Consider the following 72,089-nt stretch of genomic DNA (forward strand, 5'->3'; position numbering starts at 1 on the left):
AAAGATCGGTGTACTCAGACATTTGAAACTCCAGCCAGAACTCCAGAGTCTGAGGAGGGAAAGATAGGTATTAGGGCGAAAGCTCAGGCAGAATACAATCAAGAAATCCAAAGACCTGAGTGGGACCAGATAGGTGTAGAAAAGAGTGTTCAGGAAGAAGGCGAACAAAATCAAACTCGAACTCGAAGTCAATGTCAAATACAGCAAAATCCTGAACAAGGCCAGATTAGTATCTAGTCAGAAGAAACAAAATTAAGACCTGGCCCGGTTTTGTCAAGAGACTAAAATTTCGCCTTAAAACAATGATCGAAGAACCCAAGCAAGTAAATGAAATATCAAGTCAAGCTGGACCGTCCACAGAGCAACCAAGAAGAAGAAGTCCACGTCTGAAAAGACTGAATAACAAGTTCAAAGGACCTGAGTGGACCTACGTCATACTTGAAGATTTTGAAAATCTAGAACTGAGTGAAGACGAACTGATTGTTGATCAGACTGACGAAGAAGTGAGACCAACTTGAGAAAATGTTCACCGGTCTTGCGTCCGTCCGCCACCCTAGAGTAGGAGGGACCGTCCGCATGGGCTGCGGCGGTCCCTCCGTGCAAATTAGGATGTGACCGCCACCCTGGCGGTCACATCCTGGATATTTAACATTGCGGCGGGTGCAGCTTCAAGCTACACCCGCCGCAATGTTAAAAAAGCATACATTGCAAATGTATGCAGCAAGCAGCAGGCACCGCGCGGTGCCTGCCGCTTGCTGCATGCATATGCAGGGGGGTACCATAGGTACCCCCCATGTGCACCCCCCACCCCCCTTCACCCAGGGGGCCCGCAACGGGCCCCCGCAGTGAAGCTCCGTATGCTTTTACACGGCGGAATATCCGCCGTGTAAAAGCATTTCTTTCTGTGCATCCTAATATGGTGGACGGTGTCTGAGAGACACCGTCACCATATTACAGCTTTTCCGCCGCGGTTGTAAGCCAACCGCGGCGGAAAAGCTGCGGACGGAAACCAGGACCCACCAGCCATCCTAATGTGGCGGTGGGTCTTTGGTGGGTCCGCAGCGGTTTTTCCGCATCCTCCGGGCCGGCGGTGGATTCCGCCGGCCCAGAGGATGCGGAAAAAACGCCATCCTAATGAGCCCCTTAGTAGAGAAAAAAGACAGGATTTCCATAAGAAAGCATCTGATCATAATTAAAAGATTCCTAAATGGGCTGAAAATAAAGAGTTTACCTCTAATGGCAAGACTCAAGCTGCTATGTTGTTGGATTTCGAAAAGAAAGGGAAACTCTGTCTCCATAGAGAGAAAACAGATTATTATAACAATATATTCATTAGTTCCAGTGAGTGCGAACATATTTTCAAAGTTATTGGGGATTGGGGTTTCAAAGATGGAACTGAACCAGTTTATCCTGGAATCTATTACATGTGTGGGAAAAAGGCCTATTTTAAATTGCCTGATCATTGGTATGGGAGTTGCTATTTTGGAATAGTATTCCCAAAGGTATACCATGTAGAGAAAATCACTGTAAGCAATGAATAAACTAAGGGATTAACTCGTAGAAAAAGAGCATCATTTGCTGAAATTATAGGTGACACATTTAGTGCAATAATACCTTCAGTGGGAGTGGTTCTTAACACTCAAAAAATTTGAAAATTGTCAACAGTGGTGGATCGCTTATCGACTGACACTGCTAGTGGATATCTCATGATCAATACCAAACTAGTTGCGGTAAGATCAATGGTTTTACAAATTGACTTGCTCTTGAAATATTATTGGCAAAAGAGGACATAGTCTGTAGAATGTTGATGGCACAACATTGTTTCACTTACATTCCAGACAAAAGCGTAGAAATTAAGAAGTACGCAAGAAATATTACACATTTGAGAGAAGAATTGAAACCACTGGAGGTTGACAGTGTATGGAAGAGACTAATTAGTGGTCTCTCTTCAATATGTAGTTGGTTTTATAACGTAGGAAATAGTTTTGTAGGTAAAATACTGATGCCAATGGTGGGAGTAGCAGTACTGATTTTAGGGATAATAATTTGTTGCAAATGTCGGAAACATAAGAAGACATATACAGTAAGTAAGAAAGGGAAGAAAAGAAACTTCAGTGAAATTGAACCTGAAGAATTAAATGGGGATCTTTATAAAAAGATGAAAAACTTCCACTTTAATAATGGTGAAAAACCTAAAAGAGTGTTTGAAGAAATAAAATGAGTAAATGTTGAAAAGTTGGCGTCTGTTTCTGTAATTGCTGATGATATAAAATATCATCGAGGGGATTGATGGAGCAAGGTTTCGCTCGTAAAGAGACTTGCTTGGATTCAACCCTCTCGAAATGATATATAAAATACTTTAATCAACATGTTTTGTCTTACTAACAATGCACCACATGACATATTTAGTATCTAGGGGAAGCTTTTCAATGTGCTTTCTACTAACCGTAACTCAAGTATCTTAAAATGGCCGCCGTAACGCGGGAACTTTTCTGCGCATGCGTCTGTCACACTCACGTGACATGATGTACTTTCTGCTTTGGTGGGAAAACTTTGCTTCTGCGCACTAGAACTAAAGATGGCTGCTCTATGTTTTCATGTGCTAGTGCTTGCATTGCAGCTTTTACTCAATTGTTCATTCTGCCTAATTCCTAACGATGTAGTTAAAATAAAGTAATGGGAATAGAGTAGAGATACGTGGTATTCAGTGCATTCATTAATTCTTTGTTCTAAAACTGTTCTACCTTTACTTTGCTATTAGCTCGTGTTTGGACCAATCAAGTAAAATGTTGCTCCATCTTGGGTCCCGCGACTGCGCATGTGCTGCGCTCTCAAGAGTCCACAAGCCATGGCATTGAATCTATGCCAACAACAGTCTTGCTTGAATATGCGCCTGGGAAACTCACCCCACGACCCCTCAAGAGGAAGAAACTTTGATAAATTGTTTTACTATTAGAACATTAATTGTTGGGTGGAATAAAATGCATGGGAAAATTAAAGTTATGGGCGGGAGGATAATTTGCATTATTGAATCAAGTGACCTCATACCTGGTATGGTGTGATGACCTCTCCTCGTTTTTTGACCAATCAAATTGAGGGAATACACACACTTGCAACATTGGGGGGGGGGTACACTGCCCTGGAAAATGGTATAACTAAGGTAGGCTTAGCTAGTTAGTTTGCCCGACTTGTCCGAATAGCTGACCTGTCATTGACCCAACGCACTCAATAGGGGCTCGAGAGCAGAGGTGTGGCGGAGCACTCTGTCAGAAGATTCGATAACCCAATCGGGGTTCTGGGAAGGAGTTCGATAACCCAGTTGGAGTTCTGTGGGAGAAGGTTCGATAACCCAATCGGGGTCCGACTGTTACCTGCAGAGAGGGGTGTGACGCTGGCGTTGCACTTTAGCTGTGGGTGCCGGTCCTGACCTGCGGTGGTCCTTTCCTGATCCAATTTGGTCCGTACCTGTCCTTATTCTGGTCTACACCTATCCTGTCCTGTTGGCACCTGAACTAACGGGGGTCCTGTCCTTTATCCCAGCTCGTGGCCAGGGTTGGTCTTCACACCATTCTAGGTAAATATAAAAATTCACGTGGGTATGTCATTGTACTGTTTCCCTTTTCTTACCCTTCCTATGTTTCAGTGCTTAAAGTAAGTCTCATAATATTTTTGCATCGTCTTTCTTTGATTATATTCTTCCTAATTGAACAGGTTGTAACTAATTTAGTATGGACATTTAAGAATTTACTTAGATAAAGTGTTCAAATCTTTCTCGAGTCTGTGGTTATTTTAGTGAGTGCAAATGTTTATTTATTGCCTATTATTCTAACTCCCTTGATCTCTTAGGACTCTGAGTACCGGTGACTAGGATTGGTAAGTCAATGGTATAGGTACTAAATGGGTAAATAATAATCTGATTAAGCGTAGGCTTACCTGTTCAAAGTGTGTATGTTTTATAAGGGCCCAGGTGAGTATAGGTAAAGCGAGCAGGTTTGACCACCCTCCATCACCCCAGATTTTTTACTTCCATTCCTTGACCCATTTTTTTGTTTTTTATGACTCTGCGCACTTTACTCCTGCTATGGTACAGTGCTTGCACCCTCCCTTCTAAACATGGTAAGCTTGGTCTACACCTGATTGAATTATTTATTTTACATAGAAGGCCGTAGTTTTGGCACTACATGTACCCAGGCTCTGTAAATTAAATGCTAGTAGTGGGCTGCAGAATTCATTTTGACCAAACCTTCCAAACTTACTGCATTGTTTAGCAATAGTGGGACAGTGTGGGAATGATGCTACATGGTTGGGACTACCACATCTGCAGCAAACTATATTTTTGTCAGTTTTCTTCCCTGTTTGAGGAAACGTCCGAGACGTATTCACCACACACACATCGTCTACACTCTTCTCATTTTTAGATCCAACTTCTTCAAAAGTCTTTTTTGTTTGTTTTTTAAATTCCTCATTTGCCGATATACCGAGAGCCATTTCTATTGGTCTGCGGCCCCCAACTTGATTGGCACTGACACGAGGGCTCTGCATCTAGATGGATGAACTTACACCAAGCCTCTCTTTCTTATATTCAGTCCGTTCTGTTCCTCTCACTGGGTGACCTCCAGAACAGACCAAAGGGGTAAAGTATCCCAATGTAAAGGCATAATCATTGGACTGTTATTCCCCTGATGCTGCAGATATCGAGCCAATCTGCACAGGGCTGCCAAAAATCTTTTTTCTTACTTTTCTTTTTCCATGCAGCCCAGTCTAGCTTCATCATATACTTAGTAGAACTTAACCAATCACACACTGTTGGAGATATGTTTTTAATCCAGCCTTTACAGATTTCTCTCAGTGCAAATAATATTAGGTAAACATAGTTTATTTACCTCTAATGATAGTAATTCATAACTTGGAAGAACCCCAAAGAATACCAGGATTATGCTCACCTGAATAGTAAAACCAAAAATTTCTTCCATACCTCTAATTACAGTGGCCCTAAAATAATGTAACATTGGGCATCTTAAAAACATATGCTCATCATCCGCTTTTTCCTGATGACATTTCAGACAGCACAATATAGTACCCTTCACAAATTTGGAGAGTTTTAAAGGAGACCTGTATACCCTGTGGAGACAAAAGATATGATTCCTCCTTAAATTTGCAGCTTGAACTGTGGAGTATAAGATACTTGCCATATTTCTTCTGGATCCTGACAAGCACTCTTCCCACAGCTGCGATAGAAGATTGAAGTTACCATCTGCCAAGTCTATCAGGAGCCAATATAGATTAGCTACCTCTATATTTTAGCCACTTTTCTTCCTTAAGGTTGTCTCCAGTTCATTTTGAAAAACCAACAGTTGTTCCAACAGCTTGACTCCAACTCTTTATTTGTAGATATTTAAATGTTGATATATCACTGTCTGTAATGTTCCTCAAGTTGTCCAATGACAGTAGAGAACCCTCTGGTATGAGTTGTGCCCAACACAGTATCCCAGCTGTTTTTAACGGGATTACCAAAGAGTCCCTGGTCCACTCAGGTGAGCCTCGGGTGTCCCAAATAGGCGCCATAGAGCTATAGTAGCTGATTTTCAATAGCTTTCTGATCCTAAACCAAATAGAAGCTAGCCCGTTTAAGATCTTTAGTCGTACTTTCTTGAAAAATCTCAGATCTCATTACTTTAAACATTCTCCTGATATCTGAGCTGCCTGGTTCACTCATGAGCATTTTTCCCGCCCTCATTTTGAATGTCCATGCATAAAGAGCTAGGTCCGGCAAGCACAATCCTCCCTTATTTTTATGTCTACAAAGTTTTTTCCAGTATATTCTAATACCTTTATAGGCCAATATGAAGGTATTTATTTTCGCCTGAAGTTTTTTAAACCCTCTTCTTTGAATGCTAATGGGATGTTTTGAAACAGAAAGATAAATTTTGGTAAAATCATCATCTTTTTTATATTAACTCTACCAATTAATGTCAGGTGTAGGTACGACCAGCTCGTAACGGAATTACAGATTTCTTTGCTAATCTTATAGAGGTTGGTATCTGTAATATCCTCGATTTTCAGTGTTATCATTTTATCTCTTTTTTTATAGTGTCGATGTTTAAATTCAGATTCCAGGCCGATCACTCTGTCTTGGACTCATTGATCTCATAACCTGATACCCATCCGAACGGTTGTGCCTCGTTGTATATGATTGGAATTGCTGTATCTGAGTCTGATGGGTACACCATCCTATCATCAGCATTTAGAGACACCTTTTTCCCCAGTTTTTATACTTGAAAGGTGGGTATTCCAACATTTCATCTGATCTTTTCTGCTAGGGTCTCAATGGCAAAGATCTTATAGTCAAGATTAAGCAGAGAGAATGGTCTATATGAGTCACATTGACTAGGTGGCTTTGATGGCTTGAGAATCAGAGCCACCGTGGTTTGATTCCACGAGTGTCGCATACTCCCGCCCTTCTCAAAAACATAAGAAAATAGCTTTTCCATAACGGGGATGAGAACCTCCATTAGAGATTTATATACTTCCGCCGCCAAACCATCCGGTCCCTATTATGAAAATGGGGTGACCCAGTGGTCCTGGACCTGGGTTTGATAAGATACGGAAGACAATGGTCCTAGACCTAATTTCAAAAAGGAATTAAATCACGACCAACAATACTACTATGATGGATTATTTGCTGAGTCAAAACCCTGTTGGCTCACAATAATTGAATACACATAGTTATCTAATGGGCCACAACCAAAAACGTATTTCTGTACAAAGGTTTTTATTTCGTTACGTTTTATGCAACAGTATATTATTTACTGTAATTAACAGTGAAGGACAGGAAAGAAGGGGTTGCTCCAATGGAACGTGCAGAATGGAAGAGTGGTCTAGCTGTGTAAAAGGGTGAAAAAAGATTCAGATATTGTGGTGAACGAAAACTGATTGAAAATACTTCATTGGTTAGACTGATGGGTGATTCTCAGTTTCAGTTCTACCTGGCCACATTTGATATTTCAGAAACATTCAAGTAATTAGGTTACACAATACAATTCATGTGTGGCACGTGACGGTCAGGGACTCGTGGTCCAGGTTAGATGTAGATAGGCGTCGACCTTTCTACCCGACTTGGGGCACAAGGGGTAACTGGGGGCCTCGGCTTGCGGGTCTTCCTCAGGACAGTGGGGACAACCTGTGTAATGGAGTAATGTCTTGATCATACACCTGCTGAGTAAATGGAAGGGGTCAGGGTTGTGCACGAAAGGTAGCTAGTTAGATATCATTATATACCCATACACAGTTTTAGCTTACCCGCTATTACTTGCTGGGTCAGGAAAACATCCTGTGTCATTAGGCGCGATGTGCGTCCATCCATGGGTGAAGGGTAAGGCGCTGGTAGGTGGTTCTAGTCCAGATTATGGGCAATTAATGCAGGAGCTGTCGTTAAATTATCCCGATCTGTAATTAAAAAAGTGGGGCTGGTTGCTGGCAATGGTGGAGCGCATATCTATATGATAGCCAGACATGTACAATTGCATTAGGTACTTAGTCATGGGGGTGAACTGCAGACTATTTGGTCCGCCCCAAGCTGTATTTCGTCAAGGCTGGAGCTGTAATTGAATTAAATAAATAAAGCCCACGGGTTAGGAGTAAGATCTGGTAGGAAATGGGGCGGGTTGGGTGGTAATAGGGGAGACGGAGACGAATCCTGCATTCCCTTACCTGTCAAAAATGAGTCATTCGGCATGCATAGTCCGCCCGGGTCAATGGCAGCTGTAGAGTCTACCGCGAGGACGTTATTTAGGCGTCCCGCAAGCGTAAGACTCAGGCTGGCACCAAGGCTCAAAAGGGAAAGCAAACTATCGATAATCACGTGGGGGCTCAGGTGCTGTGGCCCTGTGTCAAAGATAGTAGACAGCGTATCATTATTGTCAGTGCACATAGATTAATAGAGACCAAAGAATGGTGTTGGTCGTAAATTGGGAACAGATGTAGCCTGTGTGCAGAGGAAAACGTCCTGCTCTAACCACTGATAGATGGGCAATTGCTCTCATTTTCAAACTGGGGTTGAAGTCATAATACCTATACAAGTGAGCACTGCATATTTACATTGTATTCAGTTGCGCACCGCATATTTACATTATATACAGTATCTTACATAAACTGACAATTCGGAGTGAATAAATGTACAGTGTGAAATCACATACTATATACATGGGAATTACAATCATACAATTCGTGTAACAATGATAACCCATCTGTTTAATCTTACTTGCAATCAAATTATGAGACCTGCTCGAGGGAGTCCAGATCCCAATCTATTGGAAGCTTGAAAGTAATGAATAGTACAGTGGGTCAGTAGTGAATGGTGTCTGCAGGAGGCAATAGTACTGGATCAGCAGTGATGGAGTCAGCCATTGTTCAGTAAAGACACTTGCCTACTGATCTCCTCATACTTATTGATCCCCCGCGCTACTTTGTCAAACAGATGTATAAATCTGCACTCACGGCTGTTTAGGACATTGTTCAGATTCCCTCTCCGGGGATTGGGTGTAACTTTCTCAATGACCCACCATCTGAGACTTTCCGGGGTATGTCCAAATGTGGTGAAATGGTCTACGAATGGAGCACCCTGTGTCTTACATCGTATGCGTCTGCAGTGTTGTCAGATGCGGTACTTGATCTTTTTAATGGTCTGGCCTATGTACATGAAGTCGCAGGGGCAAGTGATGGCATAGATGACTCCATCGGTGTTGCAATTGCTATGGTCTTGTAGTACATGTGTGCGTTTATTATGCATGAATTGTTTAGTCTCCTCTACCATAGGGCAAGCCTTACAGTCGCCACATGTGAAATGGCCTTTGGGTGGGGGTATATCCCATAGTGCCGTTTGGCGAGTGGTGTTGGATGGTGGTGTGATCTCTCATGTTTTTGCCCTTTTTTAAGGCGTATAGGGGTGGTGGCATATTAGCCAGTTCGTCCGAAATGAGATGCAAGTGCTGGTTGATAATCTTTTTTATAGTATTGCTCTTGGTAGAGAAGGTCTTAGCGCAGACTATGCGCTCCTCATTCTCATTAGTCCTCTGTCTGGGTTCAAGGAGGAATTCCCTGTGATTGTGCCATACACGTTTTCGTGCTTTTTTGAGGAAACTAATTGGATATCCTCTCTCAATTAAGCGAGACATTAAGCCTGAAGGTCCTTCGAAGTAGTCCTCTTTCTTTGAGCAGTTCCACCTCAACCTCAAGAACTGCACAAAGGGGAGACTGTCCCTGAGGTTGCGCTGTTGGTGGCTGAAGTAGCGCAACAGTGTGTTGCGTTCACTGCTCTTTCCAAAAAGACTAGTGTATAGTGTGTCTGATTCTGCTATTATAGTGATGTCTAAAAAATGAATCGAGGTTCTGTCAAATTCCAGTGAGAATTGAATGTCATTTGAGCGTGCGTTAAGCCATTATGGAAAGACTTAAGTTGTTCCTCGTTCCCCTTCCAAGTGATCAGCACATCATCTATGTAGCAGCGCCACAGTTCCATACATTCATTATAAGGATTGCTGTGATTCAGGACATATTGGTGTTCATAGTCGTCCATGGAAATGATCGCTATATTCGGGGCAAAACTAGCCCCCATAGCCAGACCCTTTGTTTGTAGGTAATACTGGCCCTGGAAGAAAAAATAGTTTTTGGTCATGGCGATCGTCAGAAGTTCAATAATGAACTTGTGGGTACCTTGTGCAGTTCTGGCCGGTTGTTCAATACCGATTCAATGCAAATCAGTGCCGGGGTCTGGGGAATGTTCGTATACAATAACGTAATGTCCATTGTAGACAGTAGGTTGGTTGTGGGGTTATGTGGGCATTCATACACCAACTGTATAGTCTGCATAGCGTCTCTAAGGTACCTACTGTTTTTTTCTGCTATCGGATTGAGGAACCCATCTACGTACTTACACAGGGGTTCTAGTAATGAAGCACACCCCGAAATTATGGGTCTGCCTGGTGGGTCCTGAATACGCTTGTGTATTTTCGGCAGGGTATAAATGGTAGGCATCCTGGGATGCTTGTTATTGAGGTAGTCGTATTCTTGTTTTTTCAGGTAGCCTTTTTCCAGAGCGTTATTGGTAGTTCTCTCAATAAGGTCACTTATCTCTTTGATAGGGTCTATTCTCAGTTTCTTATAGTTGCCTATAACGTCCAACGGTGAGAGAATCTCTTTTTTGTATTCTTCAAGGCTTTGTACAACAATCACCCCACCTCTGTCGGCGGGTTTGATGACTATACTGTTGCTACTCTTAAGTGTACCTGAAGCTTGGCGTTCAGCTTTAGTAATGTAGTAGTTAACATATTATCTGTTTGCGAGGGCTTTGTCCACGTCACGCATCACTACCTGTTAGTATGGCAGGATTTTGTGTGGCATTAGGTGTGAAGGGGGATTGAATTTCGATGGTTGTCTAATCCCACTTCCTGAGAAGGTGGGTTGGTAGGGCATCTTTTGGAAGTAGTGTTGAACTTTTTTTTTACAGAAGAAATGGTGGAGTTCCACCTTCAAGTTGAAATTGTTGGGCATTGAGGGCGGGACATAAGAAAGGCCTTTTCTAAGATTATTTGCTCTTCGGCCGTGAGGGTGTAGTCTCATAGGTTAACCACTGGGTTCGCAGGTGTGTGTACTACCATCTGTAGTGTTGTCGTCGTGTTTGTATGTCTCCATGTGTCTCTGGTTGGAAATGTTGTCTGTCTCCTGGCACTGCCCTTGCCTCAGTTCCATGTTGGTGTCCTCATGCCCCTGGTTCTGACCCAGGGGCATGCCTTCCCTCGCTGTTCCCACCATTGGTTTTCCGCTAAAAAAGGCTGGTATCAATCAATCAATCATGGACATTTATAGAGCGCACTACTTACCCGGAGGGTCTCAAGGCGCTTGGGGGGGGGGGGGGGGTGCTGCTACTGCTCGAACAGCCAGGTCTTGAGCTTCTTCCTGAAGGAAAGGTGGTCTTGGGTCAGGCGCAGGTCGGGAGGGAGGGAGTTCCAGGTCTTGGCGGCCAGGTGGGAGAAGGACCTTCCTCCTGTTGTCGTTCTTCGGATGCGGGGGACGGCGGCGAGGGCGTGACTGGCTGATCGGAGGTGGCGTTTGGGAGCATAGAAGTTGATGCGGTTGTTGAGGTAGCTCGGGCCTTGGTCGTGTAGGGCTTTGTGTGCGTGGGTGAGGAGACGGAAGGTGATTCTCTTGTTGACGGGGAGCCAGTGCAGGTCTCTCAGATGACCGGAGATGTGGCTGCGTCGGGGGATGTCGAGGATGAGTCTGGCCGAGGTGTTCTGGATCCGCTGGAGTCTCTTCTGGAGCTTGGCGGTGGTTCCGGCGTAGAGGGCGTTGCCGTAGTCCAGTCGGCTGGTGACGAGGGCCTGGGTGACCGTCTTCCTGGTCTCGGTGGGGATCCACCGGAAGATCTTTCGTAGCATGCGCAGGATGTTGAAGCATGACGAGGAGACGGCGTTGACTTGTCTGGTCATGGAGAGGGAGGAGTCCAGGATGAAGCCCAGGTTGCGTGCGTGGTCTGTCGGTGTGGGTGCGGTGCCCAGGGCGGGGGGCCACCAGGAGTCGTCCCAGGCGGAGGTATGAGTAAGTGTATTCAGTGTTGGGTGTATTGGTACTGGTGCCTGGTCATTCCATGTCACTACCTGAGCTGCTTCCTAGTGATGAACCTGAGAAAGTCGTGTAACTTCTGAAACCACTTGTCCCTCTACTGGAAAAACTACCCTGCTGTTCCCTTACGTAGTATCCTTCTTGTATATAAGGGTAGGTGGCCTTTTTATCATAGATTTTTATATCTTTGGCCACTTTGTCCAATTTGGTTGTTTGTGCATATAAGTCAAAGTCACAGATTGTTCTTTCCAGCCTTTCTAAAGCCTCTTTAGCGTTGTTAAGTGCTTCATCATCAATTATTTCTTTCTTCAAATCTGCTATCTCTTTTACCAGGCGGCGAACCTCTTCCACAGCGGTCTCGATTCCAAGCACCATCCTGTGCTGGAACAATTATTAGCAACTAAGCTGAAGTTTTCCTTAAACTTAGGGTGTCCACAAATATTGCCGGCTCGTTCCTAACTTGGTATTACATTGGATTGTAAATATTTTGCCAACGTGTGGCCATGCAACCTTGTTATGTTATGTTATGTTATGTTAAATTAGGGCTTATATAGCGCAACGGCTACTCCAAAGGAGTGTCCCGGCGCTTTGAGCTCCAAACCAAAAGGGGGGCAGAAAACATAACAGTAACAAAAAAAGGGGCCACAGAGGGGAGAATTATCCGGCAAATAGCCAAGTTTTCAAGTTTTTCCTGAAAATAAGCAAATTAGAGGTGCTCCGCAGAGACAACGGCAATGAGTTCCAAAGCTTAGGAGCGAGAAAGCTAAAAGACCGGCCGCCTAGCCGAGCCTTTTTGATACGTGGAACCCGAGCCAAGGCCAAAGTTTCTGACCTAAGGGAGCGTGCCGGTCGATAAAAGTCCAGCCTCCTCTGAAGATACTTGGCACCAGTGCCATATAAGGCCTTGTGGGCAAGAGTCATGGTCTTAAACAGTATCCTCTTCCGCACCGGGAGCCAGTGAAGGGATGCAAGAAGATGAGAGGCACTAGTCCGACGATGAAGGCCAAAGATGGCACGCGCAGCAGCGTTCTGGGTGATCTGCAGGCGTTGGAGGAGGTATTCAGGCAGGCCCAGATAAAGAGCGTTAGCATAATCCAATCTGGACCCTATGAGGGCCTGAACGGTAATCCTCCGATGTTGCTCCGAAAGTAAGGGGAAAAACTTGCGCAACATTCTGAGGATCCCGAAACAGGTTCCCGTAAGGGTGGACACCTGGGATTTGAGCGACAGCTCATTGTCGATTTTGACTCCCAGGTTCTTAGCCCACTTAGATGACTGTGTGGGAGGGAACCTGTCTACAGGCCACCAGCCTCGCCAATCTGGTTCAGAGGGGCATCCGAAGAATAGTATCTCGGACTTATCCGAGTTGCACTTGAGGCTGTTTTGTGAAAACCAGCTAAAAACAGCCCCAAGGCACTCGCGGATCCCTTCGCCATCAAACTCTTCACCCTTACGACAGGTGAAGAGGAGCTGAGTGTCGTCAGCATAAGAGACGATCCGGGCCCCATAGGACTCCGCCAATGCCGCCATAGGGGTCATCAAGATGTTGAAAAGAGTGGGGCTCAGGATAGAGCCCTGAGGCACTCCGACTCCCAATGGCGGCATCTCGGCGGATCCGGGTGGAACCCAGACCGTCTGGCGGCGGCTGGCCAAAAAGGAAGAAAACCAGTTGAGCACCGTCCCCCCAAGCCCGATGTCATGGAGCCTAATGAGGAGATCCTCATGGGGGACGGTGTCAAACGCCGCCGACAGGTCTAGCATGACTAACAGCACCCTGCCTCCCATATCCAGCACCTCTCTAATGATCTCCGAGACTTCCAAGAGCGCCGTCTCGGTGCTTAAGTTGGAACGGAATCCCGATTGGGACTCATGGAGCAGATCATTAGACTCCAGGAAATTGGAGAGCACGCCATGTACGTGCTTTTCCAAGATCTTGGTCAGTGCTGGGAGGAGCGAGATTGGTCTGTAGTTGGAAGGAGCCTCCGGGTCAAGATTAGGTTTCTTGATCAGAGGAATGACCATGGCTTGCTTCCAGGTCGGAGGCAAAAAGCCCTCGCTCAAAGAAAGATTAAGGATGGGATTGGCTATAGGATTTATAGCATCTGCCACTCTCGCCAGAAATTTTGCCGGGCATGGGTCTAATGGTGAGCCCGACTTAAGGTTCCTCATCAGGGTTAAAGATGTGTCAGCCGAGAGAGGAGGAAAATCGAGCAGGACTGGGCCCGGTGGAGACAGAGGCACTGCCTCAATCGGCCTCACAGACACATTATCCAGGTCTCTCTGCGGAAAGGAGGCCTGGATTTGCCTGATTTTGGTGGTAAAAAAGTTGGCAATAGTGTTGGCCCAGATCTCTGTCGGGGCACTCTGAGTGGAAACAGACCGAGGGCCAGTAAATTCCCGCACGATTGAGAAAATCTCCTTACAGGAGTTGGCAGCGTCGTCAATCCTTTTGGCGAGATATCGTTTCTTGCTCTGAAGAACAAGTACATGGTATGCCTTCATCGTTGTTTTATAACGTTGTTTAGCCTCAGGCTCATACTGGGCTCTCCATGCACGCTCTGCCACTTTGCAATGCCTGCGGGCAATGGCTAGGTCCTCCGTGAACCAGGGAGCAGAGACCCGTCGAGCAGCGGACCTGGGTGGCTGGAGGGGAGCGAACTCATCGAGTCTGGCGAGGAGCCATGATTGTAAGCTCTCCAGATCTTCCTCTAGATCCCCAGTACAGACCACAGGGTGATCAATTAAGGCATGTGTGAGCATGTCCGAGGTCACCCTGTGCAGTGTTCTGTAATTGCTGCCCTGCTGTCTCGTAGTTCTGGCAGGGGGGGCCGAGATAGAATGTATTTCGAAGTGGGCCAGGGAATGGTCAGACCAAACGATAGGCGAGAGTGTAACGTTCATGATAGGTATGGTGGAAAAAACCTGATCAAGTGTGTGGCCTTTATCGTGGGTAGGACCAAAAAGATAAGGGGAAAGGCCCAGGGTAGATGTAATATCCAACAATTTGATGGCATTTTGGTCATTGTGGTCGTCCATGTGAAAATTAAAATCGCCTACCAATAAGCACTGCTCCGATCTCAAAACAAGGACCGACATGGCCTGTTGGAGGTCCTCGAAAAAAGAGCCGACAGCGCCCGGGGGTCTGTAAACGATCATACCCTTCAATGCTTGTTGCGGTGATAAAAAGATGGTGAAGGCTAATGAATCGGTCCCTTCGATGGTATGTGTGTGAGTGACCGTGCACGGAAGAGAATTCTTCACAATCAGGGCGACTCCTCCTCCCCTTCCCTTGTCTCTATCCTGACGATAGATGGTGTAGTCAGTGGGAATGGCAGCCACTATGTCCGGATTAGAGGAATCATTGAGCCATGTCTCAGTAAGCATCAGACAGGTGGGACTGATAGTTGACAGAAGATCAAAGATCTCTTGAGTGTGGCGATGCAATGACCTCGTATTAAGGAGTAGACAGATATGTTTAGAGCTACTCTCCTTAACAGACAAATGGGAAGGGAGGGTGCAAACAGGGTGCCAAAGACAGGCAGGGCACTTATGCTTACCCTTATACCGGCTAGGGAAGACTGATAGGCATGAAGTATTGCGATTGCGCAATAACAAGAGCTCCTGAGCGGAATAGCAGCACATAGTGGCCAGAGGTACCTGCCACGCCGAACGCCTCCGAGACGCTGACGGGCGCAGACGGGCAGGACTCTGGCACGACTCCGGCGCGGCCGCTGAACGCGTCCGCTGCGCGGAGAAAGAGGTGAGCTTTTTATAGCGCTGCTAGAGCGCGCGTGTGGAAGTCCTACCCCCAAGATGGCTGCCAAGATGAGATCCCAGCCCTCGGTTGTTCAAATCAACTTCTTCTCTAAACGCTCTAGTTTAGATACTTTTTCATTGAGCATGAGGTCAATGCCAGGGGTTGAAACTCCTAGCAAACATATGTCACTTTGGGCTTGTAGCAGACGGTCTATATAGAACTGTATGAGAGTGTTTCTCTTTCAGACATAGTTTAGGTGAATTGCAGTAAAGTCTAACAATTACCAAATTCAAACAAAACAAACATTGATACTGTGTATAGCTATATAATGTATATAATGATATCTAACTAGCTCCCTTTTGCGCACAACCATGACCCCTTCCATTTTCTCAGCAGATGTGTGATCAAGACACTACACCGTTACCCAGGTTGCCCCCACTGTCCTGAGGAAGTTACCCCTTGTGCCCCAAGTCGGGTATAAATGTCAACGCCCATCTACATCTAACCTGGACCTCGAGTCCCTGACCGTCATGTGCCACACATGAATTGTATTGTGTAACCAAATTACTGGAATGTTTCTGAAATAATCAAATGTGGCCAGGTGGAACTAAGACTGAGAATCACCCATCAGTCTAACCAATGAAGCATTTTCAATCAGTTTTCCTTCACCACATTATCTGAATCTTTTTTCACCCTTTTTCACAGCTAGAACACTCTTCTATTCTGCACGTTCCATTGGAGCAACCCCTTCTTTCCTGTCCTTCACTGTTAATTACAGTAAATAATTTACTGTTGCATAAAACTTAATGGAATAAAGACCTTTCTACAGAAATAAGTTTGTGGTTGTTGCGTGTTAGACGACTATGTGTATTCAATTACTGTGAGCCAACAGGGTTTCAGCTCAGCAAATAATCCATCACAGTAGTAATGCGGGTTGTGATTTAGTTCCTTTTTAAAATTAGGTCCAGGACCATTGTCTTCCATATCAAACCATCTGGTCCGGCGCTTTACCAGTTTTCCTTGCCTCGATTGCTTTCTTAATCTCACCTATACTTATTGAGCTATTGAAGTTATTAGATTTCTCCTCACTGATTTTATTTGGAGCACATTGGTCCGACCAGGCCTTTATGACCTCCTCTTGGGTAGTTAGATCTTCTCTGTATACTTTTTCAAAGTGATTTTGAAAAGCCTCTTCTATCTCTGTAGGGCTTTTGAGAACTTCTTCAACAGTCTTCATCTATCTTTCAGATTGCTCAAAAGCTTTAGCAGTAGCAATGGTATCATGTAAATTTAGATTACCTAACACCCAGAGTTGTTCATGTGTTTTTTTACTCCTGACATTCACTATAATTTTTTATTTTTTTATTTCACAAGATATTTATTGGGAGTTTCAGCAAAGAAAAAGACATTACATACATAATACAAAATAAGACGATAATGAAAATAGAACATAATGTGAATCAAAATTAGTTACAGGATCCTGGTGTGGTGGTATCACAATAACAGAATCAATAAAAAAGCAAGGCAAATGAGAAGGATAAATCAGGCACAGGCAAGCAGATACACATCAAATCTTGTAGGTGTTATTTCATGTACAGCAGTCGAGACACAGAGCTACTTAGGAGGATCAGATGGTGTGTCGAGGGTAAGTACGTATGCCCAAGGTGTAGCCTGAGAGGCGGGGCATTTCTGAGTACAGGCGTCGGTTCTCGGGGGAGGGGGTAGCTTCGTCTTAAGTTGGAGATCCAGTTGAGCCAATGAAGGAAGGAAGCCTTACGGGTGTCCTTCCAATTGTACCGGATTATCTTAACCGCAGCAGTAAGTAGGAGATCAAGCAAGGCCCTGTCTTCATCAGCAATCTCTGAGGAAATGGGGAACCCGATTACTAAAGTGGAGAATTCTCGTGGCAGGGAGGTGGAAAACACCTTAGTGATAAACTCGAATATTCTATCCCAATAGCTTGTGACACATTCGCAACTGAAAATTAAGTGTTCTAGATCACCTCCCTCCCCAGTGCAGTTCCAGCATGTGTCGTCGTCTCTAATGTTATGCAAGAAGAGCCGTTGGTTGTCCAAAAGGCTTTGAGGAGGAGCCAGTATTTAGTCTGGGAGAGAGTAGGGCTAACTTTGTGGCGTATGGTGGACTCCCATGTTCTGGCCCATTCCACATCTGTGATCGGTGTAGAAGAGTATGATTCCCAAAATTGTCGAAGTGGGTCAGCTGGATTGGGCTGCTGCGGTCTCAACAGTTTATACAGCCTAGAGACTTGGTGAACTAGTTTGTTAAGGGTAGCAAGGAAGGTAGGAAGGGAAGGTGTGGTGTTGTTAAGTTTCGCTTTGGAAATTGCCACTTTTATGTTCAATAAGTAGTAGAACTCTGCCTCCGTAACATCATATATATCTCTAATTTCGGCAAAAGATAGTGGTCTGGATTCGTTATAAAGTTGGTGTGGGAAGAATATACCTTTTGCCACCCATGAGGGGTTGTAAAGTGGGTTCTCTTTGTACGTCAAAGCAGGGTTATGCCATAGAGATTCCCATCTTGAGCGTTTGAACTGGTGCGGTAGAAGTTTGCTGACTTTCAAGAGGGCTGACTTTGTGTTTTTGAAAATGGATCCGGAGCAGATGGAGGGGTCCAATGCAATGGTAAAGAAGGTGGTGGGGCCGAGGGACTGAAGGAGGGCTCTTTCAACAGTGAGCCAGACTGGAGTGTAACCCGGTTGTGGCTCAGCCAGTGTGACCCCTGTTTCGCAAGGAAGGCCGTTTGATAGGTTTTGAAGTTTGCTATGTTAACCCCCCCTTGTGATTTGTCAAGGCGCGATTTTTTAAGGCTGATTCTGGCTCTCTTCCCTTTCCATAAGAAGGTGGTCATCAGGGTGTCAAGTTTGTGGTGGAAGTCCCTATAGAGGGTGAGGGGTAGCATGGTGATGAGGTAGTTGACCAGGGGGGAAATCATCATTTTGATGGTTTCAACCCGCCCCACCAGGTGATAAAAAGGGGTGACCAGCCATCTAGAAACCGTTTAATTTGTCTAGGGTAGTGGTTTCGTTATGGCGAAGTGTTTCGATCAGGGAGTCCGCAAACTCAATGCCTAAGTATTTAATGAAGCTGGTTTGCCATGTGAGGCCAGACGTGCCTAGGACATCCCTGGTGGTATGCACATTAAGGGGTTTAACCTCCGATTTATCCCGGTTCAGTTTATATCCGGAAAGGACTGAGTACCTATCAATTGACGACATGAGGCCTTTAATGGATTTTTCAGGGTCCTCTGATGCAATGAGGATGTCATCTGTGTATGCCGCTAATTTTACCCGAGTGTCGCCAAACTGCACACCCGCTATTTCCCTATTGCGCTTAATATCAGTCAAGAGGGGTTCAAGAGCCAGGAGGAACAGTGCGGGGGAGAGGGGGCAACCCTGTCTAGTGCCCTGATACAGTCGGAATGAGTCAGAGAGGGTACCATTGATGGCAATTCTGGCAGACGGCGAGGAGTAGAGGGCCATTACCATATTAATATATGAGGGACCTAAGTTGAAGGACTGCATACAGTGTCTTAGGAAGGCCCAAGAGACCTTGTCAAAAGCCTTTTCGGCATCCAGGGTTATGGCTACTGCTGGGGAGGTGTCATGACCCCTTTGTTTAGCCCGAAATTCAGCAATGTCAAGAGACGATTTTTCAAGGACAAGAATTCCTCCTGTAAATATCCACATTGGGTGCGGCTGATTCCCACCTGGAAGACAACCTTGAAATCCATTCTCAGGGGCTTGAGTCTGTCTTCATTTAGCCATGCAGTATGATTGCGAGAAGACGTAACGTCTATCCTGCGCACGCGCGCCCTGGTAACTCCGCACTTCAATGAAAGAAACGGCGGAGAGAGTAGCGTTTCCTCAGCGCGCAGAAGTTTTAGCGTTCCTACACTTTGTGCGCGCCTTCAGAGTTACAGAGCAGCAGTATCTTAGGAGAGTATTCAGAGTTTTTTCTTGTGTTTCCACAGGGAGCGTGTGGTAACTATTTTTTCCCCTTAAATTCTTCTTCAGTGTCCATTCGTTTTCGAAAGGAAGCTCCTGAGGACATTGTGAAGAAGGAGAGGGGTCTTGAGTGACTCGAGTGTTTTTCTGGAGGAATGCCTTCTGTGAAGAGAGGGCTTCCATTCTACAGAACCAAGTAAGGTTTATTTACATGTTCGAAAACGGCGCCACCTCATTAATCAGTGAGGAGTTTTCAAATGTTGGCAGAAGGCAGCGCGCTTCACAACCTCAATAAAGACTGTTAGAGAATTGTTTAAAGACTATCTTCAAAAAGCGACTATTGCACAGGAAGCACTTAAAAACTTGTTTATGAGAGACTTGTTTTCAATACTGCTCAATATATATATATATTCGAACAAGGATAGAAAGAACCAACTAATAACTATCATACCTTCAGTTCTTGAGCGGGGACTGAAACCCTTTTCAACTGATCAAAGCAAGCTCAGGCAAACGTTAGAGAGGGGCAAAGTCATTGGTACAAAAGGTAATGAAGGTAAAATCTCGAGTAATATAACAGTGTCAGGGTAGAATAGAATTTACAGTGTTGTCATTTGTTACAGGTGCTTCCAGGAGAAAAAATAGAAGAAAGAAGATTCCTGGCAAGTAACCGCCACCAGTGAAGTTTCTCTTGTTTGTCTTCCACTTCCCCTTTCCCTTCTGGCTGAATTCAGGAGACAAGTGTTTACCGGCTGTCTCAGGTTTTTGGTTGGAGGGTGTTGGGGACTAGCGTCTGTTCCTGGAGAGATCGCAACTGGTGTTCTGACAGATTGAAGTGCCAAAAGGCCTCTTTCTGAGGTGCACAGATCTCTCCCTGAGCAGACATGGCAGAGGGCTTAGATGTAAAAGCATTGGCCACAATCCTAGATAGCATGCAAAAACAATTAAATAACTCATTGGAAGATAATAAGAATCTCAGGGAAGAGATGGAAAGGACTAGTCAAGAAAATGTACAGATAAAGTTGAAATTAGATGAATTGTTAGAAGCAGGTCCTAGTTTTAAGTCCTCAATGGGTCAAGTCAGTAGCTCGTCTCCCTCTGATATCTCCACCCAAGTAATTCATGCAGTCTCACCCATCATTCCTTTAGCCCCTCCTGAGAGATTTAGTGGGGATCCTCAGAAAGCCCAAATCTTTCTTACGCAATGTTCCCTGCACTTTCTGTGTAGGCCAGTTATATTAGCTAAGGATCAATCAAAGGTGGCTTTCATTCTGTCATATCTGAATGGTGACGCAGCCGCGTGGTCTATGTCTCTGGTCACGAAGGATGACCCAATCCTGTACAGGTTCGATGAATTCAAAGTGGAGTTTTTGAGAATTTTTGACAGACGTTCAGCTTCACAAGCCACAGACAATGAATTATTGGACCTAAAACAGGGCAATCGGGACTTAGTGGCGTATTTGGCCCAATTTAATAAATTGATTGTTGAAACTCAATGGTCAGAAGCAAAAAGAGCTGCCATCTTTTATCGCGGATTAAAAGATGAACTGAAAGATGCCCTGGCGCAAATACCGAAAAGACCCACAGAGGTATCTGAGCTTATCGAACTGGTATTGCAAATGGATCATAGACTCAATGAACGGAAGAGTGAAAAGCGAAGAGATTTTCGTCCTCTTCCACCTCATTTTGATCGTATGAAAACTGAAGGTCAAAAGGTATCTGAAAATTCTCAGTCGTAGGAGCCCATGCAGATTGGGTCAATAAGAGGGCCCTTATCTAAAGAAGAAAAAGAGAGGAGAAGAACGGGACATTTGTGTTTGTACTGTGGGCAATCGGGCCACTATGTAAAGGATTGTCCTAAGAAACCAAAATTGTCACAGCAGGGAAAAGATCGGCTTCACCTGTAGTGGAAGCTGCACAGGTGGAAGCAGAATCAAAGTCAGCTTCAAGTTCTCAACAGATAGTTAATACCCTTCAATCGTCTGCTCCTCATTTAGTAGTCTCATTCACCATAGAGTTTCGGAATCACAAATTCAGTGAAGTCACCGTGATGATTGACTCAGGAGCAACGGGCAATTTTTGTGACATCAAGTATGCCCAACGGATTGGAATACAATTCATGCGAAAACCTGTGGTGGAACCTGTGAGAGCGGTGGACGGAACTAATTTGTCATCTGGTCCTATCACTCATGAAACGGAGAAAGTTCAATTGACTGGATTGAGAGGTCATACTGAAATTTTAGTTTTTAACCTCATTGATGCTCCTCAGTTCCAGCTAATATTAGGACTCCGTGGTTGACGGGGCATAACCCACGCATTGATTGGGAGAAGAGAACTGTCACTATGGACTCTCCTTTTTGTAAAGAAAATTGTTTCCGTGATCCCCTTCCTTCTGTGGAAGACTCTCCAGCTCGAAAATTGGCCGATCATCCCACTCTGATATGCTCAATTGAAACTCAGGAGATTCCAGTAGAATATCGAGATTTATCTGCGGTATTTGATAAGAAAGAGGCTGAAAGACTTCCACCACATCGTCCATACGACTGCAAGATTGATATTGAACCAGGAGCTGTGCTACCGTGTAGTCGCATCTATGCTTTGACAGAAACCGAGAACAAGTATTTAAAGACCTATCTTGAGCAATATTTGGAGAATGGGTTCATTCGCCCCTCCAAGTCTCCTGTTTCTTTGCCCTTGTTTTTCATCCCAAAAAAGAACGGTGAATTGAGGATCTGTATTGATTATAGGGCTCTCAATCAGGTTACTGTGAAAAATAGATATCCGCTTCCTCTTATTTCAGTACAAAGTTCTCCGATACTAGCCTCACACCGGGAGCTTGGTATGGAATACATCGTCGATACCATCCGATGCCAGCCCATCTTACTGTGGCATCGAATATGGTGTAACCCTAATAGTCACCTAACTCACTCCCTTATTACTGATTGTTTAGGCTTAACAAATTGGCGGAAGATCCCGTGGCTAAAGTACATACACAACTTCTTGAAAGATCTGGATTGTGAGCAATACTTCCTCGAACCACCTTCAGTCGAAGATATCTCAAGAAAGCAACTAAAGCAAATGGCTATGGCCCATCTGAGAGACCTTCGAAACCAGGCAGAGATTATTAAACCAAAAAACGAAAAGATCTGCTTACTACAGGCAGGAAAAGTAATCCAGCCTTACTTGACATATTTTTTATCGAACTATGAAAAGTTTTTACTCACGAGACTACGTTTCGACGTTTTCTTTCGTTTGGTCACATTTCCGGAAACAAAGAACTGGTCCTGTAACCTGATGAGATGCCCCTGTGACGGAGTTTCTTTACAATCCACGATTCACGTTATCCTATTCTGTAAATATTATAAATCAGCAAGGAAAACGTGGATCATCCTACTCTCAGGTCCAGTGGTCTCAGACAATCCTACCCAGCTCTTTCCTATCTACAATCTCCGAAATCTCCTCATGAAGCCAAACTTACAGTGACTCTTCTTAAGGCAGTTATTATTGCACGCCGTAATATCCTTAGTTAAACAAATATTTTTTGCAAAAAGCAAATTGACTTTACTGTCTCAAAAAGTTTCTTTGTACAGTGATTTCATTCTCTTTGACTTTACTTATTTAAATTTCTTCTGTGTGTAATACTCTTTTAAATGTACTTTTTATGATTATTCAAATTTTATAATCGAATAAAAGTTGATGAAACTGAAACTGAAACAGTACTGTTGGATCAAGTAAAAGATGCCAAAATTTACACCAAATTAGATTTACAAGGGGCGTATCATTTGATTAGAGTAGCTGCTGGAGATGAATGGAAGACTGCCTTCCGAACTCGTCATGGATTATATGAGTATCAAGTGATGCCTTATGGTTTGTGTAATGTCCCTGCAGCATTTCAACATTTTGTAAATGACATCCTACGAGAATTTTTGGACAGAATTGCGGTTGTCTAAATAGACGACATTTTAATCTTTTCCAAAAATGTTAAGGAACACATCTCTCATGTCAGATCCATTTTAATTCGATTGCTTGAGAATCACCTTTATGTTAAATTGGAGAAATGTGCATTTCATGTGGAAGAGGTGGAGTTTCTTGGATTTGTATTATCTCCCAAGGGAGTCAGCATGGATATTTCTAAGGTCAAAGCTGTGCAAGATTGGCCTTCACCTTCGAGTGTGAAAGAGATTCAGAGTTTCATTGGTTTCTCCAATTTCTATCGGAGGTTCATTCCATACTTTTCCCATAAAGTCAGTCCCATCACTCGATTATTAAGAAAAGGAGTCAAGTTTGTGTGGGACGAGGAAGCAGAAACAGCTTTCCAATTTTTGAAAAAATCCTTCACTCAAGCTTCAATTCTGTTGCATCCTAGACCTGAGGAACCGTTTTTTGTAGAAGCTGACGCTTCAGATGTGGCCATTGGAGGGATTTTATCTCAGCGTCATCCTAACACCGGACAGTTGCACCCAGTGGCTTATTACTCTCGAAAATTAACACCTCCGGAATGCAACTATTCCATCTCAGATAAAGAATTGTTAGCAGTGAAAGCAGCCTTTCTTGAGTGGAGACATTATTTGCTTGGCGCAGCTCATAAAGTCACTGTATATACCGACCACCGAAATCTACAGTTCTTAAAGTCTGCACGGACATTGACAGCTCGTCAGCTTCGTTGGGCTCTGTTTTTCGCAGATTATAACTTTATAATCACATTCCGGCCAGGCACCAGTAATGTGAAAGCCGACGCCCTCTCTAGAATCAATTCCAATTCAGTAGATATCAATCAAAAGGATCAGACGATAATTCCAAAAGAAAAGATAGTAGCAATTTCGATTACCACAGATTTGTCAGTAGGAATTCAGAAGGCTCTTTCACAGGAAGAGATGAAGTTGTGGTCAGAAGAAGACTCTGCCAGAGAAATCAGGAAGGGCCTGCCTTATCACCGGAATGGTTTATATCTTCCCACAAAAGAATTACAGGAAAAAGCTTTGAAATCTTGTCATGATGGAGCTTTAGCCGGTCATAAAGGAATTCAGAAAACTACGGAATTGGTCGAAAGAAATTTTTGGTGGCCGGGAATGAGATCACAGATACGACAGTATGTTACCACCTGCAAGCGATGCTTGAGAGGCAAGTCTGATCGGAGAGCTCCTCAGGGATTTTAATGCCTCTGCCTACCCCCCCCATCCTTGGCATACAGTGTCCATGGACCTGATAGTGGACCTTCCAGTTAGTCAAGGGTTGAACACAATATTGGTGATGGTAGATACTTTTTCTAAAATGGCCCATTTTGTAGCTCTAAAAGGTATACCTTCAGCTTCCCAGCTTCCTCAAATATTTACTCAGCACATAGTCAGACTGCATGGAATTCCTCAAGTTCTAGTCACTGACCGAGGGTCCCAATTTGTTTCCCATTTTTGGAAAGCCTTCACCAAAATGTTGGGAATTGATGCTTGTTTCTCCACCAGTTTCCATCCGGAGACTGATGGGCAAACCGAGAGAGTTAACCAAGAGCTTGAACAATATTTACGACTTTATCTAATGAATCAGGAGGAGGGATGGTCAGATTTAGTTTGGTCAGCAGAATTCGCCTATAACAATGCTCAACATTCCTCTACAGGTTTCTCACCCTTTTATTTGAACTATGGGAGACATCCTGAGGTTCCGTGAGAATCGTCATGATGTTCTGGGCATGATCGAATATGGGCGAGTTTGGTATCTATGAACCGTAAATGACGAGTTTAGTAAGTGTACGCGTTTTCGTTACACTACTTGGCAGGGTTCGCCTTATTTACGCGTTTCTTCATCTGAACCCTCGGGTTCCATTTTAGATACGGCATCCATTTTGTTTCTTGCCCTCACGTAGTTAGCTAGCAGGCAACTGTCCGCGTCATGACCCTTAGTTCCCAAGCCTTACGGAAGACGCATATTCCTTTCATGCGTCTTTTATGACCAGGGGAATGACACTGCAAAGGCAGATGGCTCCGCTCGAGGGTAATCCTGCCGTGCCGGTCTATTGTTTCAGCGTGCATGTGCTAGGATCGAATCCTTTGATCCTGTGATCATGCTTCCGATATTACCCTCACACTCTTTTCTCTACTGTTGTCCGTCTTCCTTGCAGCTGTTCTTGTCTCCTTTTTCTTTGCTCATTTACAACTAGAATGGAATGTGCCTAACGGTGAGAAGATGTGCTTTTACAGTTGGGAACCGGCAATGTTACTGTAATTATGTTCCGGGTTTCAAAAAGCCCTTTTGAAGTTTATTGTGGGAACTAAGTTGTAACCTTTTGTTCGTATGCTGTACACTGACGAAAATGTGTATAAAAGGAGCGATCCACATTTACAATTTGAAGCAGACTCTCAGAACCTACACTCTGTTGTACTTCTTGTGACTTTTGCCTCCCTGCAGTAATAAACGCTGATCTTTGACGCCGAAGGAAGTGTCCCGTGTCTCTGTCATTTGTGCGCCAGAACAGGTAACCCACGAAGGTTTCAGGTGTTGTCCCCTGGCACCACTGGGCCTTAAATAGTCCAGTCCTTCAGTTGGCGCCCAACGTGGGGCGACATCAGCGGTACCGGTCCAAAGCCTGACGATTGTGAGGAACTTCGTGTGAAATCTCCGAGGGAAGGTGCACCCCGCTTCATCGATCCTGTTGTCGAAATAAGTGGTCCGAAGATTTTTCCCGCGAAGATTCCCGCCTCCTGACGGCTGCGACGGACCGATGCCCTGACTGTCGACCTGTTTTCGGCGCCTGGCGTAGTCCTTTCGTACGGCGAGACGATAGACGGGCCTTCCTGGTGACGCCATTGTACTCTCAGTTAAGTATTTGTGGGTCGCTCCCAGTATCCTTGGTTGTTGTTGAAGCTTAGTTGTTTGCATGGTTCCATTGCATTTGTGGGTCTTAGTTGTTGGTTCTTAGTTGTTATTTGACAGTTGCAATTGCCAAAAACCGAGGGTTTTGTCTTTCACGAAGATTTAGCGCTTCGATAACCCTTGAAGTTTGATACTTGGTTAGTGAGCAAGATGCCTAGCCGTAGTGGTTTCTTCGGTTTCTTTAAATGTTATAACACTGATTCCCGGTTGGAGGACTCGTGTCCGATACCTCCAGTTGGAACTCCAATTTATGAGCTCTATAGTCGACATGGTGTAGGCCCTATTATATATAATGAATATTGGGTTCGTTATACGAAAAACGATGGTGACCTTAGTTGGCCACCACATGGAAGTTTTGAAATTACGATTTTAGATAATCTTGAAGCTAAATTGTTTAAAAAGAAAGTTAGGCCCGCTATGTTTGATTCCTTTCGGTTATGGCGTAAAGAGGCCAAGCAGAAAGAAATCAAACAGCTTAAAAATAAATAAAAAAGAAGGTATCATTACGATGATGCAAGGTGCAGAACAGTACCAGCGAGATAAAGCAGAAAAAGAAAAAGAAGTTTCTACTAGGCTGCATCACATGAGGATAGACAAATGTTACCCGGTTTTATCAACCAGTCTTGATAAGAAAGAAGAGGACTCGAAGGAGGATCCTCTGTTAGCGTATTTGATGAAATCACCACCTCCTTATGCACAGGGTGCTACAGCCCCTGTTGTTCCTCCTGTAGTTCCTCCTGTCGTTCCAGGGGCTGCTGGTCAGCCTGTTGTTGGTCCTGCGTTTGTCCCACTACCTGTTCCTATTCCTACTGCTCCTTTGCCTGTACCTCCTCAGTCCATTGTTCCTGTTACCTCAGCTGCCCGGGCTACCTCTGCTGTCCCTACGTTCACTTCTAATGTTGTTGCTCCTGTTCTTCTTTCTCCTTCTGTTCGTAATCGTATCCCTAATACTGTCGCTACTCTTTACTCCCCACTTTCTGGATCGTTATTTCGATCAGATGTCTCTGAAACTCCTCAGAGGCGAAGTCAAATTCCTGGTGGAAGGGAGAGTGCCATATTGGTAACTATGGCGCGTAGATGGATAAGACACCCTGCTGACTACCCTCCGCGCATGGTCTTTGATACATTCTCTCAGTTTAATGAGCCCACTCAGAGATTCGTGTTTGAAGAAATGTGTAACTTTTTGAGAGAAGAATGGTATAATGATGATTTAGATAATGTACCGCCCGATATGACTGAACTTCAGAGTCAATTTTCGAACGGTATGATTGTAGGTGGAGATGTACGACGTGCGCTAGAGCGATTGTTAGCCTTTAGATCCACAGTGCCTTCTCGTGTGTCACTTGATGATGACACCGATAATACGAAAACGAACTCTGGTCAGTATCCTATGAGAGAGGTTCCGCCAGTATGGATGCCAGGTGATGCTAATGCTAATCCTGTGATTCTTCCATACTTCCAAAGAGTTTGGATACACCTCCCATGGAAACGATCAGAAGTTTTGCAGGTGAAACAATCCTTGCCTGATCCACGCAAGAATCCGGCAGGTTATTATAAGGAGTTATCCCAACTGGTGGATGCTTCTATTATGAACCTTGCTGACATCGACATGCTGTTTGGAAATGTCGTACCACAACCACTTTGGGCAAAAATTCGCCAAGAGAATCATTTAGTTGAGTTAGGTGGTGACTGGGCTACACTAGTAGCGGCTGATGGACGACAAATTGGTGAGGCTAAGCCCGAGCAGTTAATTTTGGATCTACCCCAGAAAATCATTACACTTATGAAAACACTCATGCCAGCGATGAAGGTGAATTGGGATAAATTATCGGCTTGCAAGCAAAAGAAAGACGAGAGTGTCTCCGATTTCTTTACTAGATTCGAGGAGGCATTTGTCGATCATAGTGGTCAGGACATGAGTACCGAAGGAGGCCAACGGTTATTTGTTGACAAGTTCGTGTTAAATTTGTTGCCTGAGCTATACAACAAATTGAAGAATTCGGAAAGTGCATGGGCTGTTTCAACCACTGCACAGATATTAGCTACGGCTCAATATTATGAGAATAGGGAAAAGGAAGAAAGTGATCGTTCAGTCAAGAAAACGAAGGAGCTCAAAACAAAGGTTTTGTTGCAGCAGGCATATCCTCCACGTTCAAATCAAAATGATTTACAACAGCAGTATCGACCACGAGCCCAGTCCACTAGGATGCAGTCTCGCTCTGACTCCTCTGACTTTAGATCTACGCTTGGGTATAATCAGTGTGCATATTGTAGGAGAGAGGGCCATATAAAATTCGATTGTCCCGCTTTACGTGATCGTTATAATCATGTTTCGGCTCGGGGAGGTCGTGGTGGTCCTCAACAGGCCTCTCGAGGTAGAGGTCGAGGTTTCGTTCAAAATCATGAGCGCTCTACTGTTTCACCGGACGCTAATAATTGTTTCGACCAGCGAAATGTGGGGTCCGATAAATCTGCACAGTACCATGTGGACGATTATTACGTTGAGCATGAGATTGTTGCAGACGACCGTTACTAGGACAGCCATCGACAAAGAGAGGGAGTAGTGTCAGTTCCGGTTGATCAGAGAGGGCCTTACGTCGCGGTTGCCACATCTGGCGTAGTTGAGCCTTTTCTGTTGGACACTGGTGCAGCAAAAAGTTCCATCATGCATTCCAAACTCCCTGGCGCACCTTTGTCTGGCTTAACGAATGTTTCCATTGGATTCTCTGGCGCCCCTGTTAGCAATCCTGTCTCTAGCCCTTTGTCCCTTGCGATTGGTCCTCGTGAGCTGGAGGCTCCATTCATTCTATCCACTGGGTGTGGTGAGAATCTTTTGGGTGTGGATTTGTTAAAACGGTTATATGCGACTTTGTATTGCTCTCCTGAAGGAGTGGAGCTTACGTTAGGTCAGAGGGTTATCTCTCCTATGTACCTATCAATGGATAAGTTCCCACCGGAATTGAGTTCTCTTCCTGCGTCTTTATGGGCAACAGGTCCCAATGATGTGGGCCTGTTAAACATTCCACCCTATGTGGTCCAGTTGAAAACGAATGTTCAATTACCGCATGTACCTCAGTATCGTATCTCTCTTGATGGTGAGCGAGCGCTATTAGCGATCGTTTATGACCTAATTAAGAAGGATGTCATTGAAGAAACTCGGGGAAATGTGTGTAATAGTCCTGTGTTACCCATTTTGAAACGAACAGATCCATCTAAGCCCCCTGTGTACCGTTTTATAATCGATTTGAGAGAAGTGAATAAAATCGTGATCCCACAGTTTCCTGTGGTGCCTGATATCACGGCCTTGCTGACCCTGATTCCAGCTTCTGCCTCCTGGTTCACGGTGATCGACCTAAAGAATGCTTTCTTTAGTATTCCGATCGCTGAGGAAAGCAGAGACCTATTCGGATTCTCATTAGGAGGTCGCAGTTTTAGATTTAAACGCGCACCACAGGGCTATTGTGAGAGTCCATCGATCTACAGTCAAGCCCTTAAAAGTCAACTTGACGCATTCGTGTTGCCGACGGGTGCGGCTTTGATTCAGTATGTTGACGACCTGTTGGTAGCTGCTGATACAGAAATTATTTGCAGAACTGCTACAGTATCGTTGTTGCAACATTTATGTGACTTACATCACAAAGTGTCACCTTCTAAGCTGCAATATTGTTGTCAAGAAGTAACCTACTTAGGTCACTTATTGTCAAAAGAAGGGAGAAGGTTGACCCCAGAAAGAATAGCAGGGATTGCTCGAATGACTGTGCCAAAAACTCAGAGAGATGTACGTGCCTTTCTAGGTATTACATCATACTGCAGACAATGGATTCCGAATTTTTCATTATTGGCGAAACCATTGTTAGCTCTTACGTGCAAGGATGTTCCGACTCCTTTGCCTTGGACTGAAGAGTGTCAGAAAGGTTTTTCTGAATTACGTGATGCGTTGTGTTCGGCTCCTGTGTTAGGTACCCCTGACTACAGTAAGCCGTTTACACTATACGTTTACGAGAGGGATGGTTGTGCGTTGAGTGTCTTGACGCAACAATTTGGCGACAAACAACGTCCATGTGCATATTTCTCTTCGACCTTAGACCCAGTGGCTAGAGCATTGCCAAGTTGTTTAAGGGCAACAGCGGCAGCTGCGGTGTCTATTCGACAGTCCGCAGGTCTAGTCATGGAAAATATGCTTACGGTGATGGTCCCACATGCAGTCGACACTCTTTTGAACCGGACAAAAACTCAGCACCTGACGAGTGCAAGGTTCTCTGGCTATGAGTTGACACTTTTGGCAAGTCATATTAGGATAAAACGTTGCAATGTGTTGAACCCAGCAACATTGTTGCCGATCAGCATGGAATCAGGTGATGTAGCACCACATGATTGCTACTTAAGAACTGAAGAAGAGACGAAAGGTCTATTGACCTGAAAAACACTCCATTGGTAGATCCCAATGGTACTTTGTATGTTGATGGTTCATGCTTTAAGTTGCCGAATGGTGATGTAACGACTGCGTATGCTGTAGTGACATTGAGTACGATTGTGGAAACTGCGAGATTGAGTCAGAATTCGGCCCAGGCAGCTGAATTGATTGCGTTGACAAGAGCGTGTGTGTTATCTAGAGGAAAGCGGGTGAATGTGTTTACCGATAGTCAGTATGCATTTGGCGTAGCGCATAGTTTTGGTCGATTGTGGAGAGAAAGAGGATTCTTTACGTCGCATGGCACGAAGATTCAGCATGGACAGCTTGTGAATGACCTTTTAGATGCACTTACATTGCCTAAGCAGGTGGCCATAATTAAATGTAGTGCGCATCGGAAAGTGACAGATGATGTGGGCCGTGGTAATGCGTTTGCGGATGAGACTGCTAAGGAGACAGCCAGAGATCTGACAAATCGAATGTATGTTACGAGCTCAGTGAGATGGCCGGCGGAGACTAGCATGTGTGAAGACACAGTTGAAAGTGTGAAGGAAATACAGAACGAGGCCACTGAGATGGAAAAGACTCAGTGGAAAGAAAGCACGGGGAAGTTAGACGGGAATGGATGTTGGGTTGACTTGTCAGAAAAACAGAGAAGGATGTTACCGGATGCATATGTGCTTGCTGTTGTTACAATGGCTCACGGCACAGCACATATTAGCGCGAAAGACATATGCAAGTTGTTGTCTCCTGTATGGAAGAATGATGGGATTACTAAGTGTGCGGAGAGAGTGGTTAAGAACTGCATGGTATGTTTGATGTATAATCCTGGTAAGGGCACCCCCACTCCACCTGGCCACTTTGCTCCCCCTACATGTCCCTTTGAAGTTATCCAATTGGATTTCATCCATATGGAGAGATGCAATAATCTGAAATATGTTCTAGTTGTGGTTTGTGCGTTCTCCAGATGGATTGAAGCCTACCCTCTTAAGGATAATACTGCCCTGTCAACAGCAAAAATCCTGCTCAAGGAATATTTCCCTAGGTATGGAATGCCACGGATTGTATGGTCAGATAACGGAAGTGAGTTTGTGGGAAGTGTGATGAAGAGTGTGTGTCGTGGCCTAGGCATAGTCCAAAAATTTCATAGCGCTAATCATCCTCAGTCGGCAGGTTTGGTGGAAGGATATAATGGCACCCTGAAACTGAAACTTGCCAAGATCCAGGCAACGACTGGTTTATCGTGGCCGGATGCTTTGCCTTTAGCTCTCTTATCGACCAGGGCAACCGTGCACTCTCGAGTAGGGCTTAGCCCATATGAGATTGTGTTCGGCCGTCCTGCGAATGGGGAGGTCCGAGGCCTAAGGAGTTTAACAGAATTGAATATCCAATGTTGATTGACTATCTTTATGATCTGACTGCTAAAGTGAGTTTGATTCATCAACAGGTCTTTGAAGCTTTACCGACACAAACTGAGGGACCTGGTCATCGGCTCCAACCAGGTGACTGGGTGCTTACCCGAAACTTTGGACGAAAACGAAATCTTGAGCCGAGGTTTGTGGGCCCCCACCAGGTGTTACTGGCAACAAGGACGGCGGTTCGACTGGAAGGCAGAAAGCATTGGGTGCATGCCACCCACACCAAGAAAGTTCCATTTCCTTTGCCAGCAGATGCATGGATCAAGAAAGTGTTGCTTTGACAGAGACCAGTACGGTCCCGGGTTTTACACCATTCAGTGATGCCCAGCTTGTAGAGACCAATTTAGCGCAATCAGACATCCCTGTTGAATCGACCGAAACTTTACCCACGTCATCACTAGTGGAGAGTTCAAGTCCTGGATTATTACCTGAGCAATCGAACACTGCTTTGCCATCTGAAACGTTGTTTGAAGAACAGACTCGACCCGGGAGATGTCGATATTTTCTTCGATCACGCAATAAAGACAAATAAAATCCTTTTTATTATTTTTGATTTTACATTACCCCCTCACATTTGCCTTGAATATTGTGGACATTTTATATTATGTGTACCCTTTTCTTTTCGTGCAGCTAAGAGACTTATATTAAATTGAATGCTCAATTCATTTAAAACCTATCATCTGGGTTGGCCGTAGGGCCGTGCGGGTACTTCCTTCTGTTTAGCAGGTTATTGACACTAGGTCGATTTCTTTTGTCGATTTCTGGGAACTCCTGGGAATTGATAATCGCTACTCAGAACGAAGTGCGTCAAGAACGTCACAGACGGTTTTTAGAGGATGGAATTTACTATGCTGTCGAAAAAAGAGGAAATGTCGGCGCAAAGATCTAAATTGCATAAGGTGTTTCGTACAAAATGTTTTTTGTTTCAGATTTTTATGTTGTTCCTAACTGTTTCTATGCTACTGGTGGGTGGAGTATATTTTGGGATTCAATTATTATTGCCTTCCATTTCGCCTACTCCTCCTTCACATGATTTGAATTTTGCCTCCACTATTTCTCCACATTCTTTTCATCTTCTGCCTCAACATGAACAAGTCAGACGTGCGGAATTTATGAATAATTCCTTTGTTCAACTCCTGCATCAGCATCAGTTGGTGATGAATACTACCAACTGTTGGGTGTGTGGGTTAATGCCACATACCATGGATAAGGGTATTCCGTATTTGGTTCTTCCTTATAGCTCCCAAGGGTCGGCTCGGGCATTCCAAACTATGTTCCGTAGTGCACTAGATTCCTACCCCCATCGAGAACCACGCTCAGTAAACCTTGGTCCTGGCCCGTACCACAAGTTTTTGGCGATAGCTATTGCTGATTTAGATAGAGACATTTTTGATGCATCGCTTATCCCAGAGGAGGAGGTGCGAGCATATAAGGATCTGAGTGAGATTGAGTATAGTATCTCAGTGGGTGATAGACAGCTTAAGAGCTCGTCTCCGATTTGGATCGTACCTCACCTTGGTCACTTCTGTCTGCAAGGTCTTGGTCAAAATCCGAGAGCTCAGTTTGGGAAGAGTGCTTGTACTGAGACGTATGTCTTACCGATGCTCTCTTCCCCTGTCTTTTTGACTGCCAAGGGTACTTATTTTGTGTGTTACGATCGTGCTTATACATGGTTGCCTCGTGATTTCTCAGGCACCTGTTATATCGTGAATCTTCTACGACCGACTTTCACTGTCGCCTCAGACTATCACAAGACTAGAGTTGTGAGAGGCGTTATTAGTAGAGAGGATACTGCTGGTCAAGAGGCAGGAGACTTCTTTAAGGGTTTCCTACCGTTTTGGGGTCCTATGGTTAATAGTAGGAACTTGAGACAGCTGACTCGTGTGGTTGAATCGACTGCTAATATCACTGCAAGCGCCCTTGGTAACCTCACAGCAGAGCTTCAAGCGGATAGACTTATGACGCTACAGAACCGTATGGTTCTAGACGTTGTACTAGCAGATAGAGGTGGTGTGTGTAAGGTCATCCATTCGAGTTGTTGCATTTTTATACCTGATAATGCTCCAACTGTCTATCAAGCCATCTCAAAGTTGCATAAAATCTCAGAGTCCATACACGTGGACGAGGGAGATTGGACGCTTCTAGGATGGTTTTGGGGCCTGATGTCGACCTGGGGTTGGAAGATTCTGATGATTATAGGGATTGTTGTGATGTTTCTGTTCACGTGTTGTTTTTGTGTGCAGTGTGGTCCTGCCTTATGTGGCCTTTGTGCTACTACGTGTATAAGAAGGCCATCTGTTACCAAAGAGGCATTGATGGATAGGATAATGTTCCAGCAACACCTGAATGATCTGATGAATATTGAAATCGATTCTGATTTCGACTAGTGCTTGCCTACATGAGGGCAAAAGGAGCGTCTGAGGTTCCGTGAGAATTGCCATGATGTTCTGGGCATGATCGAATATGGGCGAGTTTGGTATCTATGAACCGTAAATGACGAGTTTAGTAAGTGTACGCGTTTTCGTTACACTACTTGGCAGGTTTCACCTTATTTACGCGTTTCTTCATCTGAACCCTCGGGTTCCATTTTAGATACGGCATCCATTTTGTTTCTTGCCCTCGCGTAGTTAGCTAGCAGGCAACTGTCCGTGTCATGACCCTTAGTTCCCAAGCCTTACGGAAGACGCATATTCCTTTCATGCGTCTTTTATGACCAGGGGAATGACACTGCAAAGGCAGATGGCTCCGCTCGAGGGTAATCCTGCCGTGCCGGTCTATTGTTTCAGCCGTGCATGTGCTAGGATCGAATCCTTTGATCCTGTGATCATGCTTCCGATATTACCCTCACACTCTTTTCTCTACTGTTGTCCGTCTTCCTTGCAGCTGTTCTTGTCTCCTTTTTCTTTGCTCGTTTACAACTAGAATGGAATGTGCCTAACGGTGAGAAGATGTGCTTTTACAGTTGGGAACCGGCAATGTTACTGTAATTATGTTCTGGGTTTCAAAAAGCCCTTTTGAAGTTTATTGTGGGAACTAAGTTGTAACCTTTTGTTCGTATGCTGTACACTGACGAAAATGTGTATAAAAGGAGCGATCCACATTTACAATTTGAAGCAGACTCTCAGAACCTACACTCTGTTGTACGTCTTGTGACTTTTGCCTCCCTGCAGTAATAAACGCTGATCTTTGACGCCGAAGGAAGTGTCCCGTGTCTCTGTCATTTGTGCGCCAGAACAGGTAACCCACGAAGGTTTCAGGTGTTGTCCCCTGGCACCGCTGGGCCTTAAATAGTCCAGTCCTTCAATCCTAGTATAACTTTAAGTAGAGAGGAGGCTCCAGTCTCAGCAGTTGAAGAATTTGTAGAAAAGGTGCAAGAATCCTTAAGTCAAGCTAAGGGGAACCTTGAAAAGGCTAAGAAAAGTTATAAGGTTCAGGCTGATAGGAAAAGAAGAGCGAATTCACCCTTCAAATCTGGAGATAGAGTTTGGTTGTCAACTAAACATCTTAGGTTAAAAGAAAATCGTAAGTTTCAACCTAGGTTCATTGGGCCCTTTAAAGTTGATAAGATGATCAACCCTGTCTCAGTTAAGATTCACTTGCCATCCTATTAGAGAGTCCATCCGGTCTTTCATGTATCCTTAATTAAAAAAGGTCCACCTCAGTTGAGAATGAAATCCAACAAGAATTCCTCCTGTAAATATCCACATTGGTTGCGGCTGATTCCCACCTGGAAGACAACCTTGAAATCCATTCTCAGGGGTTTGAGTCTGTCTTCATTTAGCCATGCAGTATGATTGCGAGAAGACGTGGGTTCTCGTTCTAGTCTTTATGGCGCGAGACCCGTAACGTCTATCCTGAGCACGCGAGCCCTGGTAACTGCGCACTTCAATGAAAGAAACGGCGGAGAGAGTAGTGTTTTCTCAGCGCGCAGAAGTTTTAGCGTTCCTACACTTTGTGCGCGCCTTCAGAGTTACAGAGCAGCAGTATCTTAAGAGAGTATTCAGAGTTTTTTCTTGTGTTTCCACCGGGAGCGTGTGGTAACTATTTTTTCCCCTTAAATTCTTCTTCAGTGTCCATTCTTTTTTGAAAGGAAGCTCCTGAGGACATTGTGAAGAAGGAGAGGGGTCTTGAGTGACTCGAGTGTTTTTCTGGAGGAATGCCTTCTGTGAAGAGAGGGCTTCCATTCTACAGAACCAAGTAAGGTTTATTTACATGTTCGAAAACGGCGCCACCTCATTAATCAGTGAGGAATTTTCAAATGTTGGCAGAAGGCAGCGCGCTTCAGAACCTCAATAAAGACTGTTAGAGAATTGTTTAAAGACTATCTTCAAGAAGCGACTAGTGCACAGGAAGCACTTAAAAACTTGTTTATGAGAGACTTGTTTTCAATACTGCTCAATATATATATATATATTTGAACAAGGATAGAAAGAACCAACTAATAACTAGCATACCTTCAGTTCTTGAGCGGGGACTGAAGCCCTTTTCAACTGATCAAAGCAAGCTCCGGCAAACGTTAGAGAGGGGCAAAGTCATTGGTGCAAAAGGTAATGAAGGTAAAATCTCGAGTAATATAACAGTGTCAGGGTAGAATAGAATTTACAGTGTTGTCATTTGTTACAGGTGCTTCCAGGAGAAAAAATAGAAGAAAGAAGAATCCTGGCAAGTAACCGCCACCAGTGAAGTTTCTCTTGTTTGTCTTCCACTTCGCCTTTCCCTTCTGGCTGAATTCAGGAGACAAGTGTTTACCGGCTGTCTCAGGTTTTTGGTTGAAGGGTGTTGGGGACTAGCGTCTGTTCCTGGAGAGATCGCAACTGGTGTTCTGACAGGAGGGGGAGGACTTGGGCTTCTCTAGGATGTGGCACAGGAGCCTGGTGTTATCATTTGATAGTCGATATTTCACGAAACCAACCTTGGAGGTGCTGATCAATTTGGGAAGCAGGACATTAAGTCTAGCCGCCAGGATCTTCGCATAAATTTTGCAACCTAATTTTATCAGTGAGATGGGGCGGTAGTTCTTGGTTAAGAGTGGGTCCTTACTCTCTTTGGGAATCACTATAATGGTAGCCTCGCTCATTGAGGGGGAGACGCTGCCACTTGCAGCAATTGAGTTAAAAAGTGTTTGAAGGGTGGGGGTAAGCTGCCTGTCAAAGGCCTTATAAAAGGATGCAGAGAACCCGTCAGGGCCTGGTGCTTTGTTGTTCATCAGGCCTTTGATGGCGGATCTGTGAAGGGGGAGCCAATGTGAGCGCTATCATCTTCTGAAAGTTTAGGGAGGTTCAGGGATTCCAAATAGTTAACACAGGCTACTGTGTCTAGGAACACCTCATTTTTGTAAAGGTCCTCATAGTAGGACTTTTAAAGTGGCTAGAATTTTAGCCTGCTTCGTATGTACTATATTCGAGGGGTCCCTAATCGATGCAATGGTGGTCAGCTTCTGTTTGTGCTTTAAATAAGAATCGAGAAGTCTCCCCGCTCTGTTGCCATCACATAGCTTTAGAGCTTTGAATTTGTTAACGCAGACCCCAGCCCGTCTGCTAGTTATCGCATTGTATTCATATTTTTTCTTAACTAACAGATCAAGGGATGCTGTGTCACTGGTGTTTGCTTTGTGGACTGGTTCTAGGTTCCTAAGTTCCCGTTGGAGCTCATCCAGCTGCTTATTCAGCTTCTTGTTCGTCCTTGCCCTGATAACAATGATGACTCCCCGAATTGTGGCTTTGAGTGCGTCCCACAGAGTGGAGGCAGCTGTTTCTGGGGATTCGTTCATTACAATATATTCCTTTATGGCATCAATTATTTGTTGTTTATGTGCAGGGTCGGCTAGGATTTCGTCGTTGAAGCGCCAACGTCTAGGGGTAGAATCGAGCGGGAGCCAGCAAGTTTGGCTCTAACACATGCGTGATCGACAGCTAGTTTTGGGGCAATATTCGTTTCTTCGATGAGTTGAGTGAAGGAGCTCGAGATGGGGATGAAATCAATTCTTGAGTATGAGTTATGTGGGGCCGAATAGAAAGTGTAATCCCTACCACTGGGGTTTTGGAGGCGCCAAGAGTCTTGTAGGAGAAAACGATCACAGAGTCGTATGAGTGCTTCATGTGAGCGCAAGGGGTGAAATATACATTTAGATTGTCGATCTAGTACTGGGTCTATGGGAAGGTTGAAGTCACCCCCTACTATTAGATGGTCGTCTTGTGGGATGTGTTCCATGGCCTGGGATACCGAGTCCCAGAATTCCGGCACGTCAGAGTTGGGACCGTAAATGTTCACAACGTGAACAGGATCATCGTCTCTCAAGAGATGCGTGATGCGTAGTCTACCTTCCTCGTCATGTGTGTGTGAAATAACAGAAAGGTTGGACTTTTTCGCTATCAGAGTAATCACTTCACCTTTCTTGTCTACCGCGGGGGGAAAGAGTGTGTGTGAGACCCAGTGGTGATTAAAAAAAGTGTGTGTCTTCCTCTGAAAGTTTGGTTTCCTGTAGTAAAAGAATATCCCCTTTTGATTTAGCGAGGTAGTCCAAGACTTTCCGCCTCTTAACCGGGTGGTCTAGGCCCTTAACATTCAGGGAGACTATATCGAGGTTGTCTGATATTGACTTCGGTGTCAGGTATTGTCGCCCGTTGGAACATCAGAGCAATGGAATGGGGTGTTCTGTTAATTAGGATCTGCAGGAAGGGTCTAGAAGTTGGGTCTAACCCAGGTCTCATGACAGTGTATGAGTTGTGTGTCATAATATGTGTGTGAGCTGCTGTAACCTGAGATGATTGTAAGGCAAAACAAATGTAAACAAAGACAAAAACAGTGCATATGAACTCCCCTTTTCTCCCCCTCTCCCCCTCCCCCCCTTCCCCTACCCAACCCCCCAACATCCCTCTCCACCCCCCTCCCTACCATCCCCCACCAAAATACGTACGTAGGGAGTACGACGGCAGTACCGTTGCTAGGCGGAACAGCAATATTAATCATCATGGCAACAACATAGCGATAACCCAATCGAGCCAGTTATAGAATGAACCAAGCGACTATAAATCATGCTTGAACAATGCAGTATACGCCCTTGGCCAGGAGGTGTGCTAGCTACCAACGAGGCGCTCAGTAATGGATCGAGACAACAATAGTTCAACTCTCCAACGGGGTCAACAATATCAAAATATCATCACTGATACCATATGCAGACCTAATGAAAGATAACAGGGTACAGATTGCATCAATACAGTTAGCAGTACAGCGCATATGGTTAGGAGCCCCCCTAAGTGGAGTAGTAGTAAAGCAATAAGAAAGACATGCGTTACTAAAGTTAAACCTATTATAAGGAACCAGATATGTCAACCGGGATGACTTAGTAGTCACCCAGTGCGTCACTCACGGTACAGGAAGTCCAATTTAGGAGGCATCGGCATGCAGCATCAGACATAGACATCTTCTCAGGAAAGGAACACCAAGGAGCGAGCGTGGTGCGTGCGACCAGCTCAAACAAACTAAGTGTAGGGCCTAACGACAGGGATCAAGATGGAGCAGAGTCCTTGGATTCATGAATGGTCGTTTTCCTTTTGTTGGACGTTCCGCTCGATTGGTCCATACTTTATGTTGGGCAGTCCTCAAGTGATGCGCTAAGTCTCTGGCGTCCGGGTAGAAATGGGGATGACCATTCTCTATAATTTTAAATCTGGATGGGCCTGCAAAGGAGAAGGGAATGTTCTTTGCCCTGAGTGTGTGGCGTAGTTGGAGGAAACCTTTCCGGAGTTCAACCGTGTCCTTGGAGAAATCTTGCGTGAAGATTATGCAGCATCCTTCCCATGTAATGTGGTGGTTCTTTCTTGCGAACTGGAGGATCGCCTCAACATGTTGGAATCTAAGAGGCTTGCAGATCATCGGACGTGGCCCTTTCCTCTTTTTATCAATGAAGGTGGGGATCCTATGTGCTCTGTCTAGTTCGAAGCCATATGTAAACTCAATTTTAGTGACCATAGGGATCCATGCCTCTAAGAAAGCTACACAAGATTCTGCGTCCTTTTCAGCGTTTTCCGGAATACCAAAGATGCGGATGTTCCCCCGTCTATTGAGGTCCTCCAGGTCGGCGTTGTGTCTTCTGAGGGAGTCGGCGGTAGATTCCAGACGTTGTACCGCTTTTGATGATTGTAGGGATAGGTCCTCCACATCGCTCAGGCGTTGTTCTGCTTCCCCTAGGCTTTTATTCATCGCGCTCATGTCTGCTCTAATCGCCATGAGTTCGAGTTGCATGGAGTCTGTGTTGCTTTTGGTGGACTTGGCCAGGTCGTGGACTTCTGCCAACTTTTTAGGTATCATATCCATGGTGGCTGCCATGTCTGCTCTGGCTTTGATGGGAGAGTCTGAGATCGACGGTTCCGCGCACACCTTCTTGTTATTACCTCTGCCTTCTCTTTCTGCCATTGTGGATCAGTCACACCAGTAACAGAGTGAGGGGGAGAGATAGCGCCTGAAGTCCGACCTGTGGCGACGTCTGTAGTAGGTGCTCAGTTCTGTGATAAGAGTTCCTTGAATTATTAGTCTGGAGCAAACTGAGGAGGGGCGTAGGCCCCAACTTGCAGTGGTTAGCGCAATTGCGTAAAAGTCTGTCTGCTAAGGTGTGACAGAAGTTGGAGAGTGGCTATGGTGCACCGCAGGTGGAGTGGAGAGGGCACGAAGAAACACGAGGGTGACCACCAGTAGTTGGGAAGACCGGGGGCTGCTGTTTTAGGGCCCCGGTTAAGGCATACACGATGTGCAGGCACTAGGTGCGTTGGTAGAAAGGGCTTGCTTCAGAGGATTGGCTGGCAGTTAGATAGAGGAGTGTTAAGACATAGAGGAGGGCGGTTAGGGACCTCAGACCTTTGTTACTGGTAGAAAGCTGGCTGGTATACGGCGGGATGGTTCCCCTAGGCTCCAAATCTCGATGCTGGCCAATTCGGAGGACCTCGGGTACGTGCGTGGTAGAGGAGCATGCCTATTGTAGTGTGCAGGAGTGCTGTAGTGCACTGGAGCGATGTAGTGTGCTGAAAGATGTCGCCCTGATGCGGAGTATGTGAGGGCTCGGAGTATCTGGCTTTCCAGGGTGTGGGGCAGAGCTGGGAGACGTTTTACACACATAGAGGGCCGGTCAGCAGCAGCACCAGGCACTCCCCATGTTTTCAGCTCTCCGTGACCGGGCCACGCTGCTCAGTATGTCCCGACAGCCGCCATTTTGAGGTCAGGCGGAGCGGTATGATTCCAGGCGTGTGGCAGCGAGTATTAAGTGTGCGCTCACCTCATTAGAACATCTGAGGGCAGTCTGGGACCTCCGCCTACGTTCTCTGAGTCTCATTAGGGCAGCTCGTTGGGGATCTTCAAGGTCGACATCCTCGGAGTCAGGCACCTCCGTGAGAGAAGCGCGGCGCCATTTTAGATTGTCCGTGCAGGCTTCACCAGTTTGGAGGAAATTTCAATTTAGTATGTCCAGGCGCTTCCCTCCACTCCCCCCAGTCACTCAAGCGGGGTCGCACATCTTAGTAAGTCGGTCTCTAAATAAATCGCGACCAAGCAGCGGGAAACCGCCAGGATTACAGCGGAATCGTTCTGTTCCGCGGAGCTCTTGGTTAGGCAGCCATCTCCACTGCCGTCCAAGCCACGCCCGACATTCACTATATTTTGATCCCTGATCATCTCATCAGAGATAACTCCAAAATTACTGGGAATGATAAGTGCTCTAAGCCCAGTCAGAAAATCATCAAAAGAGTCAGATTCCCTTTGTGCACGAGTATAAAATGTATACCTATTGAGTGCAATACTAGTTGTAGGTTCCAACCTATATTCCATTTGGACTAATGCTTCATCGAAACTACTTAAATCTTCTTGGACAGTTGGTAAAGTTCTAAAAACAGGCTGTGTCATGTAGTTCCTCTAAAACCTATACAGGATCTGCGAGTTCGGACAACGTACACTGTAGGACTGGTGTCAGACTGATGCTAAACACCCCAACCGGGTATGTTGGCCTTTCTCTATCAGTTAGCTCACAGTGCCACTAGAATCTCCTCTTATCAAGAAGAGAATAGTTCTTGGCAACCTTCGAAAATGACAACCCGGATCCCTCAGGATCATGGAAAGAGTGACCTACTTTTCGCTCAGTCACTCATGCTCACTTAATTTCAGAGAGATACACAGATAAACGGTCTGGATGTTTTTCAATAAGTATTTCAACAGTCGTTATTCTAGTGTAAAATAGATGAGCTGCAACAACCACTAGACAATAACACATATAAATGATTAGAAGCACTATGAAAGAAAGTAAAAGGATGATAGACTTATATCATCTTGCAAGAATCATTAATACATATGAGTATATAAAATACATGACAATTAAAGTGCGTACTCCTACGATGCCTCCCTAACTAGATGTACCTAAGTGTACCTAGCATGTGTGTAGGTGTTAAGCTAAGACTCCCTCTAGGATAAAGTGAACGCCATTACCTGGGTTGAGAGACTGTGGGACCCCGTCCTGGTCTTGAGTTGCACACCCCGCAAGGGATGTCAGACCACTGCGAGCTGGAGTATCTGAATGCAGTAGCGTCAGCATCTCACGTCAGTGTGTCGGCATGGAAGTCCTGATCTCCTCTCCTTGTCTTAGCAAGATGTGATGTATATATACCCATACGTCTCCCCAGGGGTTCTAACTCGCTGTACCTTGTACATAAATATAATACAGGAGATGTTAGCCCTGCTGTGCTTCCAAGAATCTTCATGCATAATGTATGAGGTTTTTACCAGGGGAAATCCCACGTTTTAAATGCAGTGTTGTATCTAGGTCAGTCCCTAAGAACTGGTATGTATGTAATGTCGGGGAGAATATATGTAAAGGGTTATGATGTTACCTGAGCCTATATGAGGCTGCCTATATGGAATAAACCACCCACTCCTCATCCGACTGGATGACATAATTCAAATTCTAGATCTGCTACTAGACTGACTAGGCACTGGTACGCAAATAACTATAGTAAAACAAATAGGCAAGCTAAAAATGTTTTAAAAATCCAAAAATATCTTTAAAATATGGAAAAGAAGAAGTTGCCACTCAAGCCATAGCTCAAATATAACTCTAATTTGTCGGTATGTATAGTTCGATTTACTACAGGAGTCTGAAAGCCATGCCTGTCCATAAAAAGTGTCAATTTGTTTTTGAGTTTAAAATTTAGCTTGTTTGAAAAGGCCGAATTTCGTTCAGCACACAATGAGCCAATTGTATATTTGTCCTGGCTGGTAGACGCAACAGACGCAGACGACGATCCCTGTAGCTCCTCGTAGATTATGTAAATTGAGCACAGATGATATTCTGCACTGCCTGCAGCCGATGCTGGGGAAGCCTGTGCACTGGGTCTCAGTGGAGGAGCCAGTATCCATTCCGACAGGAGCCAAGACTGCCCATGGAGGCTCTAGGAATGTGCCATCAACATTGGAATACGCTGAGGACACTGCAGGACATGGGCCGTTGTCGGGTCCAGTAAAGTATCAACGTCCGATTGGGCACATGATGGGAGTGTCAGACAGAGATCCAACACACATTCTTCTCCGCAAAACAGGCATCGGAGGACAGGTAAGATGCAGTCCATCCAGACTGGTCTAAATGACAGGAACCAAGATGCACTTAGTTCTCTCAGGCGAGGTGTGCCCAAATTGTACCATGTGAGCACGGTATTTACGCTCCTGGAGTGCTTTTTCCATCTCTTTTGTGACTGGGACATGCATTGCATAGCAGCAAAATGACAAACAGGATACCTGCTATTAGATTAGCAGAAGGCTTCCGAAAATGCTTCCGAACACAGAGTGTATAAAGTATGGTATAATGCCGAGAACCTTCTCAAAGGTGCTTAACAGTCCTGTACTTATGTTCTTAAATAGGTGGATGATACGTGTCGTATCAGACATGATAAAGATACGAATTACCATTTTTACGCAATGGAAGAGGCAGTTTGTACGTATGAATGCCTGTATCTCAGCTGAGGACCTTGTGATCTGGAGATCAAAAGTCTCTCGAGTAGAGGTTAAGGGCACAGTCTTCTGTAGAAGCATGGCTTTCATCCTGCTCAAAATATCAAACCGTATTAAAGAAACATTTAGGGAAGACCATAACGGCGCCGACCTGACTGTTCACTATCAAGTAACTCTCATTCAAAAGTAGCTTGAATACTGGAGTAATCACGGCTGCCAGGGCACCCCTCAAGTGACAAGATAAGTTTGCTACTGAACCATTACAGGCCCTGTGCAGCATTATATCCTGGCATATGAGAGATCCACTTAAAGCATTCTCACAGTTTGTACCACTAAGAAACACTTCTAGATCCCCACTCCTGCATGGAAATCTGTAAAGTAATTCCCAAAATTCCTTGATGAATTCCCTTCCCATTTCTTCAAATCTGCATGCTGCTGTTCTCGGCAATCCTGTAATTGGAAGGTTGTGACCAGTAGAGTTATATGGCCATGGATTAACCATTCTGTAGACAGTGATTCTGCCACTGTAAAAGCTAATCTGTCCAGGAATTCAATACTCAGTCAGTCAAGAGATACTTTATTCGGTTCAATATTCAAAAACCATAAAAGTACAAGACATGCGTAAAAAATGGTCCAAAGATCACAATACAACATTAAAAAGAATAACATTCTACAGTTAAAAGGGAAATATGCAACAGTTAAATTATTGCAGAATAAAAAACTTGATTCAGGTTACAATAGGCATGGTTATGGTGGATATTCTATGTCCAGTTAATCTTTTTTCCCAATCTCACTGCAATGGTTAAAAATTTGCCCACATTGTAGATTTCCCAAATGTTTGTTAACAGCTGGAGATACAATAAAGCAGGTTTTACCTGCCTGAAACCTCTCCCCTTTAATAGGGGTATAATTAATTTTCTCCTAATATCGTTAAAGTGGGCACAGAAAAATAAGTAATGGGCAGTATCCATGATTGAGTGACCATCACAGTTACATAGATTCAGATCCACATCCCTGGTCCAGCCAGAGCGGCCAGTGATTAACAGATGAATTTTGTTCAGTCGGAACTTAGTAAGAAGATACCTGTGATTTGAGTTATTAACGATCTTCAGATAAAGTTCCGGTTCGTGGTCTGAAGAGACAATCAATTGGTGGGACCGAACAGAGGGCTTTGTCAGCTCCCTGCTTTCTCTGTCCATCCCGCTATGCTGCAAAAAACTATTCTTTGCCCACTTCATGTCAGCTTTCACGAGGGTAGATGGTTTATGAAACATGTCAGGTCGTCCCAGCTTTACACATGTCTGTTCAACATATTTCAGCCAGGGGATCTTGTTCCAATGATCTAGTTTTAAGCAATCCTTCAAGATTTCATGATTAACTTCCAGCTCTAAGTTGAGCCAGACTGATATCCATTTTAAGAGTGGGGCCATAGAGACTCGATCCTCCAAGAAATCCACCCCGCATTCCTGATGGACAATGAAGCTGGCAGTGGATCTTGGTAAGGAGAGTATTGATTTTAGGAAGTTATCTTCGATCACTTGAAGGAATTTATGGGCCTAAAGTCCCACAAATCTGCACCATACATGGCGATAGCAATACATTTGGCAGCATACACTTTTAAAACTGCCGCGGCCAGGGCGACTGACTCCGGAATCTGGGGATCACGGTTCGATCCCCGGCACCGGCGGCAGGTTAGCCCAGCACCATGTGACTCTGGGCAATAGCTTGCTTAATCTTCCCGATGGCCCCCAGCGCCTAGAGACCCTTACGGGTGATTGTGCGCTTTACAAATGTGGATTATTATTATTATTTATATTATGGGCTTCACCCCAAGTTTACGGGAGAAACCCAGTACCGCCGATATGGATCGTGCCAAAACCTTTTTTTTCTCCAACATTTGGGGGTGCCAAGTAGAACGGTCATCAAACACGACCCCCAAGTAAGGGAATCTTGAGACTCTTGATAACTTGTGGTTGTTACAGTGCAGGGTCATGACATTCTTTTTGGCCTTTGCATTGTGGCCTACCACCATAACATGAGATTTGCCGAAATTGATACTCAAATCCAGTTTTATCATAAAAGTATAAAAAGAGTTCAACAGACTTTGTAGACCCACTGTGGTTCTAGCTATAAGAGCAGCATCGTCCGCATACAATAATGCTGGCAGTAGGTATTTCCCTGCCCTGGGTATATCCTTACAAGCTGTGCTCAATATTCCACCCAAATCATTGATATATAGTGTAAAAAGCAGGGGAGCAAGGATGCAGCCCTGCCTAACACCATTGGTGATACTGATTTTCCCTGTACAATTCCCTTTTCTGTCATAGCGGACCGTGGCAGTAAGTTCCCTATGAAGGTCAGCTAGAAAATACACAACATTTGGGTCAATTCCAATACTAAGGAGCTGTCCCCACAACTTGGATCTGTTGACTCGGTCGAATGCCGAGGACAGATCCATAAATGCGATATACAGGGATCCCTGCTTTGCTTGTGTATATTTCCCTATTAGTAATTGTAAGTTTAGACTTTGGTCAATGGTGCTGCGCCCCTTTCTAAAACCATACTGAAGGGGGGAGAGGGTGTTAGTCTCCTCTAACCATTCAGTCAGTTTGCTAAGGACCACTCTCCCTAGGACCTTGACCGCGGAATCAATCAGGGATATGGGGCGATAGTTTCCAGGGTCCCCTCTGTCCCCTTTTTTGTATATAGGGACAATCACTGATTGGGTCCATGATTCTGGGACTCCTACTTTAAAAATTCTGTTGAAAACTCTAGCTAAGATTTTGGACCAGAATAAAATATCAACTTTAAAAAGATCCGCGGGGACCCCATCCGGCCCAGGGGCTTTATTGCTGGTCATTTTCCCAATGGCCACGGCCACCTCTTCCTCATCTACCGTTAAACTATAGGGGAGTTGAGAGAAACTGGTCGTGTCTTCAACTCCAGAGGTTTCCTGTTCATAAACAGATTTAAAGTGCAGGTGCCATTTTTCTTCTTGGATGCCACAATCCAGATCGTTATTGCTTGAATCCGAGAAAAAAGGTTGGTTCACCAGGGCCCAAAATTTGGCGCTGCTTTTCAAAACATCAATTGAGGTCAGGTCGGCCCAAGCGTCCTCTCTGATCTCGCGGCGCCTATTTTCAATGGTGGACTTATATTCTTTCCTAAGGGTGGCCACAAACGTTCTATCTACTGGTTTGGCTCTAAGTGCTACTTTTAACTTGTGATTAGCAGCAGAACATTTGTTATCAAACCAGCCTTCCTTGCCTTGGGTTTTCCTATTACCCTGTCGCGTCAGGTTGGACAAAATATCGGCGCAGACCCTTTTATACGCCTCTATTACCTCATTATCCTCCGCCTGATCATCCATACAGAGTTTTATGGCCTCCTGACTGCTGATACACAGGTTAGTAAAAAAGTCCTCAGGAATTATCTTACACCACCTGATTCTACGAGCCTGGTCAGTTGATCGTATATCACATTTATCCACCAAACTCAAGCTACTTTCCTTAATGTCAAATACATTCTTGACTTTTAATACAACCAGATTGTGGTCACTATGATGCGACCTTACAACAAAGTAATTGATAATTTGGCTCCCGTAACTACTACTCAAAAAAATGTAATCAATTGTGGACCCACATCCATGACCCATGAAGGTAGGAATATCCTCCTCCCCCCCAGTCGGCAACATCAACCCATTTTCAGCCAACAGGGATTCTAAAAACGTTCCCTGCTCTGAATGTTCGAAGTGGATATTCTCTTCTTCCGGAGGACCAAATAAAACATTGGGGGGACATTTGTCCTGGCAACCATGAACATTGAAATCTCCCAGTAAGATGACGACACATTCAGTCACTATGGACTCCTTAAAGTTAACTAAAAAAGAGTTTAACCTCAGCAGATTATCAACTGGATGTTCCCTATCAAAGGAGTTATAGAAATTCACTAACAATACCGTGTTAGAGCCCCTATGTGTTATTGAAACTGCAAGGCAGTAAGGGCTACCGGTAGGAATTTCTTTATAAGAGCCCGGGATCTTGGCGGATATTAACGTAACCAGACCACCTTTGGCCCGCCCTCGCTTTGAATTTACTGCTGGAAGAAAAAAAGCGGTAAAACCATCCACAGTGAGTATGTTGTCAGTGGCCCATGTTTCCTGCATGGCTATTATGTCTGTGGTGCCTATGAGGTCTCTCCAGTAAGGGTCATCGATTTTACTCCTAAGGCCCGCAATATTCCATGTGGCCAATGTAATCCCCCGCCTGCCCTTTTCACTTTCGTCTTTCGCACGAGGTGCTGTACTTCCCCCAGTATCCTGGCCTACAATAAGCACTGGGTCAGAATTTATCGCAATATTTAGTTCTTGTGTGGGCTGACTACCCTGCAGGGAGGTAGAAGGGATATTTTGCACCTGTTTGATAGATGAGCCCAATTCTTGTCAATCTACCCACTCCATAAATGATGGGCACTCGTAGTGGTTGAACGTTGGAACGTTAAAATAGTTTTCTTGCCCATTCCCAAAATAATGATCATAGTGTGGGTAGCTATTTTGGGGCCATGCAGCAAACCCTCCCTGGAAAGGTCTGCCCCTTCTTCTCCTGGCTAAGTTCCAGCCATCCTCGCCGCCCTCCTCCCAACCACGGGGGTACACCTCCCATGGGGGGTTAAGCCTCTGTCTGTTTTTGTGGTCCTGTGTACCCCTTAACCAGCTCCATCTTTTATCTATTTGATTCCCCTGTGCATAAAAGTAGGAGAGTGGCCTGGCAGTAACCGTGCTTGTCTGGTAGCGCGGAGCGCCGGCAAAGATGTAATTGGCCACCTGTGGGTTCTCAAAGGTAACCACAACGCAGTCACCTTTTAGGTTCTTCCTGTTACCACCAACCCAAGGGGTTCTCTCAATCATAAGGATATTACTAGGCATGCCAGGTGGTAATGGGTGGTTTTTTGACAACCAGTGACATACTTTATTTTTTAAAGCCTGGTAAGATTCTACTTCAGTTGATGCAAGTTCAGTGACCCCGGTTAGGATCACTACGTACGAACATGCATCCGGGGGAAGATGGACATTTCTCCGAGACTCTCTCTTATCATTTTGGGCCTGGTCAGATTTAGGGGTCGGGGGTGTGAGGTCTTTAGATGTAACTTGTGGGATAACCTTGGATTTGGCTGGGTTTAAAATTTGTTTAGGGTTGGGGGTTTTTAACGTGGTGTCAACTGGATTGACGGTGTTACTAGGGTTGACGGATACATTTTTTTTAGTAGTAGGGACACTTTTATTAGTCACAATTGTCTTATTCGTTGCAGTTTTTACTTGTGTCACCTTATTATTCAAATTAAAACTAGGGGCACTTATATCTTTATGAATATTTTTTAAAATGGTTTCTAAACAGCGTAGCCTAACTTCGATAGGTTCCAAGAGAATTTTCAGCATTTCAAGGACGTTATTGTTTACCATACTTAAGCTCATTTTGTCCTCACTAGGTCTAACATGATTATCTACCGCCCCACTTGATTCCAAGATTTCCTCTAAGCTGCTGTCTATGACAGTGTCATCTGGTAGGCTTAGGGGTAGACCAACATTAGCTTGGCGTACTCCCCCCGTATCAGCAGTGTAAGAAACCAGGTTACTACTCGTATTTGTCAACGCCAAATCTGGGGTGGGTAAATCTTGATTTTGGGTAATTTGTGCTTTTTTACCTTTGCGGCTAGCAAGCTTCTTAGTCTTTTGTTTAGGAATTGCCCCCTCTTTCATGCCCCTTTGATGTAGTTCATTAACAATAAAAACATTTTCAGGCTCAATTTCAACTAAGCCAGTGTCTACTAACAAGGTGAGATTAGGGGTAGTGATCCAGCGCTCTCACCAAAATATATTGCACAAATGACACTATCTACTACCAACAAACTTACAATACAACACTAGGCCCATATCAACAATAGAGCGCCTGAATCATGAGGCGATAAGATCTAAATATAGTTGTTTAAACTATCTGCAATAATCAAGACCAGCTTGTCATTTTAGAAAGTTTATTTTAACACATCTAGAAAAACTTAGGTTTTGGTATTTTATTAAACAAGCATTAGAAAATGTCATAAAGAAAGATTTATTCAGTATTAATAAAAAGAGCATAAATCAAGAATTATTATTCATTAGCAGGAATAAGTAAAATTAAGCATTTCCAAAATCCTAACTATATCTCTGTCTCTACCCTCATCACCTAGTAATAAAGTAATTAATAAAAACTCCTGTCCTCACGTGTAAAGTCCATCAGCATAGCATCGTCCTCCAGAATTCTCGAGCGTAAGCCAACTATGTGTTCTCTGAACCTATTCTTATACCCTAATTTTAGCTGAGCTAACTATTTTTCACATTCCAGCAGACGAATTCTAGTTCTCCATTGGCTGAGCCACCTCGTACCACAGTAAACTGTGACACCTCCTTCTTACATGCCCGGGCAAATTCACTAGTCCATTGTTCATGTAGAAGTCTTGGCAGCTTCTCCTTAGGCTGCTACATTTTGTAGCGACAGCTTCCTTTTAACCTTGAGCTAGTCAGCTCTGAACTCCCGTGGCACGTTAGCAAACGTTAGCAAATTTCTCCCAAAAGTCATCTTTTTAGCAGTTCAATCCAAAACCTTTCAAAATAAAAGCTCAGAGGCCTTTTCCATCCTTCTCAGAATTATTTTCACTTGAGCCATTTTCATCATTAGGCCTCTTTCAGAAAGCGTCAATTTTCTGCGCCACTGTCCCTGCGCCACTTTTAAAAGGGTACTATTTTCCTGCAGTCATCTCTAAGCTTCACTTGTAAAACTATTATATAAACAAACAAAAGGGATAATTAGTGAAAGTAATACAGTTTGTTCTGTTGCCTCCCATCATTGCTAATAATTAACCCATTAGTCTAAATTACCTAGCAGTAAAGCACAAATAAAGCAGCATTTTATATCTACCAGTCTTCATAAATCCATAAAGCCTTATGTGCACCTAGAATAGTAGAAATGACATCACATAGACAAGGGAAGCAAAATAAGCACATGCCATTATTTTAAAAACAGCTGCTATTAGTTATGACATGACAATAGACAAGATTAATTTATTATTTTCTACATACATGAGAATGCAACATAATGCACATTTATGAGCACACATGTTAATTTCCCACGTGTTCTGTGAAAATGCAACTTTAAACTAGGTTGAATTAGCACACACAGCACAAATTGTTAGCATTATTAATTTATTTATGAAAGTGTGACTTCACGGGTTTAAACAGATTTCTGTTTTCTATCCCGCTCCATCAACTCCCTCATCTGGTGATTAACAAATCACCACACCACCACCCAATATTTTAGCAAAGATTTTATCTAAGATGAACATGATTCAATTTCACCTGTGTTAGTATTTCTAAAGATTTATCTCATCAGTTTATCTACAATTCTCATATTGAGTTTTAAGAAACCCCTCTAGTTCTATTTCTTTCTCTTGTGTAACATACAATTAAGTTTCAATAAAAGTGTTGTAAAAACTATAACTAATAAAATGTCTGTATCTTGCTTACCATATTAACTTTAAACTTCTCCTTATTAATTTCTCAAAGAACAATAACCTAAATTAACCAAAGCAGAATTATATTTGCATTAAGCTTGCAAAGAAAAATAAAACAAAAATTTTAAAAAATTTACCTAAATTTTCTAAAAATTTCTAACACCCCCCTTTTTCAAATTTTTTTTTTTTTTATACTCTTTAAACCTTCTAACAGTTTTTCTTCGACCTAATGTCACAAATTAATTTTTCAGCTAACAGTATTTCTTCGACCTTGTGTCATCTAACAAGATTTCTTCAGCCTTATGCCAAAAACAGAATACCTAAAATTTAACAGGTATGTACTTCAATCATTGTCACTTTTGTTTTCAATCTCTTTTTGACTCTCATCATTTACCTCCACTACAGGTATCACTTCTATTTTCTTTCCTGCCTCACTTTTCTTTTCAGAATCTTTTTGACTTGATATCTCATTAATCTGTTTCTTTGATCTGTATCTCAATTTCAATTTTAGGCCTTCATTTTCTTCTGGCCAGTTATCACTTTTTCTTAGTAATTTCTTCTTCCGCTTGGTCACATTACATTCTGTTCTCCAAGCTCCTTTTCTGAATTTTCTTATTTCAGAATCTTCATCACTTTCATCAGTTTCAGTGTCAGATATTTTCATTCTGGACTCAGGTACTTCTTTACTCGGCAGCTTCACTCTGTTAGGAACGTCATCTTTGTAGCTGGTACTTGGCAATTCATTTTCTTCTTCAATTACCTTCAATTTCCCAGTTTCAGAATTCTTGTTCCTGCTTTCAGAGCTACTTTTCTGCTTTTCAATACTCTCCTGGTCTTGAATCACAATCTGATCATATCCTTCTTCTGCTTCTTTTTCTGGCAGATTTCCATCATTTTCTGAGTCTTCAGTCACAACTTTCAAGTCTTCTTCAATCAAGGCTTGTTTTCTTTTCATGTTCTCCAGATGTCGACCAACTTGTCGATCTTCAAGATCTGGATTCTCTTCAGGCTCTTCTTCAGAATCTGAATCATCAATTGTGACACTATCCTCATCAGGATTTTCAGGTGTAGTTACACGAAAAGTATGGCCAGTGTCAATCCACCTCTTCAGTCTTTTGCACTTCTCTGCATTTGTCGTGACAAGACTGACTAGCCTCCTTTTCTGCCACCTTGGCGCTAGATAATTTCCTTTAAGACGAACCTTTTTCCTGATTCTTTTTCCTGGTAACAAATCAAGTACTTGCTCTTTTTCTCTTGTTTGCACTTCGGTTTCATCTTCATTAAACACAGAAATCATTTCATCTGATAAATTCCTGCAGTTCTCCAAATTTATGCTATCATTGATAGTCATCATTCTTTTCTCTGGTATGAATGTCTGTCTCATGACCTTGTCCATCACAATATCACGTGGACTTAAATCTGTCTTTTTATCAGTAGTTATTCTCAGAAACATCAAAACAAGTGGAAGGATATCTGTCCACTTTGTACCTGCAGCTAGGCACATTTTTGCATCTCTGTCTTTTATAGTACCGTTCTCATGCTCCTCAACATCTGAAATTTCTGTTCTATCTGTACAATGGAGCAGTCTGTTTTCAATATGTTTCCTGTTATCTGATAACTTTGCAACAGTAATTTCATCATTACGTCGCATCTGAAATGTTTCAACCCATTTTGTAATCAAATAGATAATCACAAAAATGTAGCACAGTTTTTCATGCAGTGCCATCTCACAGAAATCCATTTGTAATCTGGTCAATGAACCACTCTCCTGTAATTCTGTTTCCAATCTCACAATTGTTCTCTTAATTGTGTTCACTTGCTGATATGTCAGACACCTCTGGTAAAGAAATTCTGCAATTTTATGGTACATTCTGTCCATATCAGTAATCATGCTATTTAGCAAAACTACTCTGTCATCTTTGTGTGTCAAAATCTCATTCTCATCTCGCTGTCTAAAATCTGTACTCAACCATGTGTTTCTCAACCATGTGTTTTTCTCCTCATGAGTTGCTTCATCTTGTAAGTCTTTGACCACCTGCCATGTTTCAACTACAGATGTTAGTATTAGTGAACTCAAAGCATGTTCATCATTCATTTTGTATGCTGCACATATCACGACAGCAAACTTTTCTGCCAATTGAATATCATCAATCAACCTTTTAATTAAATTTGTATTTCTGAAAAGTAAACCTGTAGAAGTCAATGTTTCAATCTGTTGATCAATTGCATCCTTTACTTTAATGTCTTCACTCAAAAGAACATTATTTTTATTCCAAAATTCTGGAAGTGTATTTAATCTTTTTAGACTGTTTTCTTGTTCATTAATTAATCCTGTATCTGTTTTCTCTGACTGTTCATTAATAAAAATTTGCAATGGCAATGAAGCCATGTCATTCTGCTGAACCATTACCTGTCGCTGTATTTGTAGCTGTTCATTCAGCTCACTTATCTCAATTTCCTTTTCATTTGACCATAATTTTGACTCGTCTGACTGTGTCAATTCAATTAGGTCAATGTCAGACTTCTCACTTACCAGAACTGAAGTCATCTCTGTTTCTTGCTGAGTTTTGATCCCTACTAGTTCAATCTCAAGTACAATAGAATAAACCTTTTCAGGTAATGGAACCTTTAAAATTGCGGAATTAATTTCATCCTTTCCAAGCACAGGAACTATCTCTGTTTCCATAATTTTCATGGACTCCTTCAAATCATTTGATGAATTTACATGATCAGGAATATTAATTCCAGAAGTACTAAGCATTTCATCATGCTTTACTGTCACGTCAATTTTAGTAGAAGTCTGAGCTGGCACTTTATCAGTCTGATCTGACACTTTTGACGTTGCATTAACCTGTTCTAGGGGTCTTCGTGAATTTCTGTTCTGATCCATATTTACAACATCAATTTTACACTGATCTATATTTTCTACTCTGACACCTTTATTATTTATTTTCGCTAATTTTGGAATTTTTAATTTGCTCTCACATTTAGCAACAACCTTTTTCATTTTCTTATACAAGGAAGACATTTTATTTAATTAATTTGGTAAACGTACTCTCTTAATTTGCCTTGCAGCGTTTGCTGATCAATTAATTAATTAAATACTATCAGGTGTAGAATAATCTTATAATTTGGTCAATTTAATATTTCTCCTAATTTACCTGTATTACTAAATTTAATTAACCTGTAAAGAAAAATATCAATTTGCAAAAACAGTAGCAACGCAAAATTTTTATTTATAATAATACCAACATATAATCACATGTGTTTTAAATGTACTTATTTTTCACTTACACACCTTCTGCAACATATACCTGTGGAAAAAGAAACCTAACTTGTTTTGCCTTAATTTTCTGTATCTTAATTTTAATAAACCTGGGAAAAATTCTGTATTTGCAAAACAGCAATATAAAACATTTATTCAACACTTTAAATGTTACTTGGCATAATTTTAATACATTTGTACATTAATTTTGAGAATTTTCGTTTTTCCCTTTTATTTTATATAAATGATACTGCTGCAAAAACCTCAGACCACTCCCTGTAATATTCAGCGCTAAAACTGCCTTCTATTGCACTTAGTTTAGCTTATCATCCTCTTTCACTTTATTATCTGCAACCTTATGCCTCCTCAGCCTTTCAATGCTCCCACAAATATCAGCACACACTAACGCGATCACAGCGCTTTAAATTCCCACTCCTCGGCCGACAGGCAACTCCTTAACATTCAATTATAGTGCCCACCCGAGCCTCAACCAATCCGGTTGCATCACAAAGCCTCAACCAATCAGGTCGCGGCTCTTCCTGTGACACCAAGCGTCACTAACCAATAGGTGCACAGCCCTTCAGTGACGCTACGCGTCAATAGCCAATTGGTGTACAACTCCTCCAAGACGCGCTGAAACAACAAGGCATCTCTCTTTCTATGAAGCGCACTCTTCACAGCCACAGTCAGTTTCCCTCCACACGCGCTACTATATAGAATACCCAGGGCCAATATACATTCAAACCACCCACCAGAAGCAATAACAAATATTTATTACTCGTACATCCATCTACGAAGCCTCATCCAAACAGAGCACAGCTCACGGAGCCTCGCCCAATCACAGCGCGGGTCTGCCTATGACGCGACGGCGTTCTTAACCAATGAGAGCTCAGTGTCTTCCAATCACACGGTTATAATAAAAACGGGGACTTTTCTAAACAAACTCTGCAATTTTTATAAACTATTTTGTATTACTATGGTGGTGGTGCGCATTAACTAATCACGCGCAACCACATCTAAACATTAAAACGCTTTTCAGCAAATCACAACACGGCGCCCACAGCCAATCAGAACGCGGCCTTCACGAGCTCAGCCAATCACAGCACAGTGGCTGAAATGCTCGGCCAATCACAGCGCAGCCTCTTCATGAATATTTCAAAGCCAAGCAAGGACGAGCCTCGCCCAATGATTTTTTCTCGCGCTCTAAACAAGTTGCAATGCAGCAACACTCGTTACATATATTTGCTGTAACACACTTCTTTTTGAGACATTAACCCATCTAGTAATTAGATAATAATGGGGACGAGTTCATAACATTTTCGATCTGTGATGAGGACAGGAATTTAAACGGGGACACTCATAAATGCAGATAACTATTTTGAAATGTCAATAGCACTTAATCTAATGACAGCGCTACCTTGTTCTGACACTCTGAAAACTTTAACAAGTCAGAGCGAGGCAGCCTCAAGACACTCCAGACCATGTATTACCAAATGGGAGAGCCTCGCCCAATCAGAGCGGGGCTCACGGAGCCTCGCCCAATAGGAGCGCGGCTCTATCTATGACGTGGACGGCCGCTGCAGGCAGCTCTCTCTCCCACTCGCTCCTTAGCAGCCCCCCTCCTTCACAAAATGCATTTATTTTACAATAGCGTTGCCAAAATAAAGGAAAAGACTACATTGGGGACACTTAAAGTAAATAACTAGAAAAGTCAACGCGTTTTCATTCAAATTCAGTGCTGTTGAAAATTCTTTTAATTCATTTTCAGCACGGCTTGGCCATTATTTGTTGAATGCTTCAGCCAATTAGAGCGTTCCCTTGCCCTGACGCACCAGACACTTTAATTAGTCGGAATGATACTTTATTGTGACGCTTTTTGATTCGCTTTCTGATTGTTTGACAGCTGTTTTTATTCTTTGTACAGCGCGCTTGTCACATACATCAGTTTTTAATTTAGTAATATAATTAAAACGAAGCCAACAAAAGTGAAGGCTTAGTTAGTTACTGTATAACGACGCCTCAACCAATCAGAGAGCAGCTTTTCATTAACAATGCTGACGCTCTAGCCAATCCGAGCGCGGCAATTCTGACGTAGGCAGCTGCTGCAGCTTCTGTCTCTCCCCACACGCTCTCACTCCTAAAACAGCCCCTCCCTTACAATTTTCGATCGGGGCACTTTTTAATGGATTTAAACTACGGAGAACGATTTATTATTACAATTAAAGCGAGGAATGTTTATAAATTTAATTCTGTTCGCTTTTTACTTATTTAAAATGTTTAACAACGTGGAATATCTTAATTATAGCCTAATTAACACAGAACATTCCAAAATGCTCTTGAATGTTTTAAAATAGCACAGTTCACCTTTTTATACTTTTCAACTATGCTGAACACTTTTGAATTGAATTTTATTAACGTGCAGAGCTTTTAAATGTATTTAAACACTGCACATACTTTATAAAGTCTTAGAATGGTACAGACTTTATCCTAAACTTTCCTAAGTACCTTAGAATTACTTTTGGTACATTTTAGTGAATACATAAAACGAAACTCATCTGTCTGCTTCTCTAATTAGGATAGTTTACATACATTCAAGTATCCACACTTCGGAATAGTCGGCGCTATTCACACTAAGGATAATTTACATTTGCCAGTAGAGCAACTCTTACCCTACCCTTCTAACACGTAAGAATATGAACTCATTTTCCTCTGAACGCACCGCGAAGTGACAGTATCTAAGAGTTCCACTTGAACATACCTTACAAAACAATCACGCACTTTCACACTGAAAATTCCCTAACTTCAGACACACATGAAATCCGTACAGGACTCTCACCTGTTTATAGAAATCATGCACCGTTAGCAAAATAACACCGTTATCCGTACAGGGCTCTCACCTGTTTATAGATATAAAACATGTACCCGTACAGGACTCTAACCTGTTTATAGATAATCATGCACCGACATTACTCTGCCCTTCACTCAAGCTCGAATATAACTAATACTCTTATCACAGTGAGTTTTATGGAAGGCGCTTTGTCCCTATTCTCATGCTGCTCTAATTTCTTAGAAAACCCTCACTATTACAAGATTCACACCTAGCCCTAAAACTGTGTTGCACGGCGACAACACTGTATTGCACGGCGACAATACTTCTGGTACACGGCGATACCAACAGTGATACTCGGCGATATCACAGAAACAGATCAGATATTCTGCATGACTACTTTCTCATCACACAGTTTTTGTACCGGTACACACATAGCACAAAATTAAACAAACTCAACATGTGTTAAAACTTAATCCTATGATTTTACCAACATATAAGTATCATGCATGTAACATGTATGTCAAAAACAACATATATAAACCGTCCGATGGCTACCAGAAATTGATCCAGCGCTCTCACCAAAATATATTGCACAAATGACACTATCTACTACCAACAAACTTACAATACAACACTAGGCCCATATCAACAATAGAGCGCCTGAATCATGAGGCGATAAGATCTAAATATAGTTGTTTAAACTATCTGCAATAATCAAGACCAGCTTGTCATTTTAGAAAGTTTATTTTAACACATCTAGAAAAACTTAGGTTTTGGTATTTTATTAAACAAGCATTAGAAAATGTCATAAAGAAAGATTTATTCAGTATTAATAAAAAGAGCATAAATCAAGAATTATTATTCATTAGCAGGAATAAGTAAAATTAAGCATTTCCAAAATCCTAACTATATCTCTGTCTCTACCCTCATCACCTAGTAATAAAGTAATTAATAAAAACTCCTGTCCTCACGTGTAAAGTCCATCAGCATAGCATCGTCCTCCAGAATTCTCGAGCGTAAGCCAACTATGTGTTCTCTGAACCTATTCTTATACCCTAATTTTAGCTGAGCTAACTATTTTTCACATTCCAGCAGACGAATTCTAGTTCTCCATTGGCTGAGCCACCTCGTACCACAGTAAACTGTGACACCTCCTTCTTACATGCCCGGGCAAATTCACTAGTCCATTGTTCATGTAGAAGTCTTGGCAGCTTCTCCTTAGGCTGCTACATTTTGTAGCGACAGCTTCCTTTTAACCTTGAGCTAGTCAGCTCTGAACTCCCGTGGCACGTTAGCAAACGTTAGCAAATTTCTCCCAAAAGTCATCTTTTTAGCAGTTCAATCCAAAACCTTTCAAAATAAAAGCTCAGAGGCCTTTTCCATCCTTCTCAGAATTATTTTCACTTGAGCCATTTTCATCATTAGGCCTCTTTCAGAAAGCGTCAATTTTCTGCGCCACTGTCCCTGCGCCACTTTTAAAAGGGTACTATTTTCCTGCAGTCATCTCTAAGCTTCACTTGTAAAACTATTATATAAACAAACAAAAAGGATAATTAGTGAAAGAAATACAGTTTGTTCTGTTGCCTCCCATCATTGCTAATAATTAACCCATTAGTCTAAATTACCTAGCAGTAAAGCACAAATAAAGCAGCATTTTATATCTACCAGTCTTCATAAATCCATAAAGCCTTATGTGCACCTAGAATAGTAGAAATGACATCACATAGACAAGGGAAGCAAAATAAGCACATGCCATTATTTTAAAAACAGCTGCTATTAGTTATGACATGACAATAGACAAGATTAATTTATTATTTTCTACATACATGAGAATGCAACATAATGCACATTTATGAGCACACATGTTAATTTCCCACGTGTTCTGTGAAAATGCAACTTTAAACTAGGTTGAATTAGCACACACAGCACAAATTGTTAGCATTATTAATTTATTTATGAAAGTGTGACTTCACGGGTTTAAACAGATTTCTGTTTTCTATCCCGCTCCATCAGTAGCCTCCAAATCATCTTGAGAACTCAAGGCGTCATTTTCCCCCTCATTATGTACAGTGACAAGGGTATTTGGGCCTGTTACAGCGTGTGGGGTACGGGCTTGAGCTATAGGGCCTAAAGAGGATCGCTTAGCCATAGCCAAGTCTTGGGATACCCTTCTGTCCATTAAAATAATCCCTTCGTCAATTAATGCATTAGTCCGAACAATAAAATCATCAAGGGTACCAGTCAATTTTTTTACCCCAGCAGCTGCCATACTTCTGGTCTCTCTACAGTTCATAACAGACCCCTAAAAAATAACAGTGGAAATTTGTAACAATTATGCTAGTCGAGCGCAAAAGACAATCCGATATGTCTGTCCCATATAATTTCGAAACGTTATTTGTAGGCAGACTTACAGTTTCTTAAAGGTCCGTACTCCCAGGGGCTGATGACCAACAAACAGCTTGGGTGGCCCGGGCCACAGAGGGCCCGCCCTTTGCCCGGGCTTAGCCACGGGCGCTCCCACGCGCTCCCGCGCAGCGTAGGACTCCAATATTTATAGGCCAGGGACCAATGGGGCGAGTTGTTGGAGGTGGGGCGGGGCGGTCAGGGAGAGCGGGGCCAGGTGACTCGGCCACTGACACCGGGACTCCTGGGAAGGCGAGTCCCGGTTCGCGCTCGCAGCCCTGCAGCCTCACACAAACCCCACAGGAACAGCTGAGACAGGGGAATCCGGAACGTCAGGCAAGTGGAATCCGAAGCGGGACCCGCGGAGCGGGTACCGCAAGGCGTGGGTTGAAAAGCCTTGTAAATAGCAGCAACACCGGTTCCAAGTTTAGCAGAAGAGTGTCCCACGTAGGAAAGAGTCCTTGCCCCTTTTCAATTGTTGGAGGTGGGGCGGGGCGGTCAGGGAGAGCGGGGCCAGGTGACTCGGCCACTGACACCGGGACTCCTGGGAAGGCGAGTCCCGGTTCGCGCTCGCAGCCCTGCAGCCTCACACAAACCCCACAGGAACAGCTGAGACAGGGGAATCCGGAACGTCAGGCAAGTGGAAACTGAAGCGGGACCCGCGGAGCGGGTACCGCAAGGCGTGGGTTGAAAAGCCTTGTAAATAGCAGCAACACCGGTTCCAAGTTTAGCAGAAGAGTGTCCCACGTAGGAAAGAGTCCTTGCCCCTTTTCAATTGTTGGAGGTGGGGCGGGGCGGTCAAGGAGAGCGGGGCCAGGTGACTCGGCCACTGACACCGGGACTCCTGGGAAGGCGAGTCCCGGTTCGCGCTCGCAGCCCTGCAGCCTCACACAAACCCCACAGGAACAGCTGAGACAGGGGAATCCGGAACGTCAGGCAAGTGGAAACCGAAGCGGGACCCGCGGAGCGGGTACCGCAAGGCGTGGGTTGAAAAGCCTTGTAAATAGCAGCAACACCGGTTCCAAGTTTAGCAGAAGAGTGTCCCTCAGCATTGTATATTTTGCTCCCCTTTGTGCCATTTCTATCTGTTTTTCAGTCAGGTTGTATGCAGAAAATAGAGACATACTGTTGGTAAACCTCAAGGCACATAGCCTGCGCGCAAACAATTGCAGTGTCCAGCTCAATAATATAAGAGAATGCAATTGTGATTGCCCGTGCTGTAGTATGGACAAATCTTGTTCTAGTACATCAGTAGCATAAGATACAATGTTGCCCATTGAATATATCCTGGAAGTTAACGTAGACATACCATTGTCAACTTAGGCTAAATCTTTCTCTAAGTTAATCCGATCTATTTCTCGTAACCTCTCCTCAGCTTCTTGTTGGGAGATTTTCCAGATTTCATTATAGACAGAATAATTTAAATGTTTTTGACGTGGCTTTCTGGGATCTAATAAAAAATCCTGTAGGTCCACATCCTCTGTAAGTAAGGATAAGTGTTGTTTCACCTGTGTGAGTGTTGAGTTTTTTAGCCACTCTAGGCATAACTTCCCAACACTGTATGACGTCACTACCCCTGGATGTTCTCTCTGTGCATAGCATGGATCTGGCATGTGTATACTAATCCCTTTGTGTTAGATCTGGGGGTCTCTAGTTGGCAAGGGTATTCACCTTTGTCCAAATAGGAACCCTTACTACTAGGTCAGGATAAGGGGATTACACTCCTTAATAACCCCTGCTCACCCCCTTGGTAGCTTGGCACGAGCAGACAGGCTTATCTCAGAGGCAGTGTGTTAAGCATTTGTGAATATACACAGTAATACAGTGATATCACTACAGATGGACACAACACAGGTTTTATAAAAAATAAGTATTCTTTATATAGGCTTAAACACAAGACCACAAACGACAAAAATCCACAATACTACACTTAAGATTACTTAAAAGATGATTAAAGTCTCTTTGTTCAAGTTTATGGTAGATGCGACAAAGTTCTCAACAAAGTACCTGGATGCGTAACGCAAAGTAAACAAAAGGACTCGCTGAAGGGGAGATGCGTTGGTTCCGTGACCTGGGGGAACGGTTGCGTCCTTCCTCAATGCTTGCGCAGAGTAGGGGACTCGTCGTGAGCCATACTGGTGCGGAAGCGATGCGTAGATTCTCGACCTGTTGCGGTGTGCAAGATGGCACCTTGATGCGATGCGATGACGATGCGATGATCCAGTTGCGATGCGAGAAGATGGCGCCCTTGATGCGGCGATGCGATGACGATGCGATGACGCCCTGGCAGCCTTGTGGCAACTCTGTACTTTGGAACTGGGACAGGCCCTGCGACACGCTTCTCCGGCGATGCGATGGCGACTCTCTCGATGGCAATATATAATGAACAAAATTCCCTCACGACCTATGTAATGAAAGTGAAACCACTTCTATGATTTTACTATTATTATTTCACACAGTATATGGCAACATCAACTTTTTTTCATTTGTATTTTTTATTTTCATTTTTTGATTTTTATAAGTACAAAAGTCGCATTCATCAGTTTTTCATTTATAACATGTACATTTTCTATAATTCATTTAATAAGATACACAGTGATTCATTTAAGACAATAAAAACATTTTGTCAACCGTGCAGAAAAACATATAAAGATAAACAATTAAATTTCACAACACACAAACTCTCTCATTCATACTACAATCACTCTTTTTTCTGCGTCTGAGGGATCTCAGATAGAGACGCGATTTATTACGCAAAGACCTTGATGAATGCGACTTTTGTACTTATAAAAATCAAAAAATGAAAATAAAAAATACAAATGAAAAAAAGTTGATCGCGAGGGAATTTTGTTCATTATATATTGCTTCTGTTGCTCCTCTCTTTCCCTGACCTGTAAAGTAAACATAGAGGGGGTCCCATATACATGTTAAGACTCTCTCGATGGCGTCATGCTTCTCCGGTGATGCGACAGCAGGCAGCTTCGATGAACAGACGCTTCCAGGGAGATGCGACGAAGGCTCGCTTCTCCAGCGTTGTGACGATTTCAGCTGCGGCGGCGACACGCTTCTTCTCGATGCGTCACGCTTCCAGCTCCCAGCGGCACGCAAGTGACTGGAGTCAGAATTCCCAGCAAGGAAATTCAGGAGGGAGCTGGGGGTGAAGTCTTTTGGCCCTGAGACTTCAGCAGGAGGCAAGCACAGTTCAAGCCCCTGGAGAATATTCTGTAGTTGAAAGACCTTACAACATTCCTTCTCCTTTCCCTTGGAAATAAATCAACCACTGCAGGCCCACCTGGCAAACAGCACACTGGCAGAGGGGCAGTCCAAACTCCTGCAGCTTCCTTGGTTCTTCTCCTTGGCAGAAAGGTTTCTTGTTCCAGAAGTGATCTAAAGTCTGTGGGACTGGGTCCCAATATTTATTCCCCAAAATGTTTTGTTCTCCGAAGGCAGAGAGGCCTCTGCCTAGTTCAAACCGGTTCCTGAGCCCTTTGTTGACATGACTCTCCTCTTCAATTCACTGTGCAGGGCAGAGATATCAGCCGCCCCACAGGAGGTGGAGCCAGCACAGGGAATGGGAAGATACATCTTTGGAGCACTCTGTTGACAGGATTCCTCTTCTCCTTTCACTGTGCAGTGGAGAGACATCAGACAAGCCACAGGGGGTGGAGCCAGCATTGTAGAGGGAAGGCCCAGCGCAATTCAGGTCCCAGGTGCACTCTCCCCCTCCCATCTGGATGTAAATCTCCCTATTCACCACTGGGCTGTCCCAGACTGTCTCCTGGAATTTCCCCAGCCCTGTCACACACAAACCCAGACAAGGAATACACAACTCAGCAGAGGCGTGCTCAAATGGTTAGGCAAGCAAATACCCACTTTCTGAAAGTGGTATTTGCAAACACAGAATATTAAAATAAACTTTACTAAAAGATGTATTTCATTATTCTGAGTTCATGCATACTAAATTCTTATTTCTACCATGTTCCATGAGTCAGTTAGGATTACAAGAAAAAAATAATCTTCACTGCCCATTCTGGCCTATGAGAACAGGTAGCCTTCAATAGTGAAAAACGGAAATGGCTGTAATACACTATTAGAACATGCTACACACATCAGAGCAGGTCCTACCTTATACTTACAATGCACCCTGCCCTTGGGCCTACCATAGGGGTGTCTAATATGAAGCAAAGGGAAAGTTTAGGGACTGGCAAGTGGGTGCACTTGGCCAGTCGACATAGCAGTGCTAGACTGCACAAAGGCCTTGCAATGGCAGGCCTGAGACATACTTTACAAGCTGCTTCTGTGGGTGGCGCAACCAGTGCTGCGAGCCCACGAGCAGCATTTGATCTACAAGCCCTGGGCACACATGGTGCACTGTACTAGTGGTTGACAGTAAATCAAATAACCCAATTGTGGAATAACCAATCAGTACATCAATTTAACATAGGGAGCACTTGCACGGTGGCACTGATTAGCAGTGGCACAGTGGCCAAAGCATAAATCCAGCAAAAACATATCAAAACAGAGGAGGCAATCCGTCAAAAATGGAAGGGAGACTCACGCCAATGATGTCAGGTATAACACTTTGGCTGTACCTTTGAATCTTTCCTGACATCTATTGTGTCTGTGGGCCAAACCAGCTATACCTTCTGGGTCTGATTTATTGTATTGCATGATGTCATCTAGCGCAATCCCTTCTTGTGATATATGGTTCCCCTCGGTATGTGATGGTGTTGGAACCCGAGGTGTGTTCAAATCCTTGTTCTTGGCTACTCCAAGTCAGGTAGTTTGTTGCACAGTATCATTCAGAATCCAAATCTGCTGAGGAATGAGCCATGCTCTAAATAGCGTTTCTGTTTCCTGAACTTGCAAATCTCTAGAACCTCAGACTGATTTTGTGTCTAGGGTGTCCTTCCATAAGTCGAAACCTTGTTTAGACAACTGGGTAATACTGGAAGCTGAGTAAATCTGTTTGGTGTTTGTCAACATGTTTTTCTGTGCTGATGTTGGTGCAACCTTATGATAACAAGTGGCTGGGTCAGACATGTTAAAACCTGAAAAATATGGAAATTGTTGTGCAAATTTTTCTGAACTGCTCCTCAGAGGTGTTGGGCAATGTTCCCACTGGTGATATGTGAAAACAATTCTCCGATTAGCAGATTTGTGCAAATAGTGATGACCATGATGCTGATAGCAATACATTGTGTCAAAATTGATGTGTCTTTCAACATTTCATTAGTAGAAAAGGCAGCAGATTGTTCTACATCAGACAACATGTTCTTCACAGTTTCATAATCCCATTCATCGGAAAATGTACTGGAGATAAGGATATCTTTTAAGGATATTTTAAATAAATGTGGTATTTTTAAAAGTTTGGTTGGACCAAATATATCATAATCAAGCTTGTCACACACAATACCATCAGGTATAGGAACTGCTGTAATGTTCAATGATGACAAATCTCTTTGTTCACTATGTGATGAAATGTGAGTTTTCAAAATCAGATAACATTTTTGTGTTGCAGAGCTTTGTCTAAGACAAGTTCTATTAAAAAGCATGCTAAAAACAGTTACTATTCCTATCCAGAAAAGGAAGAAAAGTATCCGGTGATTACCCAAAGTTCTAGCCACGGTGATACCAGGTATGTCTTTTTAAGGAAGATGAAGCAGTCTTTGGTTTGCTGCTGATGACTTTTTTGGGCTGGCATCGTTTCAGGTTCACTTGGATCCAATTAAAAGGTATTGAAGTCGATGAAATAGCCAGATGCAGTTCGATCTATTTTTGGTAGTTCCGCAGGTTTTGTTGAACTTATAGATGGCTTTCGTTGAGGCATGTTGATATAGACATCACTGCTTGGTCGAATAGAAATGTGTCTTTCATTTTGGTTTTGAATTTCAGTCTAAACCTAATTTTGATGATGAACGAGTTCCACGGCATTATTGCATAGGCCATCATTCCGTCATGGGGACTCTTCAAACGTGATGAGTCTTTCTATTTGAACTTCCCGTATAGTAGCGAGAGGAGGGCGTTGGCTACTCAGGAGTCCATGAGGCCTACTTTTCCGTATCGCCCACATAGTGTGGTTTTATCAGTTCAATGGAGACAAATCTTTTCTCCTTTTTTCTGGCAAGAGTTGGCAGAAGTACAGTTGTCACTCCTTCAACTGCCAGGACAGGTACAGGCTTTCTGTATGATGGCCCAAATTCCTATTTGTCCGCTAATTTTTCTCTGACCAGATCTCCGACTTTAGGGACCCAGATAAGTCTTGATGTGACTGACTTGACTTCCCCAGTGGCTGTCCACTTTACCTGGACATTGCTTTGCAGTGCCCTGGATGCATTCAGATCCGGTAAAACAGCCAAACGTTTATGGATGTCAAAACGTTTTTCATCCGCCACTGTGCCTTCACAATCAAGACCAGGTACCCACATTTTTGTCCCAAAAAGGACCTCATAAGGAATTACACCACCTAGGGAGCTTCTTGGCATGTTGTTTAATGCTCATTGTACTCCATATAAATGTTTGACCCAAACCTAATACTCTAGCTGTTAAAGATTCCTTTAAGTCCAGGTTTTTCATTGAAGTGTTCAAATGTCTGTAATCCAAGACTCGACGATATGAGTTGTCAGGTTTCATTAAGGGAAACAAAAGATTATTAATTTGAGAGGTGCAAGCTTCAATCACCCCTTAGTATTCAAGTTGATCGAAGGTATCCCTGACCTGTTTTTTAGCTTCTTACTTTATTGCATACTGTCTCTGTGGAGTTGGAGTAGTTTTTGATGCTATTATGTGGTGGGTTGATTCCTTATCCCATCCAACATGGTTTTGATATAATGCAGGTGCAAGGGCAAAGGGCCATTCCCGTACATATGTGTGTTTTAGATACTTGGGAACAGAGTCGGAAAAGGCTGTCAAAATGACTGTTTCCCCCCCAGAGCAATCCGTAACAACTGCTGGCAGCCAATCTTGTTCAGCTAAAAGAATGTCATAGCCAAACGTCAATTTCACCTTACTTTCTTGGGTTGTCCCCTTCTATCTGGAGTGTTATCTCATATAACTTATGTGGGATGCTTACCCTAGTATAAGGTGTTTCCACCGTGATATAATCATTCAAGTCCGCTGACAACAGAAATTCCATCAGGTTCTGGCAAGCTATTGTTACTTCTGCCGCACTGTCTAGCATCGTCAGAGCCCATACCCCGTTCAGTAGTTGGGTCCTCAGAATTCTGGGCATGTCTGAACTTTAGACCTGCAACTTTCTTGTTTTTGAACTGAGGTTTGGTTTAGGTTTTTCTTCTTTTTTTGGAAGTGTAGTCTGGAGCTTGTTGCTCGTCTCTGGACTTTGTATGCTCTTCTTGTCTGTCTGACTGTCCTTCCCTCTTGGAGTTTTTCATTGAACCCTGAAAGGAATGAGAGGAACGTGTATCAGTATCCTGATACCTGTCAGGTTTTCTAATATTGTCTTTATTCCTGAGGTTATACCTCCTTTCTGAGGGCTCCTGTCAAGGAGACCTACCTCTGGATTGAGATCTATTTTCTTTATTCTTTTGTTTTTTGTTATTGTCACACTTCTTCTTAAAAGAAGCATGTGCCTGCTTGAAGGTGTCCTTTTCTGGACCACCCATCAGCTGTGGTTTTACTGCTTTACCCCCCCAAACTGTCTTTGCCTAATTCTGCATATGCGGTCTCAATTATTTGGGGTAATTCATGCTCCTGTTGTAAAATACTGAACTCCGTAAGGCGTTGACGGATTTCCACTGATGCTGATACCACCTTAATATTTACTAATATTATAACTGATACCTGGAAAAAAATGACCAAGTAATTCCATCCCTACATTTAGGGCAGGTTCTGCTCCGTACTCATTCTGTAATTGTCTTAATAAATCTTGTATTACTGCTAATGAATGACGGGATACCATGAGTCCTGGTAAATATGGTCGCGAAAACTGTACCCCAAGAGGTACAATCCTCTATTTGTGGTGTTATGCCTATGGGCAAGCAGATTGTTAACATTCTGTGTTTTTCAAATGGGCTTGTATTCTGGAAAACTGCTTCTAGCTGTGTTATTTTTTGAGCTAGACAGAATGGCATTTGTTCACGTTTTGCAGGCATTTTACCCATTCCTGCTTGTAACATTTGTGGTGTGGTCTTAGTTGTTGACCTGTTATTGTAACCGTTGCTGGCTGAACCGTGTTTTACAAGGTAAAGGTGATCAACCTATTCCTCGGTCTAAATGGGAGGAATTTCTAACTTATATGAAAGCGATTGATGGGGACAGAATGGGGAATAGAAGGAAAAAAAATATATTGCTACACTGTTTAGGTTCAGAAGGTCAGGCTGTATTTAGAACTTTACCAACTGTTCATGAAGATTTAAGTAGTTTTGATGAAGCAGTAGCCCGTATGGAATATAGGTTTATACCTACAACAAGTATTGCACTCAATAGGTATACATTTTATACTCATGCACAAAGGGAATCTGAATCATTTGATGAATTCCGGACTGCGCTTAGAGCACTTGGCATTTCCTGAAATTTTGGAGTTATCTCTAATGAGATGATCAGGGATTAAATATAGTGAATGTCAAGAGTAAAAAAACACAGGAACAACTCTGAGTATTAGGTAATCCACATTTACATGATACCACTGCTACTGCCAAAGCTTTTGAGCAATCTGAAAGATGTATGAAGACTGTTGAAGAAGTTAGATCTTAAATGAGAAGAGTGTAGATGATGTGTGTGTGGTGAATACTTCTCGCAAGTTTCCTCAAGCAGAGAAGGAAATAGACCAAAATATAGTTTGCTACAGATGTGGTAGTCTCAGCCATGTGGCATCATTCCCACACTGTCCCACTATAGGTAAAGAATGCATTAAGTGTGGAAGGTTTGGTCATTTTGCTCATGTATGCAAAGACGATAAAAATAAAATACTTAACAGAGGAACAATGTTTCCCATGAGTACTAATGAAGTCTCATGTGTGAGATGTGTGTGTGACCAAGATTGTGTATCCACGAAAGAAACTGGGATTGTTTTGTCTGTTGATGAAATCTTTGGTTTTGCTTTGTTCGCCATAAGTTGGCAGGGTATGCTCAGACGTGAGTCCCTTGCTCACTTTGCCACTGGATTCATGCAAGCCCAGCTGAAGACAGCTGCAATGCCAGAAACCGGTCCTGGGAAGCTTGTTTCCGGTCCAGGGAAGGCATGGCTTGGCAGCTCGGGCTGGACTGCTCCCATGAGGCACAAGGTCAGACTAATTTGTATATGGCCATGTCTGAACTGGAGGGCAGGGTGGGCTAAAGAATGGTGATGGATTAAACCCAGATCAGTTGACTGGGGGTGAGTGCTTGTATTGTCAACGCTCCGTCCATCATTTCCTTTGGTTTTGCGATGAATTCTGTGCAGCAGAAGGTGAAGTTAGATGAAGATTTAGAACTTATGGCCGACTCAAGGTCACCTTGGCAATTCTTACCTAAAAATATTTCAATGAGAAATTTAGTGGATCCTTGACCCACGGAGATTTGTGTGCCTTGGATGTCATACCACAGAGTTTTAATGGTTCTTTTATAGATCTTATGGATTACGTAGTTTCTTGTGTCTCCTTCAAATGGAGGACGGCTTTCATCAAATTGTATGTGGCAAAGAAAGGGGTCAATGTACTAGGGTGGAGAGATCAGTGGAAGTCGGGAATAATACTCAAACCTCATAGCAAAGAACCTGTTTTAGTAATTGGGGGCAACACAAGTGGAAAGGAGATTGAAGATACATTTCCTGAAGTTTTTTCTGATAAGTTGTGAAAACTGAAGGGTTTTACTCATTTTATCAAACTTAAACAAGGAGCATGTCCAGTTAAACAAAAGCTCAGGACTGTTCCTGTCAATGGGAGAGATGAGTTGGGTGGTGCTCTTAAGGAGATGTTGAAAGGAGGTAGTATAGAGGAAGTGGAATTGTCAGAGTGGGTTTCTCTGATCGTTTTAGCACACAAAGCTGACAAATCTTTGATATAAACAAAAGCACAGGTGGAAAAGCGGGATTTTCCTTTTAGAGTCTGCTTACCATTCACCAGAATCCCGACACAGGTCGACTGAACCTTTTTATCTGTCATAGAATGAATTAGGCAATCTATCTCTCAATAATCATTTAAATCTCAATGATCTCAATACTTCCCCCAAAGAACCACTGACCAAGGACTAAGTTTGAAGGTTTATTACATAACCAAAAACAACTGAAGGTATAAATACCTCAGCAAAAGATTCAGAAGGTAAACAGGTACTAATACAAACATAACTCTACGGAAAAGTCTCAGGCGGCTTATGAACAATACAAGAATCAATTCGAGAATCATCAGGCTAATAAGAATTGCTATAACCTGAGTTCTAGTATGCATTGGGAAAAATATAAATCAGGTTAATCTGTCCCTACACTGTACTAAGTGACATCCCTACTCAACAATAGCCCAACCTAATAAAGGTGTCAGCCGTGGTGACTTCCAAAGAAGATCACTCACTTTCTCCCTACTTAGTCTAGAGACTCTTTAGTCATAGCTAAGCTCTCTGGCAACCAACTGCTCCCTCTCGCACCTCAGACCATCTGCCCTGCCTCTACCCCGGGGCACTGTCCCTAATACAAAACCCCACAATGTAGACGACACACCTTCAGGCACGCCCCTCTCGAAGGTGTTGGTTTTCAGAATTTTATATCATGGCACCTCTCCATCCTGGTCCGTTAAGACGTCCTTGAGTCCCAGACTCTCCGTCGCTTCAAGTTGTATCTTTAAATTCCTCGGCTACTCCTCCATGTCTGAGTCTAGCATCCTTCTACTCTACTGTCTACATAGTGGTGCACCTGCAAAGAAATACATGCAAAACGGCTCACATTCCAGTAATGTTGCAATATTCTTTTCTATGGCATCTTTTACCACTATTCTACAGTTAAACGTTAAGCAAGACATTTTCTATCAGGCCTGCACAATTTCCATGACTAGGCCTCTGCTTGTTTATAGGCCCAACATCTTACATGAAAAATCCCTTGGTTCTCTAGGCCTCCAACTTTAACAGCAAATGCATTTTCTACTTTTCAAGCTAATTATCGAGTATATAAGACACAGTTATATATTTCAACAAAGCAAATCTAGATGCACAATAGTGCTCATTTAAACACGTTCTCATTAGTGAAAGATTTCATTTCAACGACATCTCTAAGTTAAACAACAATTGTGGATTTGCACTCTTAACATTGGCTCTTCATGTTCTAGTACCAATTACATTAGCTCTCTATCCCACATTGCATCTAAACATGATTAGAAAGTCCTCTATATATACGGGTGCTGACTACTTGTACATATGATGCACCCCAACAAATTTCACTGTAAATTGCGCTCTCTCAGTTCCCCCCTTTGATGACCCGTGTCATCACCACCCTTACACCATCCTCAGGGTAAGAACCGAACTAAACAGAGCTTGTTGCCACTTTCCCTCGCTTGAGCATCTCCAACGCTCTCAAGCTGCGATATTGACTGTCTTGCAGCCTCTCCATTCGCTGTTCTTGCACTCTCATCGATCTCGCCAATCTAGTTGACCTGTACCACTTGTACGTTCTTACCAAACCCCACAATCCAATCACACACGCCACTGCTATGATAAGGGGTTTCAGTACAAACCCTAGGAAACATCTTCCTAGATTTGTAAACCAGTTTCCAACCTTTCCAAATCCCTTGCCAACCATTTCCCACGCATTCTCTTGAGTCAAATCTTCAATTTCATAATGTATTGCAGTAATGTTGCTTATATATTTCTCCAGTTCTTTAGAGTTGTCTGGAATATATGTGCAGCATTCTTGTACCTACAAACGTTTACAGACTCCTCCCTCTTTTGCTAGGATAATGTCTAGGGCAAGCCGGTTCTGTAAAACCATTGTCCTTATCGACAACATCTCACCCTCAACCAATACTAAGGACTTAGCGGTATTCATTGACAGTTCATCCACCACAGTTGCCAATCGTCGTATCTTCACATCGTTCAAAATGACACCGAACATTGG

Source organism: Lissotriton helveticus, chromosome 7 (genome assembly GCF_964261635.1).
Source record: "Lissotriton helveticus chromosome 7, aLisHel1.1, whole genome shotgun sequence".
NCBI classification, from domain to species: Eukaryota; Metazoa; Chordata; class Amphibia; order Caudata; family Salamandridae; genus Lissotriton; species Lissotriton helveticus.